This window comes from Dasypus novemcinctus, chromosome 2 (genome assembly GCF_030445035.2).
Source record: "Dasypus novemcinctus isolate mDasNov1 chromosome 2, mDasNov1.1.hap2, whole genome shotgun sequence".
Lineage (NCBI taxonomy): Eukaryota > Metazoa > Chordata > Mammalia > Cingulata > Dasypodidae > Dasypus > Dasypus novemcinctus.
The window spans coordinates 167646871-167718959 of record NC_080674.1 but is presented as its reverse complement, the minus strand read 5'-3'; the positions used below and the strand labels follow the sequence as shown (position 1 = coordinate 167718959).

Sequence of the window (72089 nt, the reverse complement as noted above, 5' to 3'; positions counted from 1 at the left end):
TGAATTCCTACTCTGTACCATAATAACAGGATGCAAACAGCAAACAAGAAAGACAAGGTGTCTGCCTAAGGGAGCTCATGAATGACGGCATTGGATGGTCCCACTTCTATGCCCCATACGGTTTCTTTACCATCTAGCCTTTTTGAAGTTTATCTATTGTAAAGTTTAATAGTAAAAATGGACCCAGTAGCCACTGCCCTGGGACAATATTGAAGGACTCACGGTTTCAGTCCTATGGAACTCCCCAGTGGAGAACGTCATACAGTTCCAGCTCTTCAAAGAGCTTGGCTTTCTTTTCAGCCCAGTTATCTCCCAGAAGTGTGACCTTTCTGGTTTGATTGCCCTAAGAACACACACTGGGTCTCGAGATGGCGAAGCCCCATCTCTGAAGGTCTGTGACGTAAGTGGCAGAGATGTTAAAGCAGCTCTCTTGATAGTGTTTCTAATTCAATTCTCCTTTATGCTATCACGCATAAACCGAGTAATGCATCCAGTGAAGGAGAGAGGAAGAGAGGGGTCAAGAGCTTTGGGTTCCAGTAAAACTTACATAGTCATCCCACTTGCAATATTAAACTGTGAGTGCCATCTACGACTGTTAGCACACAGGATGAATAAATGAGATGAACTGACTTTTCATGGTGTTGGGGATTAGAATTCGGGGATTCTAACCTATAATCAATTTATGATTGGCTTTCAGGGGAGCCAGTGAAACTTTTTTTTTTTTTTTTTTGATTTTGTAAAAATATTACATAAAAAAAAATATATGAGGTCCCATTCAACCCTACCACCCACACCCCACCGCTCCCCCCCCCAGCAACATTCACTCCCATCATTGTGACACATCCATTGCATTTGGTAAGTACATCTCTGGGCATCTCTGCACCTCATGGTCAATGGTCCACATCATAGCCCCCTATAATACATTTTAGATGTGTCATATAGATCTAGAACAATGTCAGGGAATCTGCTTGTGATTTGTCACTTAAAAAAATAAAGGAAACTGAAATTGTATATGAGTTAATTAATTTGCCCAAAGTCCCATAGCTTCTGGAACTAGGATTAGAATCCAGTCCTTTTGACTCCAAGTCTAGGGTCCTTGCCGTTCTAAATCTTGCCTCTCCCTGCTTTCAGGGAATGAAGTGGATATCTGTTGATTTTGTCTGCTCAGCATCTGTAGCAGTTTGATAATGCATATGAATTTCAAAAATAGATATTGGATTATGTTTATAAACTGGTCTTTTCTTCTGCACATATTAGAGGGTATTGGATTCAGAGGTTTCACTTTTACTTGATTAAATAATGGTTAAGGCTTTGATTGGTCCATATCAGTACAACATTGAGTCCCTGCCCCCTTGGTGGGTAGGGACTCACAGAGAAACCACACTGCAGAGAGGGAGTTTTGAGTTTTGAGCTGGAGCCTGGGAAGTGAACACAGAGGAATAGAGACAGCTCCTTAAACATGGCGGGAGCCTGGGGAGAGAGACAGAGCCAGTAGCCTGATAGTCTGCTGCTGGCCTTGTGGAGAGAGGCAAAGCCTAGAGAGCCTCATAGTCTACAGCTGACCTTGTGGAGAAAACAGAGGACTGAGCCCAGAGAGAAATGAACCCCCAGAAAGGGAGGAACCCAGGAAGCCTGAGCCCTGGCAGACATTGGCAGCCATCTTGCTCCAACACGTAGCAACAGGTTTTGGTGAGGGAAATAACTTATATTTTATGGCCTGGTAACTGTAAACATCTACCCCAAATAAATACCCTTTATAAAAACCAACCAATTTCTGGTATTTTGCATCAGCACCCCTTTGCTGACTTGCGGTCACCCCTCGGGCTGAAGTGTGGTTTGCTGACCTGGCGGGGGAGCAGCCGCGGCAGGCCAAGCCGCTGCCCCCATAATAGGGCAGCTGGTCGGACTCACCGCCACCCCTGAAGGAAGCTCGGCATGGGCGCAGAGTGCCCTCGGGTCTCCCCTTCTCAGCGGCCATGCTTCCGCGGCCGCCCCTCCTCCCTGATGGCGCCACACGATGCCTTGTGGGGCGGCACCCTTCTTCTTTCTCCCTGCGCAGGCGCAGGGCGGAAAATTCCAGTCTGCCCTTTTCCCCTCCCCCGACAGCAGCAACAGCCAGGCGTGGGCGGAGAAATCCAGTCTGCCCTTTTCCCCTCCCCCGACAGCAGCAACAGCCAGGTGTGGGCGGAAAAATCCAGCCCGCCCTTTTCCCTTCCCCCGACAGCAGCAACAGCCAGGCGTGGGCGGGAAACTCAAGTCTGCCCTCCACCCCAGCAACAGCAGCCACCAATCCCTAAACCCTGCCCCTTCCCCCAGCAACAGCGACAGCCAATCCCTAACCACCACCCCTCCCCCGTCAAGTACCGCCCACTGACCTTTCGCCGGCAACCAATCAGAACAGGGCGTGGCTTCGACCAATCAGCCTTCCCCAGCCCCTATAAAACTGTTGCCTCTCCCTCAGTAAAGTGGACTTGCGTGTTTACCTTGTCTCTGCGGTAGTTCTTCTGCCGTGCGCCCTCCAGTCCTGAGAGCCCCCGACAAGGGCCTGGCCTCCCTTGTCCCCAGTTCGTCGCCGGCTTCTCCGGGCGACCCCTTCGTCGCCTGCTTCTCCGGGCGACCCCTTCGTCGCCGGCTTCGCCGGGCGACCCCGTCAGCCGAACCACGCAACCTCTTGTGAGACCGATCCCTCGTCTGCTGCCGGACCGACCCCTCGTCCCAAGCGGGACCGACCCCTCGTCCAGAGCTGGACCGACCCCTCGTCCGCAGCCAGACCGCACCTCTACCGACCGAGCAAGCCGCCGCACTGACTAATACAGCATTCATTTTTCTATCTTTGGCAATGGCACCCAAACTGCCCTTTCCCCACTCTCAAACCCTTTGGTTCAGGTGGGAGATAACCCCATCTCACCTTTGCTCCAGGGTAGGCACATGGGTAAAACGACTATGAAGTCTTAGTGTGACTTAGACTTCACACTAAGGTGAACAACCTGCACAGGTGTTTGTGGCAACCTTCCCAATGACTGAGATGTGGCCATTCATTTTCAGAGATTTACATTTGAGCCAAGCCAGGTCAGTGAGACAGTGGGACTCTGCTAGAATGGCTGGGAAAGAGAGGCTCTCTTCCCATTGCTGCACTGGTGTCCATGTTGCCTTCAAGAGGGAAGAGCCTGCCCAAGAATTAGGCCTATGCAAAGGAAGGACAGTCTGAGAGATGGAGAAAGAATTCTGATGACATTGTTTGAGCACAATGCCTGGATTCAGCATACCGTTGGACTCTTAAAAGCTCCAAGAGGACATGGAATTTGTCTATTCTTTTTCACTGCTGATACTCATACCTAGAACAGTGCCTGGCTCAGGGAAGACAACTGAAAAATATTTGCTGGAAGATTAAGCCAATAAGTTCCATATATATGTATGTGTGTGTAACTGTTTTCTCAGGAGACTTAAACCACTGCAATGAAAAATAATTCTGTTTTTCCCAAATATTGCTTCCTAATTGTAGCAGTTTGATATAGTTATGAATTTCAAAAATAGATATTGGATTATGTTTGTAAACTGGTCTGTCCCTGGGCATGATTAAGTTATGATAAGGACTTTGATTGGGCCACATCAGTAGGGCATTGCATAAAAGGCATGGCAAAGGATAGAATTTGATGCTGGAGTCTTGAGCTGGAGCCATGGGGAGTGAGCATACAGAAGAGCTTGGTTGTGAGGAAAGAGAAGCAAGTCCCAAGAAGAGAGGAACCCTGAAACTGCAGAGAAGCAGACCCTGGAAAGAGAGAAACCCAAGAAGCCTGAACTCTTGGCAGATGTTGGCAGCCATCTTGCCCCAAGTCATGGCAATACACTTTGGTGAGGGAAGTAACTTATGCTTTATGGTCTGTTAATGGTAAGCTATAACCCCAAATAAATACCCTTTATAAAAGCCAGCAGATTTCTGGTATTTTGCATCAGCACCCCTTTGACTGACTAATGTACTCGTGTTCTCCATTTCTGCTGGTTAGCAATCCCCTTGAAGAATCTTGGCCAGATCCCATAACTTTCCACTTAGTAAAATGACCTAATGTTGGTATTCAAGACTGGTCAAGAACAATGTGTTCCCCACAACACAGGCAGCCTTCTCCCTCTCAGTACTACTGCTATAGGAACTCAGCATGTGGAAGTGGTTGATAGTAACAGCTCTGGTTCTGACTTCTTTCAGCAAGTGCTTCAGGGAGTTTGCAATTCCCAAACTGCTAGTGGCATATTAGGAGCTCTTTGAACTTAGAAGTGGGCTATTTCATATCTATGACCTCAACTTTGGGCCTTCAGTATAATTCCAAAACAATGCGAAAAATTCAACTCAGCATCCTGTTTCTCAGATTTGAATTGGCTCAAAATTGGTTGCTAAGAATCCCCAAGTACTGGGGCAGTGAAGGAGGATGGACCATTGATGGGCCCTTGATACTGATGTCTGTATATGAAGCTTTACTCTTGAAATTGAAATTTAGCCTTTGTATTATAGGGTGCCTAAGAGTTACCTCCTGAGAACCTCCTTGTTGCTCAAATGTGGCCTCTCTCTAAGCCGAACTCAGCATATAAATGCATTATCTGTACCCCAGTGTGGGACATGACTCCCAGGTATGAGCTTCCCTGGCACTGAGGGATTACTATCAAGCACCAACTAGCAATGCAACTGGGAAAAGACATTGACCAAAAGGGGGAAAGGGTAAAGACAAATGAGTTTACATGGCTAAGAGACTTCAAAGTGAGTCAGGAGGTCATTCCAGAGGTTATGCTTGTGCATATCTCAACAGGATCTCATTGACTGCCAAAGTAAATACTGCCTCAAATAGTGGAGACATCCAGACACTAGAGGCAGGGCAGACAGCTCAGGAGTTTGGTGCCCTGCCAGTGGGTCTTAGTTGGGAATTTATGCTCCCCAGTGTGACATAATTGGACTCACTTGTGGTTTCCCTACACATGGCTCTTCTGTCCTTTCTATTTGAACCTATAGGTAGTGCTAGAGTTGATAGGTATACATCCAAGAAACTTAAATTTTTGGGCTGTCCACGTACCAGCTGGATCCTGAATCTCAACAGAGTTGCAACACCTGCTTTCCAGTTCATTGGACTCACCCAGGACAACTAACAAGAAGATGGTGATGGACAACAACCATCCCAAAGAACAGAGACACTCTGCAACCACAAGCAAGATAGTCTCATCCATCTGCCCCGTGGGATCTAAGGCCCTCTCAATTAGAGGTGGAGTGGACATCACCATCCCAGAATCCGCAGGATTGGAGAATAAACAATGGGCTAGAGTAGACTTACTGGTATTCTGTTATAGACTAATTGTGATTCTAGCAATGGAAGAACTTTTATCATTGATGTGGAGCCAGTGGCCACTGGAGGTTCTAAGAGAAGGGAGAGGGAAAAATAGGTGTAATATGGGGATATTTTTGGGACATGGGAGTTGTTCTCAATGACATTACAATAACAGATATAAGCCATTATATATCTTGTCATAACTTGCAAAATTGTGCATGAGAGCATGTAAACTACAATGTAAACCATAATCCACGTTTAGTGGCAATGCTCGAAAATGTGTTCATTAATTGTAACAAATGTACCATACTAATAAAGGACGTTATTAATGTGGGTCAATGTGGAAGGGTTTGGGAGCATCGCATATGAGAATCCCCTATATTTTTTATGTAACATCTATGTAATTTAAGTATCTTTTTAAAAAAAATAAAAAAGTATATTTAAAAAAGTGATTGCTATAGATAGATATGAACTTGAAAGAGGATAGGGTATCATTTTGAATAAATTCAGGGGTGTGCGCAATATGTACATGGTGGAAAGTAGGGAGTGGGGTAAAGTCAAAAGAGATAGGATCAGACTTGAGGATATTAAACACAAACTAAAGACTTTAGCCTCGATCTTTTTTTTTTTCTCTCCCCTTCCCTTCCTCCCTCCCCTCCCCCCAGTTGTCTGCTCTCTGTGTCTATTTGCTGTGTGTTCTTCTGTGACCACTTCTATCCTTATCAGTGGCACCGGGAATCTGTTTCTTTTTTTGTTGTGTTATCATCTTGCTGTGTCAGCTCTGTGTGTGTGCAGCACCATTCTTGGGCAAGCTGCACTTTCTTTCGCGCTGGGCGGCTCTCCTTATGGGGCGCAGTCTTTGCACGTGGGGCTCCCCTATGCAGGGGACACTCCTGCGTGGCATGGCACTCCTTGTGCGCATCAGCACTGTGCTTGGGCCGGCTCCACACGGGTCAAGGAGGCCCCGGGTTTGAACCGTGGGCTTCCCATGTGGTAGGCAGACGCCGTATCCATTGGGCCAAGTCCGCTTCCCTAGTCTCAATCTATGTAATAGAGTTTTAGGAAGATAAATCTGGCTATGGTATAAAGGGTAAATGAGAGTGAAGAAAACCCAGAGGTAACTAGGCAAATTGAGAATCTATTTTAATACTTCAGATTTGCAGTGGTGATTTTTTTTTAAAAAAGGAAAATATGAATGAAGAAAATGAAAAACAAAGAATCTGGTGTCCATAAAATATTTTGCAGTCCTAAATCACAAAGAGATGTAAACTTTTAAGTCATAAAGACATTTTGAAATAATAAAATGATATTATTGACACAGAGGCAGTCATGTTCAACTAAGTATAAATTCTTTCATGTAAGTAGGAATTATTTATAGGTCTGCATACTGAGTGTCCCAAAGCAATCTGGTCTTGAATGGGACATAAATTGGTAGCAAGATTGTTGGAGGCAAATATATTCCAACTTAATTTTTTTCCAGTGACTGGGCTGGTCTGTTGAATAAAATAATTGAAATCTTTGTGCTTATCTCAAAGTAAAATCTGCGGGAAATGGGTTATACTGCTTCCCATGTACAAGGTCCCAGGTTCAATCCCCAGTACTTCCTAAAAGAAATTTTAAAAATGTGAAATCTGGAATGTGACCAATTTCTATTTCGCTTATATTGTTACACATTGCTATGCAATGGAAATTAAAGGTAGAAGAAAATCCAATAAGTAATTTGTGACTAATTTGTTTGAAAATATTATTTCCTCATCTGAGTTTAATATGATCTTCTCTTTAATTTTACAATAATAAAATGTATAATGACAAATACTATTACCATGCTTAACTTCCACTCCTCTTTTTGATTAATTGGAGAATAAAAGTTGCCTTTAAACTTCAATACAAAGAATTTTACCTCTAAATATTTCTGGTATAGTTTTCCTCTGTTGCCTAGAAGTCTGTGAAGAAATATTAAATTGGGAAGAGAATTCAAAGGAATTTGGAGACTCAGTCACAACACATCACTGACATTACAGGCATTCATACCATTTAAGGAAATCTTTTTATCCTTGATATTTTGTTTTTGAAAATCACTACTTGAGAATGCATTCCTTTTTTTAGCACATTTTTAATTTTTTATTGATGTTTATCATTCATACATGAATATCTATAAACAATAAGTGTATAGCAAAAGTTGTGAATTTACAAAACAAGCATGCATATCATCATATAGGACTCCTGTACATTACCATACCACTAACAGCTTGCATTTTTGTGAAACAAGTTTTGCAAACTAAGATAGAGCATTGTCAATACATTACTACTAACTGTAGCCAATATCTTTCATTTGGTGTATTTTACCCCCAACCCACCCAATTATTAACCCCTCTATTAGTTTTATTTTTTTGTTGTTTTTTAAAATTTTTTTAAAAAAATTTTCCTCTTCTTTATTTTCTTTTGAATGTTACATTAAAAAAAATGAGGTCCCCATATACTCCACACTCCCCCAACACCACTCCTCCCATATCAACAACTCTTCCATCATCATGGCACATTCATTGCACCTGGTGAATACATTTTGGAGCACTGCTGCATCACATGGACAGTGGCCTACATTGTAGTCTACACTCTCCCCCATTCCACCCAGTGGGCCATGGCAGGACACAAAATGTCCAGCATCTGTCCCTGCTGCACCACCCAGACAACTCCAAATTCTGAAAATGTGCCCACATCATATCTCTTCTTCCCTCTCCCTACCCTCAGCAGCCACCATGGCCACTTTCTCCACATCAATATTACAATTTCTTCCCTTACTAATCACAATACTTCTCCAGCAGAACACCAGTAAGTCCACTCTAACCCATACTATATTCCTCCATCCTGTGGACCCTGGGATGGTTAAGTCCAGTCCCCCTCTACATCATGAGGGAGCTTAGATACCACATGGATGATGGATGCAATTCTCCTGCTTGCAATTGTAGGCACTTTCAGCTCCCCAGTGTAGTGGTTGATCTTCTTCACCTCCCTGTTAGCTGGCCAGGGTAAGTCCAATAAACCAGAGGGTAGGAGTTGCAAGTCTGCTGAGGTTCAGGGTCTGGCTGGCTGTCACATGGACAGTTCAGAGATTCAAGTCTCCTGAGTATACACCAATCCAAATGCCAACCACAGGTCTGGTAAAAGTAACAGAAGAGGCATGTGTAGAAAGGTCATATCTGAATCCAACTCCATCACACTCAGGAACACAAATTCCAAAGTAGGGCCAACTGACATGGCCCTGAATTCCAGAGCTATCTGCCATGACCATAGATCCTGTGGGTCTCCGTAGCCCTCAGGAGAACCAGTACCTGAGTTTCTATCTACTTTGGCTGTTTCTGGTACTCTGCTGAGGTGTGAGTAAGCATTACCCCTCTAATGACTGCCCGACTCTTATTTGGAGACTCATAGCCATATAAACTCATTTGTCCTTTCCATTTCCCCCTTTTATCCAAAGTCAAAAAGCAGTTTTTAACACCTGATATTACATGTAGGCTGAGACATTCTGCTGGCCTGAGTTGACCCTTTTATTCAAGGTCTTTTTCTAGTTACATTGTCAGCTGATGCTTGGTAGTAATCCCTCAGCACCAGGGAGGCTTATCCGTGGGAGTCATGTCCCACACTGGGGGGAAGGTAATGCATTTACATGCTGAGTTTGGCATAGAGAGTGGCCACATTTGAGCAACATGGAGGCTCTCAGGAGGTAACTTAGGCATCCTGCTGCTCTAGGCCTAGTTCATATTTCAGGCACACAGGCGTATAATCGGAGCCATCAGTATCAAAGACTCATAGCTGGACCATCAATTTTTATTGGTCTTTGCCATTGCACTTGGGGGATTGTTGCTGTTCCATCAGGGAATGTGATAGAGCTCCCTTGGCTAGGAACTCAGCACTCTCTCAGTTGTTGTTTTTAACTGAAACACTACGAAAATATCCAAACATTTTTATGTACTCTATATACATGACCTGGAGAACTCCCTCCCAACCATGTGCCCCTATCAATAACACCCCACACCAGTGTTCCTCCCTGCCATAGTTGAACCTCTCTTGTAGTCCAAAATTTCTTTAAAAAGGAAGCCTAATATATTGCCAGGTTCCATTACTAGTAAAATAGAATATAGTGATGGGCTTAAAAGTTCGATATAGAATACATAGAAATTTAGGAAAAATAAATAAAGGAAAAATAAATTGGGATATCAAAATATGAAAAAAGCTTTGTTTTTGATATTTTGCCTTTCATCACTGCTATAGGTGTTGCCCTGTATGTACAGTGGCAAGGCAATTTCTTCCATTTCTTCCCCAGTGTCTATATCCTTTCTCTTTTTTTTCTTCTGATTATTAAATTTGTCTTCACGTAAGTTTTGATCACAGTAATTCACATATACAATATATGGTACTCCCTCAGATCCAACATCAAACCCTTTGTCCCTTCCCCAGCAATGATCTTTTTATATGTTCATATTATATTTGCTGCAGCTGATGTACAGATACTTAAACAATATCTTTCAAACATGGTTCCATTTGGGTTTACATTATGGTTTGTATTTTAGACTATACAATTTGCTAAATTTTTAGCTTATTTTTTACATATGGTTTACATTTTAGCCTATAGACTTTTATACATTATTGGTGTAAGTTAACATGTCCTATATCTATCATTGCATGATCTTGTGGAAGACTTCTATTGCCCCACAGTTACACAGATTCCATCTATTCAACACCTCTTTCCCCCTCCCCTCAGGGCCCACCATGACAATCAATCTTCATTACTCGAAGAACCATATTCAGAGATACTTGCAATGATGTTGGTATCCACCAGTTCTTTCAAGAGATACAAGTCCCTCTGTTTGAGAACATCAGTCCTCCCCAGGATATGGGTACACCTTCACTCTCATTGTATGGGTCTCCACACAATGATATAAGCCACTATGACAAAATGAGCACTCACATACTCCCTAGAAGCTTGCCCTGTGTCAGATGCCCTCCCCTTAAGCATCTTAAACAGGTAAACTTCTGTATTATATTTTCTAAAGAGTTTTCTCTACATTATAATTTCAACCATATACCTGGCAATCTCCTATGTTCAAATGTGTTCCCCACCCTCCCCCTGTTTCTTGGGCCATTTGACCCATCCTCCCATCCGTAGCCCCCCTCCAGCCCACAAAGCCACACCCAAAGGTATCCTTAAGCCCCCATTTTATCCCTTCCCTGTACAAATACTTACCTCCAGCTTATCATAGATTTCACCCATATAAGTGTCAGCTCACAAGCTTCCTCTACACCCCAACTTCCTTTAAGTTTATCATCCAGTCTCTAGCTCTCTGAGACAGCTTGGTTTACTTATTTCATATCAGAGAGGCCATGTAGTATTTGTCCTTCAATGCCTGGGTTGCTTCACTCAACATAAGGTCTCAAGATTCATCCATGTTATCACAGGTGTTTGTACTGTATTTGTTCTTATAGCTGAGTAGTATTCCATTGTATGTATGTACCACATTTCATTTACCCACTCATCTGTTGATGGGCATTTGGGTTGATTCCAACTTTTGGCAATAGTAAACAGTGCTGCTATGAACATTGGTGTGCATATATCAGTTTGTGTCCTTGTTTTCAGTTCTACTGGGTATATACCCAGCAGTGGAATTGCTGGGTCATGTGGCAAATCTATAGCTAGTTTTTGTTTTTCTTTCTCTCCCCTTCCTCCCTCCCACACACCCCAGTTGTCTTTTCTCTGTGTCTCTTTGCTGTGTCTTCTTTTTTGTCCACTTCTGTTATTGTCAGCGGCACGGGAATCTGTGTTTCATTTATTTATGTATGTATGTATGTGTGTGTGTATTTATTGGAGAAGAAAAGAATATATTCTCAATCTTGCAAGAAGGGGTGCACAACCAGAAAACGTGGCTGGCGCCTCTGTGTTTCTTTTAATTGCGTCATCTTGTTGTGTCAGCTCTCCGTGTGTGTGGCACCACTCCTGGGCAGGCGGCACCACTCCTGGGCAGGCGGCACCACTCCTAGGCAGGTGGCACCCTCCTTCGTGCTGAGTGGCTCTCCCCATGGGGCGCAGTCCTTGCGCGTGGGGCTCCCCCACGCGGGGGACACCCCCTCGTGGCACGGCACTCCCTGCGTGCATCAGCACTGTGCATGGGCCAGCTCCACATGGGTCAAGGAGGCCCGGGGTTTGCACCGCGGAACTCCCATGTGGTAGACGGATGCCCTAACCACTAGGCCAAGTCCGCCGCCTATAGCTAGTTTTTTGAGAAACCGCCAAACTGTCCTCTAGAATGGCTGGATCCTTCTGCATTCCCACCAGCAGTGGATGAGTGTTCCCATTCCTCCACATCCTCTCCAGCATTTGTAGTCTTCTGATTTTTTGATAGCTGCTAGTCTTATGGGAGTAAGATGGTATCTCATTGCTGTTTTGATTTGTACATCCCTAATAGCTAGGGATTTTGAGCATCTTTTTCATGTGCTTTTTAGCCATTTGTATATCTTCGGGGAGGTATCTGTTCAAATCTTTTTCCCATTTTTTAAATGGGCTGTTTGTCTTTTTATTTTCAAGATATAGGAGTTCTTTGTATATGCAGGGTATTAGTCTCCTATTAGATAAATGGTTACCAAATATTTTCTCCCATTGTTTAGGCTCTCTTTTCACTTTCTTGACAAACTCCTTTGAAGTGCAGAAGACTTTAATTTTGAGGAAGTTCCATTCATCTATTTGTTCTTTTGTTGCTCATGCTTTTGGTGTGAAGTTCATGAAGTCATTTCCTATTACAAGGTCCTGTAGATGCTTCCCCACACTGCTTTCCAAGGTCTTTATGGTCTTGGCTCTTATGTTTAGGTCTTTGATCCATCTTGAGTTGATTTTTGTATAAGGTGTGAGTTGGTAATCCTTTTGCAATCTTTTACATATGGATATCCAGTTCTCCAGGCACCATTTGTTGAAGAGGTCATTCTCTTCCAGTTGAGAGTGTTTAGTGGCCTTGTCAAATACCATATGGCTGTATATATGAGGATCTATATCTGAACTCTCAGTTCAGTTCCATGGGTCAGTGTGTCTATTCTTGTGCCAATACCATGCCGTTTTCACTACTGTAGCATTGTAGTATGTTTTTTAAGCAATTTATATTTTCTTTTTTTAAAAGATTTATTTATTTCTCTTTCCTCCCCCCCCAGTTGTCTGCTCTCTGTGTCCATTTGCTATGTTCTTCTGTGACCACTTCTATCCTTATCAGCGGCACCAGGAATCTGTTTCTTTTTGTTGCGTTATCTTGTTGTGTCAGCTCTCCGCGTGTGCGGTGCCATTCTTGGGCAGCTCTCCTTATGGGGCGCACTCCTTGCGTGTGGGGCTCCCCTATGTGGGGGACACCCCTGCATGGCATGGCACTCCTTGAGCGCATCAGCACTGTGCTTGGGCCAGCTCCACATGGGTCAAGGAGGCCCGGGATTTGAACCGCGGACCTCCCACATGGTAGGTGGATGCCCTATCCATTGGGCCAAGTCTGCTTCCCCGTAGTATGTTTTGAAGTCAGGTAGTGTGATCCCTCCAATTTCATTTTTCTTCTTCAATATGTCTTTGGCTATTCGGGGCCTCTTTCCTTTCCAAATAAATTTCATAGTTAGTTTCTCTAGTTCATTAAAGAATGCTGTGTTGATTTTTTTTTGGGATTGTTTTGAATCTGTAGATCAGTTTTGGTAGGATAGACATCTTAATAATATTTAGTCTTCCTATCCATGAACAGGGAATATTCTTCCATTTATTTAGGTCTTCTTTGATTTCCTTGAAAAGTGTTGTGTAGTTTTCTGTGTATAAGTCATTTACATCTTTAGTTAAATTTATTCCTAGGTATTTGATTTTTTAAATTTACTATTGTAAATGGTATTTGATTCCTGATTTCCTCCTCAGATTGTTCATTATTGGTGTACAGAAATGTTACTGATTTTTGTGCATTGATCTTGTAATCTGCAAGTTTAATGAACTCATTTAGAAGTTCTGGAAGATTTGTTGTAGACTTCTCAGGGTATTCTATGTATAGGATCATATCATCTGCAAATAGTGAAATTTCAACTTCTTCCTTTCAATTTAAATACCTTTTATGTCTGGTTCTTGCCTCAGTGTTTAATCAAGTACTTCTAAGACTATGTTAAATAGAAGGGGTGATAATGGGCCTCCTTGTCTTGTTCCTGATCTTAAAGGGAAAGATTATAGGATTTCACCATTGTAAATGATATTAGCTGTGGGTTTTTCATATATACTCTTTATCATGTCCAGAATATTTCTTTCTATTCTGATCTTTTGCAGTGTTTTTATCAAGAAAGCCGCTGTATTTTGTCAAATGCTTTTTCTGCATCTATAGATATGATTTTTTTCCTTCAATCTGTTTATATGGTGCATTACATTAATTGATTTTTTTATTTGAACTATCCTTTCATACCAGGAATGAATTCCACTTGGTCATGGTGTATAATTTGTTTAATGTGTTGTTGAATATGATTAGCAAGTATTTTGTTGAGGATTTTCACGTCTAAGTTCATTAGAGAAATTGGTCTGTAATTTTCCTTTCTTGTGGTGTCTTTGTTAGGCTTTGGTACTAGAGTAATGTCAGCATCATACAATGAGTTAGGCAATGTTCCTTCTGTTTCAATTTTTTGGAAGAGTTTAAGCAAGATTGTTGTTCTTTCCAGAATGTTTGGTAGAATTCACCTGTGAAGCTGTCTGGCCCAGGGCTCTTCTTAGGTGGGAGGTTTTTAATGACTGATTCTATCTCTTTACTTGTGATTGCTTTGTTGAGATCATCAGTTTCTTCTTTTGTCTATGTAGGCTGCTTATGTGTTTCTAGGAATTTGTCCATTTCCTCTAAATTGTCCTTCTTGTTGGAATATAGTTTTTCAAAGTGTCCTCTTATGATAGTCTTTATTTCTGTGGGGTCAGTGTTGATATTTCCTTTCTCATTTCTTTTCTTTTTTTTAGATTCATTTATTTATTTTATTTCTCTCCCCTTCCTCCCTGACCCCAGTTGTCTGTTCTCTGTGTCCATTTGTTGTGTGTTCTTCTTTGTCCACTTCTGTTGTTGTCAGTGGCACGGGAATCTGTGTTTCTTTTTGTTGCGTCCTCTTGTTTTGTCAGCTCTCCATGTGTGTGGTGCCATTCCTGGGCAGACCGCACTTTCTTTTGCGCTGGGCGGCTCTCCTTACGGGGTGCACTCCTTGCGCGTGGGGCTCCCCTATGCGGGGGACACCCCTGCATGGCATGGCACTCCTTGTGCGCATCAGCACTGCACATGGGTCAGCTCCACACGGGTCAAGGAGGCCAGGGGTTTGAACCACGGACCTCCCATATGGTAGATGGATGCCTTAACCACTGGGCCAACTCCACTTCCCTCATTTCTTATTTTGTGTATTTGCATCTTTTCTCTTTTTTTCCTTGTTAGTCTAGCTAAGGATTTGTCAATTTTTTAAAAAGATTTATTTATTTATTTCTCTCCCCTTCCCCCTCCACCCTCGTTGTCTGTTCTCTGTGTCTATTTGCTGTGTCTTCTTTGTCTGTTTCTGTTGTTGTCAGCGGCACGGGAATCTGTGTTTCTTTTCGTCGTGTCATCTTGTTGTGTCAGCTCTCCATGTATGAAGCACCATTCCTGGGCTGGTTGCACTTTCTTTCCCGCTGGGCAGTTCTCCTTATGGGGTGCACTCCTTGCGTGTGGGGCTCCCCTACATGGGGGACACCCCTGTGTGGCATGGCACTCCTTGCACGCATCAGCACTGCACATGGGCTAGCTGCACATGGGTCAAGGAGGCCTGGGGTTTGAACCGTGGACCTCTCATGTGGTAGACGGATGCCCTAACCACTGGGCCAAGTCTGATACCAGATTTGTCAATTTTATTGATATTCTCAAAGAACCAGCTCTTGGTTTTGTTTATTTTTTCAAGTGCTTTCTTGTTTTCTATTTCACTTATTTCTGCTCTTATCTTTGTTATTTCATTTCTTCTTCTTCCTTCAGGATTACTTTGTTGTTTTATTACTAATTCCTCCAAGTGTGCAGTTAGTTCTTCAATTTTACCTCTTTCTTATTTTTTGATGTGTGAATTTATGACTATAAATTTCCCTCTCAGTACTGCTTTTGCTGTATCCCATAAGTTTGGATATGTTGTGTTATCATTTTCATTAGTTTCAAAGTAGTTATTAATTTCTTTTGAGATTTCCTCCTTGACCCACTGTTTTTCTAAGAGTGTGTTGTTTAACTTCCAAATCTTGGTGCCAAATCTGGGTCTCTGGCCCTTGCAGATTTCCAGCTTCAATCCACTGTGGTCAGAGAAATTATTTTGTATGATTTCAATCTTTCTAAATTCATTGAGAATTTTTCTGTGGCCTAGGACGTCGTCTATCTTGGAGAATGAGCTGTGTGCACTTGAGAAGAATGTATATCCGGCTGTATTTGGGTGTAATGTTCTGTATATGTCTATTAGGTCCAGCTCCTCTAATATATTGTTAAAAGTCTTTGTTTCTTTATTGATTCTCTTTTGAGATGTTCTGCCCAAAGTTGATAGTGGTGTATTAAAGTCCCCCACTATAATTGTAGAGGCATTTATTCCTTAACTTAGTTTTTCCAGTGTTTGCCTCATGTATTTGGAAGCACCCTTGTTAGGAGCATAAATGGTTATGATTTTTCTTTCTTCTGAAAGATTATCCTTTTCACTAATATGTAGTATCCATCTTTGTCTCTCACAATTGTTTTGCATTTAAAGTCTATTTTGTCTGATATTAATATAGCTACCCCTGCCCTTTTTTGATTATTATTTGCCTGTAAGATTGTTTTCCAGCCATTCACTTTCAACCTCCTTGAACCCCTGGGTCTAAGATGTGTTTGTTACAGACAGCATATAGATGGGTCATATTTCCTTATCCAATCTTCCACTCTGAGTCTCTTGACAGGTGAGTTTAATCCATTGATATTCGGTGTTATTACTTTCAAGGAATTACTTATATTAGCCATATTTTCTTTGGATTTGTGTTTGTTATATTCTGTTTGATTTTCTTTTTCTGTTTTTGTCTTTTTAGTTGCTCTTACAGTCTCCTCCAACTCTGTCTCTCTTGTTTTTTTCTTTCTTCCTGCAGAACTCCCTTTAGTATTTCTTGAAGGGCAAAATTCTCATTGGCATACTCTCTTAGTTTCTGTTTATTTGTGAATATTTTGAACTTTCCATCATTTTTGAATGCTAACTTTGCTGGATAGAGTATTCTTGGTTGGAAATGTTTTTCTTTTAGCACCTTGACTATGTCATACCATTGCCTTATTGCCTTCTTGCCTTCATGGTTTCAGATGAGAAATCAGCACTTAATTTTATGGAGCCTCCTTTGTATTTGACGGTTCTCTTTTCTCTTGCTGCTTTTAGTATTTTCTCTTTGTCTTGAGCATTGGACAATTTGACAAATATATGTCTTGGGGTAGGTCTGTTGGGATTTATGCTGTTTGGGGTGCATTTTGCTTCCTGGACATGTACATCCATCTCCCTCAATAGGTTTGGGAAGTTTTAGCCATTATTTCCTTCTATACCCTTTCTGTCCCCTTTCCCTTCTCTTTCCCTCTGGGATGCCTATAATGCATATGTTTGTGCATTTTGCATTGTCATTCAGGTCCCTAAATCCTTGCTGGATTTTTTCTCTTTTTATTGATCAGTTCTACTATCTGTTTTGATTTCAGATGTACTGTCTTCCACATCACTAATTCTTTCCTCTGCCTCTTCAAGTCTGCTGTTATTTCCTGAGAGTGTATTTTTTATTTCTTGAATTGTGCTTTTCATCACCATCATATCCGTTATCTTTTGGCATATGATTGCAATTTCTTCTGTATTCTCTCTAAGTGTTTTCTTCATATTCTTAATCTCTTCCTTCACTTCATCAAATTGGTCCCTAATATATGTTTTGAGAGCTTTAATTACTTGTTTGATGTTCTTCTCCTCTTCCTGGTTTTTAGTTTGTTCATTGGATTGGGGCATGTTTTCGAGAATGCATTCTTAAGCAAAATTTCAGCCATTCCTACCCTTTGGATGTGACTCATCATGGATACAATCTGAAAATTTAACCCCTTCTCCTTAGTATTACATTTGCAAAATACATTTCTGTTTTATAGAATTTCAGGATGAATAACTGCAATATAAATCAGAACCTATGAAGAGTAATTTTATACAAATATAACCAAATATATTCACACAAACTTTATTTAGGCTTTGTTTCATACGTCTGAAGAGAAACTTTGCCTTTTCCATTTACACATTGACATTTGCTCAGATTCACTTTTGTTTTCCTAGTCATTCACAGGTTCAAAATTTTGGAATCATGTTAACTCTTCCCTATCCTTTTTGACTAATAATGGCTAATGTACTTAGTGATTATTAGGTTTCAAATTCTGTGTTGAACCCTTCCTGTAGATTATTTAATATCCTCACAATGGTTCTTTAAGGCATATACTGTTATTATCCCATTTTATAGCTGAGGAAAACAACTTTATAGAGATTAAGTGACTTGTCCAAGATCACGTAGCTAATAAGTGGTAAAGCCTGGATAGGAAACCAGGAATCTAATGCCAGAGCTTATGCTCTTGACTATTTCATCTATACTGCCTCCCAATAAAATTGTCATATTGATCTTTTGGATTCATTCATTCATTTATTATTTCATTTATTCATTCCACAAACACTAAATCAGGCATTGTAGAAGGCACAAGAAATTGATTAAGAAAAGCTTCCTCCCCTAACAATTTACTCAAGGAGACAAAAGTATTAATAAGTGTTTAAAAATATTACTTTCATCCCCCTTTCTATCAATTTGGTTGCTTTCAGCTATAAATAATTAGGAACCTGACTAATAGAGAAAATGGACATTTACTTAATCACATAAAGAAACCTAGAGGTTGGCAGTTCCAATGCTCAGTGGCTCAATGCCATCAGGAATTCTGCTTCACTATTTACATCATATCAGAGTGTACTCTCTAATCACAAGATAGCTGCCACGGTACCAGGCATCATATCCTCACACAGTAGCATTTCAAGCAGAAAGGAAGGAGATGAACAGAAAAGAGCTTTCTCTTTACAACCACTCTCTTTTATTGGAAAAAAAACTTCCAGAAGTCTCTAGCAGACTGCTTCCTATGTCTCAATGGGCAGACCTTGGATTTCACTTCCACCTCTATACCAATGTTTGACAAAGTGAACAATACTTTCACAGTGCTATCAAACACAACATCAGGGTTCTGTTAGCAAGGAAGAGGGTAGAATGGCTAAAGGATATGCAACTGATAGTGTTTGCCATTCCCCTCTTCCAATATGAGTGCCAAAATTGAGATATATAGAAAGTGTTTTGAAAGCACGGTGATGACATATTTTACTCTGCTTAGGAGACTTAAAAATGGCTTTTTAGAAAATAGGACACTTGATTGGGGTCTAGAAGGATAGACAGGAGTTAACTAGGCAAAGGCAAAACATCTCAGAACATCAGGGGTGAGAGGACCTGTTGGGGATTGAATCATGTCCCCCACAAAAGGCATATTCAGGTCCCAATCTCTGGTTCCGTGCATGTAAACTCACTTGTAACTAGGACCTTTGAAGATGTTATTATTTAAGATGTGCCCAAACTAAATGAGGTGGACCTTAATCCAACATGGACGAAGTCCTTATAAGCAGAGGAATTTGGATACAGGGGGGAGGTCACAGGGAGCAGCCAAAAGCTGGACATCAATGGAACCTGGAAGGGAAAGAGAAGACACTGCAATGTGTATTGCAATATAATGGAAAAATCAAGGAACCCCAAAGATTGCTGGCCAGCCAGAAGACACCAACCTGGGAGGAAGCAAGCCTTCAAGTCTGTGAAACCATGAATCAATACATTTATGTTGGTGTCAGTCAATCCACTGTGTGGTATTTGTTTTAGCAGCTAGGAAACTAAGATAGGACCTTACAAAATATTTGGAACAAATTCCATTCAACTTTGCAATCTCCTTCATAGTATTTTTAATTTTTCTCTTCCCCTCCCTCACCCTGTTGTTTGTGCTGTCTGTGTCATTCACTGCGTGATCGTCTATATCTATTTCTCTTTTTGTCTTCTCTTCTGCCTTCTCTTCTCATCCTCTAGGAGGATTCGATCCTGTGGAGAGAGGTTCTCTGTCAATTGCACCACCTCAGTTTCTGGTCTCTGCTGCACTTCACCTTGACTCTTCCCTTCATCTCTCCTTTGTTGTGTCATCATCTTGCTGCATGTCTCACTTGCGCGGGCACTGGCTCACTACACAGGCACTTGGCTTGCTGTGCAGTCACTTGGCTCACCATGTGGACACTGGCTCAACATGCAGGCACTGGCTTACCACGTGGGCACTCATGTGGGCACTCAGCTCACCATGCGGGCACCCACACGGGCACTTGGCTTACCATGTGGGCACTTAGCTCACTGCACAGGCACTCAGCTCACTACACAGGTACTGGCTTACCATGCAGGCATGTTTTCTCTTCTTCTTTTTCACTAGGATTCCCCAGGGATTGAACCCAGGTCCTCCCATATGGTAGGCAGAGGCCTTATCACTTGAGCCACATCTGCTTCCCCATAATGTTTTCTGTAACTGCCTCATTCCTTTCTATGACGCATGCCTCTAGCCAAGTCAAACCATTTCATGACTAGCCTCCTTATTTTGGCTAACAATCATTGTATGGGAGGGCCAAGATAATGTAAATGCAACAACCACAAGTTTGCCAGCTGATCAAATGCTCTTTTGCTAGAAATAAGATAACAAAGGAAATAGTAGACACACAGATATTTTTTCCTTTCCTATCTCTCTTCTCTCTCTTCCCTCTTTCTTATCTCTTACACGCATTTAAAGAATGCTAAAATTGAAGAGGTAGGGCTTACTTTTATTCTTATGATAGCAAAATAGAAATTAGAGGATCACACGTGATAGAGATTTTTTAAAATTCCACTTTCTCTTTATTTTGAGTTAAAGCTGTATTCGTTTTCTTTTCTGTTTAACAAATTTAAAGGGAAGTTTTGCGAAGGAAGAGCCCTCTTTGGCTTATCTTCTGTTTTATTACATGTGACACATTCTAGGGATTCAATGTATGTTTGTTAAATGAATAAAAGAATCAGTTAATAGAGACTCTCCTTTATCAATGAGGCTGTAACAGTCATAAAAAGAACCAATCCCAGAACTCCCTGCTGCACATTCTCTGTTCTTTCTATACCTACATATATTATCAAGGAACCAAAAATTAAAATTGATATGTCATTTAGCAATTATTATTGATACATTCCATGAGAGATGAGAGAATAGTACAAAAGTCTATCAGACCTGTTAAGAAATCAAAAGACAGCATTCTGTAAATAGAAAGCTACTCTGAGTAGAGTCCAGATGTTGAATTTAGGAGACAAAATCATCAAGGAAGTTATTATAAATCTGTTCAAAGAATTAAAGAAAAATATGATAATGAGTAAGTAAATAAGAAATCTTCATAGAGAAATTAAAATTAATAAAGTTGAAAAGTACAGGAACTTTAACAAAAATTTTCCTGGATAAGCTCAACAGTAGCTTTGGGATAGCAGAAGAAAAAACCAGCAAACTCACAGGTGGATCAATAGACACTATCAAATCCAGAGAAGTGAGATTAAAAGGGTTTGAAGAAAAATGATCAGAGCATCAGAGACCCAAGGGACAATGGCAAGGATTTTAACATGTTAATAGAAGTCTCAGAAGGAGAAGAGAAAGAAAACAGGTGGGAAACATTTGAAGAAATAATGTCTGAAAACATTCCAAATTTGACTAAACCACAAACAACTGTTAACTTACAGATCCAAGAATCTCAAAACAACACCAAATAGGATTAAAATAAAGAGAACCATATCTACAGGCATGATGGTCAAACTATTGACAGCCAAAAACAAAGAGAAAAATTTGAAAGCTGAAAGAGAAAAATGACTCATCATATATGGGGGAGACAAGAGTACAATAACTGGATGACTTTTCATCAGAAGTCAAAGAGGGTAATAGAATGATATATTCAAGGTGCTGAAAGGAAAAAATGAAAACAAACTAGCTCAACAAGAATTCTAATCTGGCAAAACTAGTTTTCAAAAATTAAGATGAAATAAAGACATTTACAAATAAACAAAAACTGAGGGAATTTGTTGCTATCAGATATACCTTCCAAGAAACAATAAAGTAGGTCCTTCAGGAAATGATGCAAAACAATATCATAGATATGCAGGAAGGAAAAAGTAAATATTCGGGTAAAAGACAATACATATATTTCTCCCTTCTCTTTCTTTCTTTTTTTTTTTTTTTAAAGATTTATTTATTTATTTAATTCCCCCCCCTCTCCTGGTTGTCTGTTCTTGGTGTCTACTTGCTGCGTCTTGTTTCTTTGTCCGCTTCTGTTGTCATCAGCGGCACGGGAAGTGTGGGCGGCGCCATTCCTGGGCAGGCTGCTCCCTCTTTTCACGCTGGGCGGCTTTCCTCACGGGTGCACTCCTTGCGCGTGGGGCTCCCCCACGCGGGGGACACCCTTGCGTGGCACGGCACTCCTTGCGCGCATCAGCACTGCACGTGGGCCAGCTCCACAAGGGTCAAGGAGGCCCGGGGTTTGAACCGCGGACCTCCCATATGGTAGACGGACGCCCTAACCACTGGGCCAAAGTCCGTTTCCCCTCTTTCTTAATTTCATTAAACATCATAAGATTGCTTAAAGTAATAAATATATTCCTGTATTATTTGGTTTATAACTTAAGTAAGTATAATATATATGATGATAACTGCATAAAAGAAAGAGAGGAAATGGAATTCTGCTGGTGAAATGCTGCTATAATTTACCAGAATTAAATCAGTATTAATTTGAAGAAGACATTGATAGTTTAAAGATGCATAATGTAACACATAAAGCAGACACACACATGTAAAGTCAAATTCTAAAAAAATCAACAGAAGAATTAAAATGGAACACTATAAAATATTTGTATAACACAAAGGAGGCAGTACAGGAGGCACAGAGGGGGAAAAAGCATATAGAAAACAAATTCCAAAATGGTAGGCTTAAATCTAAGCATATCAATAATTACATAAAATTTTACTGGACTATATTAGGCAGCCTAAGGGCTGCTGATATAAAATACCAGAAATATGTTGGCTTTTATAAAGGGTGTTTATTTGGGGTAAAAGTTTACAGTTACCAGGCCATAAAGTGTAAGTTACTTCCCTCACCAAAGTCTGTTGCCATGTGTTGGATCAAGATGGCTGCTGATGTCTGCAAGGGTTCAGGCTTCCTGGGTTCCTTTCTTCCCAGGGCTTATTTCTTTCTGGGCTCAGCTGCTCTGCTCTCTCCACAAGGCCAGCTATAGACTATCAGGCAAACAGTCTCTCTTCCTGGGGCTTTTGCTACGTCTATGGAGCCATCTCTATTCCCCTGTGTTCTCCTCCTGCATTTTTACTTCCCAGGGCTCCAGCTCAAAACAACAACCTCACTTCTCTACAGTGTGTCCTACTGATGTGGCCCAATCAAAGCCTTAATCATTATTTAATCAAGTAAAAGTGAAATCTCTGAATCCAATATAGTTTAATATCCCCAGAAGGACAGATCAGTTTACAAACATAATCCAGTATCTATTTTTGGAATTCATAAGCACTATCAAACTGCTACATAGGCTAAAAATTCCAAGCAAAATCAGAAATAGGCTAAAAAGCAGGATCCAAAATATATTCTGTCCACAGGAGAAACACTTTATATTTGAAGACACAAATAGATTGAAAGCAATTGGATGGGAAAAGATATGCCGTATAAACAGTAACCATAAGATAGTTGGAACAGTTACATATTTTTTCATTTTTTATTATTATCTTTTTTAAAAGAGACATAGATCACACAAAATGCTACATTAAAAGATGTAAGAGAAAGAAATAGTAAGAGGTTCCCATATATCCCACTCCCCACACCCCACGCTCCTCCCACATTAACGTCTTTCATTAGTGTGGTACATTCATTGCATTTTAAAAAAAGATTTATTTATTTCTCTCCTCTTAGCCCCCATTATCTGCTCTCTGTGTCCATTCGCTGTGTGTTCTTCTGTGTCTGCTTGCATTATCATGCGGCACTGGGAATCTGCATCTCTTTTTTTGTTGTGTCATCTTGCTGCATCAGTTCTCTGTATGTGCGGCACCACTCCTGGGTGGACTGCACTTTTTTCACGTAGGGCAGCTCACCTTCCATGTGGGGCACCCCTGTGTGGGGGCACCCTTGCGTGGTAGCACTGTGTGAGGGCCAGCTTACCACACAAGTCAGGAGGCCTGGGGATTGAACCTGGACCCTCCATATGGTAGATGGATGCTCTATCAGTTGAGCCACATCCGCTTCCCCATTCATTGCATTTGATGAGTACATTTTAGAGCATTGCTGCACAGCATAGATTATAGTTTATGTCTTAGTTTATACTCTCTCCTAGTCCATTCAGAGGGTTATGGCAGGATATATAATGTCCTGCATCTGTTCTGCAATATCAGGAGGACAACTCCAAGTCCTGAAAATGCCCCCATATCACACATCTTTTCCCCTCTTCCTGCCTTCAGCAAATCCTGTGGCCACTCTCTGCACACCAATGATATCGTTTCTTCCATTGCTAGAGTCACAATAATTCTATAGTAGAGTACCAATAAGTCCACTCTTGCAGTTGTAGACTCTCAGTTCCCTGGTGTGGTGGTTGACCATCCTCACCTCCTTATTGGCAAACCTAGGTAAGTCCAATGAAGTGGAGAGTAGGTGTTGCAACTCTGCTGAGGCTCAGGACCCAAGTGGCACATGGACTGTTCAGAGATTCTAGTCTCCTGAGCATACACCAACCCCAGACCCAACCATAGGTTCGGTAAAAGTGACAGAAGAGGCATGTGTAGAGAAGTACATCTGAGTCCAACTCCATCACACTTAGGAGCACCAATTCACTGGCAAGGCACTGAACTCTAGAGCTATTTGCCATGGCCATAGGACCTGGGTGTCTCTGTAGCCCTAGGTGCACCAGTACCTGGGGTTGTATCTACTTTGGCTGTCTCTGAGATCCTTCTGAGACATGTGTAAGTGTGACTACTCTGCTGACCTCCTGACTCATTTTGAAGTCTCTTAGCCATATAAACTAATTTCCCTTTATCATTTCCCCCTTTTATTCAAGGTCTTTTTCCAGTTGCATCACCAGCTGGTGCTTGGTAGTAACCCCTTGGTGCCAGGGAGGTTCATCCCTGGGAGTCATGTTCCACACTGGGGAGAAAATAATGCATTATATGCTGAGTGTGGCTTAGAGAGTGGCCACATTTGAATAAGATGGAGGCTCTCAGGAGGTAATTCTTAGGCACTCTGCAGGTCTAGGCCTAGTTGAAATTTCAAGCATGTAGGCTCATAAGCATAGTCATCAGTATCAAGGGCCCATTGTTAAACCATCCTTCTTCACTGGTCTTCACCTTTGCACTTGGGGGATTGTTGCTGTTCCATTGGGGAATGCAACAGAGCTCCCCAGGATGGGAATTCAGCACTCCCTCAGTTGTTGTGTGAAACTCTACCCACTATGTCAATACCCAATGAACATCTGAACATAAATATATACCATATATGCAAACCCGGGCAAACTCCCTCCCATGCATCCCCCATCAGTGACACTCCACACCAGTGCTCCTCCTCTGCCATAGTTCAACCTCTCTGTGATCCAAAATTTCTTCAAAAATTAAACCTACTATATTGCCATATTCAATTAATAGGAAAATGAAATAGTAATGATAGGTTTACATTTTAGAAATAAAATACATAATTTGGAAAAACTAAAATAAAGTAAAAAATAATTTGGGGTATTAAAAAATGAAAAATATCATAAAGTTTTTTTTGATGTTTTGCCTTTCATCACTGTAATAGGTGTTACCCTGTATGTACAGTGGCAAGGCAATCTCTCCCATTTCTTCCTCAGTGTCTACATCCTTTTTAAAAATTTTATTATGTCTTTAAAAAAAGGTTTTAAGTCACAGTAAAGTCACATATAGACAATAGGGAACTCCCACATACCCAACATCAAACCCTTTTCCCCTTTCCCCAGCAGTGACGTTTTTACATGTGGATGTTACATTTGCTACAATTGATGTACAGATATTGAAACATAGCTACTAACCATGGTTTCATTATGGTTTACATTATGGTTTAAATTTTAGACTATACACTTTTATAAATTTTGGGGGAAATTTAACATGGCCAGTATCCATCATTGCATGATCATACAGAACTCTGGAGCAGCTATATTAAAATAGAAATTGTGGCAGTTTGATATTGTTTATGAATTTCAAAAATAGATATTGGATTATGTTTGTAAACTGGTTTGTTCCATGGGGTATGTTACATAATATTGGATTCAGAGGTTTCACTTTTACTTGATTAAATAATGATTAAGGCTTTGATTGGGCCGTGTCAGTAGGACCTTGCATCCCTGCTCCCTTAGTGGGCAGGGACTCACAAAGGAAAGACATGGCAGAAAACAGAGTTTAGAATTTTGAGCTGGAGCCCAGGAAGGGAACACATGAGAGAGAGAGCCCCAGGGAGAGAGACAAAGGCTAGAGTTTGATAGTCTACAACTGACCTTGTGAAGAGAAAAGAGCCCCAGGAAAGACATAACACTTATCCCAACCTACAGCAGATATTGGAAGAAGCTGGGACCACAGAGCCTTAAGAGGAAAAGGAAGGCTGAATGTCGGCAGCCATCTTGCTCCAATACATGGCAACTGGCTTTGGTGAGGGAAATAACTTATGCTTTATGGCCTGCTAACTGTAACCTTCTACCCCAAATAAATATCTCTTATAAAAGCCAACACATTTCTGGGATTTTGCAACACCACCCCTTTGGCTGACTAATGCAGATATTAAGACCAAAAAACCACTTGATACAGTAAGGAATTTTTCATCATGAGAAAAGGGTTATCAGGAAGCTATAACAGTTATGTACATTATTTACACTTAATGTCAGAGCCCCACAATAAATTAAGTAAAACTTGACAGAATTGAAAGGAGAAATTCAATAATTTTAGTGTCCTATTTCAATATTTCTCTATCTTAATTGATAACATGCTAGACAGAAAAACAATAAGTATATATAATATTTGAACAACCACTATCAAACAACTATAAGACTTTTAATCTAACAACAGTAGAATATGCATTCTCCAGAAGAGAACACATACAAGGTCATAAAACATGTCACAATAAATTTATAAGGATTGAAATCATACAAAGTTTGTCCTCTGACCACAATAGAATTAATTTAGATATCAATAACAGAATAAATCTTGGAATTTCTCATATATTTGGAAATTAAACAATATGCTTCTGAATAACTTATGGGTCAAAGAAGAAATCACTAGGGGAATATTAAAATATCTTGAATGAATAAGCCTAAAACCACAATATCTCAAAATTAATGGAATGCAGGTGAAGCAGTAATAGAGGGAAATTTATAGCTTTAAATTCTTATTTTAGAAAGGAAGAAAGATTTAAAATAAATTGCATAATAATTAATAAATTTGGCATCCACTCTAGGAAATTAGATAAAGAGAAATCCAACCCAATGTAAGCATAGGGAGTAAATGATAAAGAGCAGAACAGAAATAAAATAAAAAAAGAAAACAGTCATACAGTAGAGAAAATCAATGAAACTGATAGTTGGCTCTTTGGATAGATCTATGAAATTTATAAAATTTTAGCAAAATGATCAAGAAAAAAGATAAAAATTACCAAAATTAGGAATCAGAGAAGGAACATAATTATGAACCCTACAGAAATTAAAAGATTCTAAAGAATATTGTGAATGACTTCATAACAATTTGACAACTTAAATGAAATGGAAAAATTCTTAAAACATCAGAATTTACCAAAATTGATGCAAGAAGAAATTGAAAACCTAAATAGTCCTATGCCAAGGAAATAAATTAAACTATTAAATTGAGTTATCAATAATCTTACCACAAAGTTAAATCCAGGCCCAGATGGCTATACTAATGAATTCTGTCAACACATAAAGAATGAATAATATCAATCCTATACAAATGCTTTTAGAAAATAAAAGAATAAAAACACTTTTCAGCTTATTTTACCCTGATAATAAAGTCACAAAGATATCACAAGAAAACTACCCATCAATACACCCAATGTATATAGCTGTAAAAATTCTTAACAAAATAATAGCAAATTGGTCTAGAATATAAAAAGGATTGTTCACTATGACCAAGTGCAGTTCATTCCAGGAATGCAGGTTGGATTAACATCTGAAAATCAATTAATATAGTATACTCTATTAATAGAATAAAGTAGGGATTAGCAAACTATGGCCTACGGGTCAAATCTGGAATGCCTTTTGTTTCGTGAAAAAAGTTGTTGAATAACTACCAAATGCACAACAGTTAGCAGTGGGGATCCACCTGAAGAAAACACAAATACTTCTGTCCTCATGGTGTTTATAGTCAAGTGGAGGAGGTGGTAGAATAATCATATAAAAAAATGTATAATTACAATTTTTAAAAAGGTTTAAAAAATTTCTCTCCCCTTCCCCAACCCCAGTTCTCTGTTCTCTGTGTCCATTCCCTGTATGTTCTTCTGTGTCCGCTTGTATTCTTGTCAGTGGCACCAGGAAAGTGTGTCTCTTTTTGTTGCATCATTTTGCTGCATCAGCTTTCTGTGTGTGTGGTACCACTCCTGGGCAGGCTGCACTGTTTTTGTGCAGGGCGGCTCTCCTTACAGAGCGCATTCCTTGTGCATGTGGCTCCCCTACACAGGGGACACCCCTGCATGGCACAGCATTCCTTGCGCACACCAGCACTGCATGTGGGCCAGCTCACCACGGGAGGGGGGGTGGTGGTGTTGGAGGCCCTGCGTTTGAACCCTGGACCTCCCATGTGGCAGGCAGACACACTATCAGTGGAGCCAAATCTGCTTCCCAAATTATAGATTTTGATAAGCACTTTAAAAGAAGTGCAGGAGGTATGAGGACATGAAGAAGATTTGATCTGATTTCAGGGCCAAAGAAGACTTTTCTCAGTAAATGCCTGAGAAAATGCAAGTTGGGCAGCATTTCGAAAAATTAGCAATAGCATTCTGAGCAAGTTCAATAGCCCAGTGTAGGAGACAATGATGAGAAGTCAGTGTGGCTGAAGTCCACAAATCCAGGGATGGAACAATGAGTAGTAGCAGTCGTGGTAGTAGTCTGGGCCCAGGCCACCTGGGGTTTTATAGGATTTGCTAAGGATTTTAGATATTTATGTGGTCAGTGGGGAGACACGGTAGGAAGATTTAGGAAAGGAAGTGTGACAAAATCAGATTTGTATTTTTGAAAGGTCTCTGGGGCTGGAGTGTAGCAGAACAAGGGTGAGAAGCAGGGAGACTATTTAAAAGGCTATGGCAGTATCCAGATGAAAGACGAGGCTTGGAACAGGATTATCATGGTGTATACCCAAAGAAGTGGATGAATTCGGGAAGTACTTTGGCCTGTAAGGCTCACAGGCCCTGAGGATTAATTGAAAAATTGACCAGCTCAGTAATCACACAAAGCCAACCACTCTTTCCATAAAGATCAGCTGATGACTTTATTTAAAAATTGCAAAATTTCGCCTTTGGCAAAGACCCAAAAGCCCTTATAGTGCACCCAGCCGTCCCCGCATAATTACTGCCGAAAGCCCATGCACAAAACCCAGTTCCCTAGCATAAGAGGCTCGCAGGACTTTATCCCCCTGGAGGGCAGAGGCGTGGAACTGCACTGTTTCCTAGGCAACGCCATTGTCAGCAGCTCTGCGCGGGGGAGGGGTAACTAAGGACAACGGCCGGAAGAGAATTCCGGAAGAGAGGGAGAGTCAGAGGGGGAAAATGGGCGGCACGTGCCGGGACCTCGGTCGTCGCGGGTGATTCGAGGGCTGGCACGAGGCGAGAGTCGAGGGCGGGAGGGGCTGGAGCGAGCGCCTATGATTGGCGGGCCAGAGGTGCCGGAGCGCTTGTGATTGGGCGAGGCCAGGACGAAGGCTGCATTTTTGAACCGCGTAGGGTTCTGGGTAGCACAGGTCTTGGAAGGGTCTTAACCGAAAGGGGGAGGGGGAAGGCCGCTAACAAACGGCTGAGCTCACAATCCCGGCTGGGGCCAGGTCGGGGCGTCCCCCTCCCCCATGGAGAGAGCCAGGCCGCAGGCGCCGCCTCAGCCGCGTCAACTGCCGCGGTCCACGCCGCCGCGTCCGTTGCGCCCCGCTCCGCCCTCGCTGCCAGTCGAGGGCACCTCCTTTCGGGCAGCGGCCGCCGAGCCTCCTACGTCGCCGCCCGCCCCGGGTGCGGCCTCCATCGCCGCCATGGCCTCGCCGTGCGGGGACTCCCAGGCGTCGGGCATACAGCCGGCGGTTCGGCGGCTGCTGCAGGTGAAGCCCGAGCAGGTGGTGCTGCTGCCGCCAGGACCAATACCTTCTCAGGCCCGCGACGACGGCGCCGCTTCGTCTGCGCAAGCGCGGCTGCTGCAGCTGCGGCCGGAGCTGCTACTGCTGCCGCCACCGCCCGTGTCCGAGGGCGTCCCCTGCAGGCCCGAGGTGCACCCGGTGCAAGCCCGGGCGCTGCACGTCAAGGCGGAGAAGCAGGATACCGGCCCGGGCTTGGATCCGTCGGTGGGACCTCGGAGAGCCGTCGAGACGGGCCCCAGGGCCTCGAGGGCGACCAAGGGTGAAGGTCCCTGGCCGGCCCTCGACAGCCACCGAGGGGAAGAGAAGAAGGGCAAGTTGGAGACGGAGGAAGTTATGAGGGACTTAAGGAAAGGCGGCGAGGGTAAAAGCTTGACGGCCATCAGAGAAGGAGTCATCAAAACGGAGGAGCCCGAGAGACTCCGTGAGGACTGCAGGCTCAGTTCGGAGCCGGCGTCCAATGGTCTGGTCCATGGCACCAAGGAGGTCATCTTGGCCCAGCCGTCCACCGCCTTTGGGTCTCACCAACAAGACCTCAGGATCCCTTTGACTCTCCACACCGTCCCCCCTGGGGCGCGGATCCAATTTCAGGGACCTCCACCTTCAGAGCTGATACGATTGACCAAGGTTCCCCTGGCACCAGTGCCTATTAAAATGCAATCCTTACTGGAGCCTTCTGTAAAAATTGAGACCAAAGATGTCCCGCTCACCGTACTTCCCTCAGATGCAGGTATTAGACGGCAGGGGAATCTGGTTTTCAAAACTTCGTCTATGTTGCCCCATAGATGACATGTCAGCAGTTCAGAAGCCTATACTAGGAAAATAAAATCATGGAACTGATGGTTGTCAGGGCAAAGTCTTCACAGGTATCACTTCTGATTGACTTGTACATATAACAGTAAAATACACTAACAAATTCAAGATACCAAAATCTTTTTAAATATCTGCTTTAAGTCCCAGTAAATAATGAAATTTAGATAAGGTTAATGTTTATACACAAAATATAAATATTCTCGTTAAATAACACAAAACTCAGTTTATATCCTACAAACATTTAAAACATTGTACTAGAGGAGCGGTATACTTTTACCATTCCTTTATCAAGAAATGGAAGAAAAAGTGGAGCTTAATGAAGAAAAATGGTTAAAATTAAAGTTTATACCCATTATAGAAGTTATATTTTTAAAAATGGTCATAGGGCAAACTGCCACCTGATCGCATTTGTGTATTCAGGACGGGGACAGTTACGCTTGTAAATCCCATTCTGTTTTGCTACCTGAATAGAAATACATACTTTTGCTAACAGATAATTGCTCTTTTATTCCGAGGTAATCTCTACCTATAGAAATGTATTTTGAAAACACTTATTTTACACAGTAATTTTGTATCCATTAAAGCTAACCTTTTATCAATAAAGCACACTTGTTTAGGTATTTTTTTAAAAGATCAGTAAACATTTTTCTAGGAGAAAACACTTTCTGATTAATGATTAAATTTAACCCTTTAGTATTTATTCTTTTAAAAATTAAGGGCTTATAGAAATATTTTAAATGAAAATACTATGGAATAAGTTAGAAAAAATTCTTTTTAAAGAAATGACTATAGCTATAGCAGGGTCTGCTACAAGTAAATAATTATTTCTATCTGTATTTCCAAATAAGTAGTTAGCAAATTCTTAGTTTAAATTTCCAGTTCAGACAGAACACTATATCTCTAAATATCTTGGAAAATCATATTAATCTTCACCTCATATTTTCATTACCTTCTGTATTGTTGTATTATTTTCTTTTCTGATCCTCCCCTTCCCTCATCTTTTGCTTTTATCTTTGGTTTTTTAAACTTTGTTCACATTTTCTAAAACAAAGAAAGGGAAAGCTTTCTTTAAACCACTTATTTAATCTGTTGCAGTTTTTAAATTTTATCCACCAGGTAGCCTTAAAAAAAAAGAGAAACAATACAGAAGGTTTATAGACATAACTTTTTAAATTAATTAATTTATTTATTTAGGATGTACCGGAGATTGAACCCTGGACCTCATACATGGGAAGCAGACACACAATCACTTGAGCTACATCTGCTTTACCTAGATATTTTTTTTAAAGATTTATTTTCTTTAATCCCCCCGCCTCCTTTTTTGCACTTGCTGTCTGCTCTCTGTGCCTAGACATTTTTGATGAATACATAAGAGATGTGAATTTAGCCAACTCCCTTATTGTAATTTGAACTGGTACTGTGACTCTCAACAAGTCACTTTTACTATTTTTCTCTTACTTTTTGCCCAGGATATTGGACTAGTTTTAACCTCCTTTGCAGGAGCTTCACCCTCAAAGTGAAATACAACCAATATAGTATTATAATATTTAGAAGTATTTTTGCTTGAATAGACATTACTCATGTACAGGAGTTCCTTTAAACGATTAGGGAGCATCTACCTAGTGGTCTTAAATAATTTATATCTTGATCAAGTCATCATTCCTGCCCTCTAGTGATAGACTATTTTTAATAAGAAAAAAATGTTAATTTTTTTGAGGTATTAAAAGAGTTCAAAGAAATACTATGTCAACAGTTCATTGTGTCTTCAACTAGCTTATTATTTTCTTTAAAGAAAAAGAGTCATTCTAAGCTACAGTTTAGAATGCTGAGTTCAGGAGTTATGAGGAATTCTGGAATACCAGTAGTTCTTTAGCTATATTGAAGTGTGTGTTTTCTCCAGATACTTAAAAAATATAGATGGAAATGCACTTCACTTTAAAATTGTGTGTGGTTGTGACATTAATTTAGTCTCTTAATTTTTGTCATGTAGGAATTCCAGATACTCCCTTCAGTAAGGACAGAAATGGTCATGTAAAGCGACCCATGAATGCATTTATGGTTTGGGCAAGGATCCACCGGCCAGCACTAGCCAAAGCTAACCCAGCAGCCAACAATGCAGAAATCAGTGTCCAGCTCGGGTTAGAGTGGAACAAACTTAGTGAAGAACAAAAGAAACCCTATTATGATGAAGCACAAAAGATTAAAGAAAAGCACAGAGAGGAATTTCCTGGTAATCAAATGAAATTAAATAAAGCCTTTTTCTAATTTCTTGTAAATTAATATATTTAGGTAAAGATTAGGTTATGTTGAAATTAAAAGGCAAAATGTGTGATTTTTTCTAAACTGGTATGTGCTGTAAAGAGAATAGTGGCTAATACTACAGAAATAGTTGAACTGATAGTGGGCATAAGTTTCCTTAAGTAGCACCAAGCAGGGGGATAGCTGGTCTCATATTTATCAACTAATGTAAGCCAGGGGATACACAGTTTTACTGTGGTTTTGATTAAATATATACCTAATGAAACTCCAGGGTTTTTGCTTAACTCTCTGAGCTGTTTTTATTTTCAGACACATGGGAACATATAATAAAGTTCTCTTAAATTTTCATTTGGATGCCTGGGAAAAGCTGAGATTTATTTCTAGACTATAATTTTGCAATTGTACTGGAGAATGAGGTATTAAATCATAGCAACAGAAAAAACTATGCAGTTTTAAAAACAGTGAGAATGCAGAGATTAGCAGTGTGCTCCATTTTAATACTATATGGCCATCAGGACATAGTCCTGCCTTCCAATTGCTATATTTATCCCAATCATGATACAGTTTGGAATGAGTCTGACTCCTCTCCAGCAGTGAGGATATTAAGCTTAAGTGTGGGTAACCTGGCCAACAGGACTGCACGGTGGGAAAAGAATAATTTTTTTCCTGAAATATGAGCAGAGAGGTTCTAGGGGGAAGATCAAAGGCAGTAAATACAGGGACGAGTGATTCTTTTACAGTGGCACAACTGCCATAATCTCACCCTTCTGACTGTGGAAGAAAATAGAGTTGCTTGTGGACTTGGAGTTTGCTGAGTCTAGGAGAGTGACTCGTACTGAATCAGGCATAAAAACAGTAACTGGTCATTAGTGACAATTGCACTGTAAGTTTCAGACAATGATAGTTTAGAGAAAGTGAGAAGACAGGAGTTGATGAGTAATATCTTACCAGGGCTTTGTTTTATTGGTGAGGAAAGGCCTTGGGATTCAAGTTCAATGGCTTTGATGTTGATTCTACTGCATATTCAATGTGTCTTTGGATATAAAACATTTGACCTTGCTCTTCAAATTATGGATTACAACATTGGTCACTAGGAGACAGAGGGATATGTATATTAAAATGTACAATAGAAGAATCTTTCACAGAAATAGTGTCATAGAGCTGGAAAAGATACCTTAGACAAAAACTATTTAAAGGCTATTTAAAGAACTATTTAAAGGCTAAAGGCTAAATAGTGTCCATACATTTAAATTTTAAAATTGTCTGTCTTCTTCTATAGGTTGGGTTTATCAGCCTCGTCCAGGGAAGCGAAAACGCTTCCCTCTAAGTGTTTCCAATGTATTTTCTGGAACCACACAGAATATCATCTCTACAAATCCTACAACAATTTATCCTTATCGCTCACCTACCTACTCTGTGGTTATTCCCGGCTTACAGAACACCATCACTCATCCAGTTGGTGAGTTAATTTTATAGTAGATTATTATTTTTAAAATAGTTGCATGGAAAATTTACCTCTTAAGTAGAAATTTCATTTCTGTTAGACTTAAGAATTTTAAACAACAAAATTAGGAAAATCAAGAGAGAGAAAATTAAATTGGAGAAGGAAAGGTTTCTGTAGATATCAAAGCACTTGGTTTGCAAGAGTAGCAAATATTCCATGGATAAGACCTCAGACCTTTTAAGTAAATCAGTTTGAGAACATAGATTAGGCAGATACTGCAGGAAATGTTGGAAGTAATTCAATAGGAAATAGAAGTCTTTTACTCTCAATATGAAAGAATGCCTTGTTAATGGGTCATGAGGCATTGTGTCCTGGAATTTAGTTATGATTGAGCTGCTAAGATCACTGTCTCCCAGCTCTAGAAAAGCAATGGAAATAATCTAATTTCTATCAGATATTTTTGAGGGGTTCATTATATTGTCTTTCCCTAAATCTCTCCTCTGTTACCAATTTTTGTCTTTTGCTTTTAAGAACCCAAAATTGAGAACCTTGATAATTTGTTATTTATAGTGCTATCCATCATTGGTTTGTTTTTTCAGAACCAATATCTGGCAGCTGACAATTTTATATAATAATATTAATTTTAGAAAATTTGAACGAAGATACTGGGTGGGTAGAAACTGGAGATTTGTTTTCTAATGTTGGTGGGGCAGGCAGAATTATAGTAAGCGTTTCAGAGCCATACGCAACAGGAAGCAAATCTAAGGCAAGATAATGATTTTTTGTTTGCTTTATTTATAGTATCCCTTGTATCTGGTAATAGTGTAGTATTAGAAAAAATTCCTTTCTTGAATCTCAAATGATGAACAGAGCTCATTATCTAATTTGGGAATTATTTTTCCAGATATGTATTTTAATAATTAATGATGAGATTTATCTGCTACTGTGCTCCCTAAGTAGTTAGGTATGTTTTTCTCTTACAAAAAATCACCAGCTTTTCAGGTATAGAAAATAGGCTCATCAGGTCATAGTGGCCAACATCACTACTTCCAATAGTTGGGGATTGTATTGATCTCCAAAAATGCTCTGGTAGAGATGCCATTTGTTCCTAATTGATCTAATACTTTCTCAATTCTATTTTGAGTTTCTCTACAATTCTTAGGTGAATGCCACCCAGTCCTAGTGATTTATTTATATTCATTTGTTCAATTTGGATCAGAACATTTTATGAACTTGCCATTACTATTGTTGATCCAGTATTCTTAACTTATCTGCTTTGAAAATTAATTAGGGTTCAGAAATCTTCTAAAGTTCTTAATTAGTAGGAAGGGGTTTATTTGATCTGTTTAACTTTCACTTACCTTTTGCACTGTAATGACTTTAAATAATTCCACTGATTATTCTCTTGCTTTAAAAGTTTTTAAAGAGTCAAGTAGTATTGACTCTGGGTTCTCTCAGATATGGTTCCTTCAATTTACCTTTCGAAAATTTCCTGGGTCTTATTTGCATCTGACTTACCACCTTTGGTGGGTGTCTCTGTTTTGCACATTTGGACAAGTTTATTTCATTTTTAAGAGACACCTTTCCCTTTTGATGGGCTTTCTTTGATTTGGCCATGTAGCCATAGCAACTTTCTGATTTTGAGGCACATTTTTTTCTTCTGCACTTTTAGTATTATAAATTTCATTTTTCTAGGAACTTTTTATTTTAGCTATCCCTGTTAACCTTTTTTTTTTCTTAGCCAGTGTCTATACTTTGAAACATCTAATAACTCCATGGTGGATTTCTTTTGCCTTTTATCTATCGTTAGAATCTTAAATTAAAATATGTTGTGATCACTACTGCATAAAATTTCATACATAGAATTTATAAATTTTCTGGTAGTCTTTCTCGATCAAGCTTATTTCATTTTACTGTTTTTTCTACTAGACTTTAATGTTCTAATAAGCGATCATTTGTCCTAAATCAGAATCTTCCCATCAAAGTTTTATCCTGTTACGTTATTCAGTTTGAAATCTGCCAGTGTAATTTGGTAGTCTTCCTCTTTATGGTGAACATTTCCATTTAAGATATCTTCTTAGTCTAGAGTAAATTCTAGTGCTACCTGCCCCCCCCAGACACACACATCTAATATTTATTAAGTACCTAATATGGGTCAAACTGTGCTACGGATAGAAAAAAGAAGTTTTCATTGTCCCTGCTGTCAAAGAGTTCAGGAGGTAGTTGTAGAAGGAATAGATAGAAATAAAACCAATTTTACTATTTCTTTGATAAAATATGTAATGGCTTTCTTGTCTGATATTATTTTTAGGTCCAGTGCATTATGCTTACTCTGTCTCTCATATTTAATGCCACAACCTCAGCTCTTTTCCTGTTTCTAATTTCTGAAAGAACTTTTAGCATGGTAGTCCAGAGTTCTCTTTAGATGCCTTACATTTATCAAATACCTTTGGTGCCAGTTATGCCAGGATCCTCATTTTATGTTAAGCATTCAGAATTGTTTATTCTATTTTAAAAGACTTCTAGACATTTTTTGGTAAAAGTTATATTTGTTTTAGGCTGGCTTTTAAATGTCACTTTGTATGTTTGCTAATTTTCTGGTTTGATTATTTTATCTATATTTTATTTCTCAGGGCTGAATTTGGTTTTCTTTAGCAGATATGGAATTAGTTGACATTGTTTACTCTTCTGAATTCATAAAATGTCTCTAAATTTGTAGGTATAAATGATAATCACTATGTTAATTTTTTGGAAATAGATAAATGGTGCCATTATAGTTTGTACACCTCTTCTTGCTTAAACAAAATAAAACAAGGCAAAAACCTCCATGGTTCTGAATCTGTTAAAATTTAAAAATGAAAGTGTCTTTTTTGTCCCTGCTTTAGGTCCATTGCAACACAATGTTATGTCCATAAGCTCAAAAATTCCTTTAAAAGTGATATAGTTCTTTATTTTAGGTGTTCTTGAGGTGGCAGGAAAGGAAGAATCACATGGTTCAACATACAGTAAGTCTTCTGGGAGCTCCTTTACCTCTCTTTTCTCATTATCTTCCTCTCTCCCCAAGGTCCCACTTTTCTTAGCAATTGCCTCACTATTTTTCTCAATTTTCCATTCCCTACATCTCTGTCTCTGTCTCTCTCTGGCTATATTATTTCTCTCTCTTCTTCTTCCTCTCTCTGCCCATTTCTCTCACCCCAGCCACATGTTGGTCCTTTCCTTCTTACTACCTTCCCACGATTTATTCTTATAGAGAAATTTGGTCTAGTCTCAATTTCTTTTCATCTTTGCTCCTACACTTTTCAAACCAGTCACACAATCAAAGTCTGGTTGCACCTTTTGTCCATTCAGTATGTACACTGGATTTTTCCTCTTTGGGAGTGGGTGGTGGAGATTTGCAGGAATTGCTTAAAAGTATAATTTTAAATTTTTTTCTCATGTTCCTGTCATACTACACTAAAGATCTAAAATTATTCTCTTTATATCATGTAATGATTAGATAATGCTAGCTGCTTTAACAAGTACCAAACACAATGGTTTAAAAACAAAGTTTATTTTTTATCCCTGTTAAGTTAAAAAAAAAATAGGGTGTATCTGGTCAGTAGATGTCTTTCTTCCAAGAGGTGATTCATGGACCCAGGCTTCTTCTCCCTTGTGGCTCTGCTATCTTCAAATATGTACATCCAAGGCCACTGTATTAGTGTGACTGAAGAATAGGAAAGGGTATGGAAAATCATGTGTGAGAGTTTTTTATGGATCAGTCCCAGAAAGGTATACATCACTTCTACTTAAAATTTCATTTAAGCCTTTAGCCACTCCTAACTGCAAGGGAGGTTGGGAAATGTAATCCAGCTGTATGCTAAAAGTAGAGGAAATAGGTAATTGGCTAGTCTCTACCATATTTTATTTGCAGTTTGATATATTAGAGTTCTGCCTTTTCCATAAATCTTCTCTGTCACTGACAGTTTATCAGAGGTAACTGGATATTGCAGGCTTTAATCTCTTGTTTAGCCATCTAGATTTTTGACAATTAGGATATCGTCAATATACTTCCATATAACTCTCTAAGTATCCCATGTTTAACTTCAGACCAAAACAGTACCTGGCACATGTTAGTTGCTTAATGAATATTGTTGAATTAAATGAATGCATGATTATCACCCCATGCCTTATTGCCTCCCTCCTTTTATAGGATTATCTTTGGTATAAAAGAGCATTTGTTATCAGCTAAAAGATGAGCCCCTTCCTTCTTCAAAAACAACTGAAACTTCTTCAACCATTCTGTATGGATTCCTGTAATTTATGTTTCCTTTGCCTGGAAGGAACCATACTTGCTATTTGAGTACTGAGTTTTTTTTTTTTACTAGGTATAGGAAAAAGAAATCTGTGTCAAAAGTAGATTGTAGGTATAGGTATCTGATATCTCAAGTACAGTGATGATTCAGTTAATAAAACAGAATTTTTACAAGTCAGCTTGGCTTCATAATTATTTAGAGGAGGTTGAAATCTCCTTATACAAAATTAGAAGTATCTTAGCTATAGGCTCATTCTCTCTCTTACTTTTATCCAGTCATACCTTTCTTAACTATTATTAACCAAGTACCATGCAAAATACTGGGAATATAAACAAATTCCTGCTCGCAAACCCTCAGATTGGTTATAGTGGTGTGTAGACATGCAAATAATTATATGAAGATTTACACTATTTCATGATAAGTGATAGACAAAGTTCTGAGAGATCATGGAGGAGGGAAATTAAATTGTGCTTGATAAACCAGGAATGGCTTGACTGGGGTCTGCTCCTCACAGGTGGGAAAGCTAGCCCAGGTAACTCCATCAACTAAAAGACAAGACAGCTTCATTTAGAACCTGCTCCTTTGTTGCCTCTGCTCTATGAATTTAGAGGCCATCTCGAAACATGATATGTCCTTTAAATCCCTACTTCCAAGTTTAAGAGGGGCATTATCTGATATATCTGCAGGGAAGGAAGGAAGGGAAGGTGGGCAAGGTCTTACGAGGGTATGGGTGAGAGAAGATCTGCACTCATCTCAGCCGCTAACAAACTTTTCTAACCATGGAGTCTGTTCTTGGACCACATCTTTATTAACAGAGACCTAACTACACAGGATTAAACTGGATTATAACTCCGTTGCTAAGTCTTCTATATGTATTTCTTCAGAAAAGTTTAGTTAAATTTAGGCTAGGTGTGTCATTTGGATAACTCATCACCTCAGTCAGCAGTCCTTCTGCAGGAAAAGAAAGCTCAAACATGTTTTTATTTTACTTACCTTTAAAAATTCTGTCTTATCCATCATGCCCTGCTGCAGTATTAATCCTTTCATATCTGTTGCAACCTTGATTCTGTGTTCACAATGAATGCAATAGATTGCAATAATTTTGTGGATTGTTTTCGTTTTTATCAATTAAAAAATTAAATACCACTTATAATTTAGTTGAATAATATTATAAATTTATTTTAATTCCATTTAATATAGAGAAGTATACAAAATAGAATGGCCCATATCTCTACCCAGAAACCCATTAATATTAAAAATAAGATAAATATATTTAGATAATAGAAAACTCAAACAGTACTGTTAAATATAAAATGAAAGTCTGCCTTTTTCTACTTTTCACGCTGCTCTGTCCCCACTCCCAGATAACTGCTCCTTAAAAGTAACCACTGTCAGTAGTTTCATATTATTTCTTTTAGAAACATTTATATATGCATGCCACCATTTGTGTATTCATTCTTTCAGTTAAGCAATCAAATTTTTTTCCATTCATTTACTCATCCAAAAAAATATTTGAGGGCTATTTTGAGCCAGGTAGAATTTTGTGCCCTGAGGATACAGCAGTGAACAAAACAGAGAAAGGTCTCTCATCTCCTGACACTTAGAGTCTAGGTGGGAAAGTAAGACAGAAAAAGTAACCAAGCAAGATAGCTTCAGTTTGTGGAAAATGCCACTAACAAAATAGAGTAATAGATGTAGTCAAGATGGTTAGTGAAGGCCTCTGTTACTAAATTCTGCTGAAAAAAGGAAAACATGGGGTGACTCAATTAATGCCTGACCTGTGCTATTTTTATTTCTAAAGGTGAAGCTGCATCTGCTATCCAGCTGCCCACACCTGCAGTCCAGCGCCCAAGCCCCATCACACTTTTCCAGCCCAGTGTCTCAAGTACTGCCCAGGTGGCTGTTCAGGCTCCAAGCCTGCCCCTTCGACCAGCACTCCCATCACAGCGCTTTGCTGGGCCCTCCCAAACGGACACTCATCGGCTGCATTCTGGAGCCAGTTGCTCTGTGAAGAGACCCACCCCTGTCTCTTTGGAGAGCACCAGCAGGATTCCAACTAGTGCAAGTACTGCTTATGCCAGATTTGCAACCTCAACTATCCAGCCTCCCAAGGAGTATCCCAGCGTTTCCACTTGTCCCAGAAGTGCTCCAATCCCCCAGGCTCCTCCCATTCCACACTCACATGTCTACCAGCCCCCTCCTCTTGGCCATCCAACTACACTGTTTGGGACACCTCCGCGATTCTCTTTTCATCATCCCTACTTCCTACCCGGACCTCACTACTTCCCATCAAGGTAAATGAACAATTTTTTTCCCTTTCACCTAAAAATACAGTTAGGATTTTTTTCTTCTGAAGACATCTCTTTTTTACTGAAAAAGGGACTTTCTCAATTCTATAATTTTGTGAATTGTTTTAGTTTTTATCTTCTTTAATTTAGATTAGAAGCTAAGTAGGAGCTATGCAGTTAACATAAATGAAGTGGACCAGATGAGGATTCTCAGGCACTAGAGCAGGGGTTTTTAACCATTTTTGTTTCACGGACCCCTTAGTCAGTCAGGTGAAAACCATGGACCCCTTACTAAGTTCATACTATACTGTGTATTATTTAATGTCTGTCACACCCGCACCAACACATCCCCACAAGAATAATGTTGTTTTTTTAAATTTCAGTGCAAGCTCACAGACCCCTTGTTAGGAACCCCTGCACTAGAGAGCGTGCAGAACCCCATTTAATTGGGGACAGCTGCTGCTCAGCTCCAGCCAACTGTTGCCATATGAGAAGATAGGCTGTGATGTTGTCAGAGCTGATTTTTCATGAGTAACAGCTGTAAGGGAAATCCCCTTATTGTATAGTGCTGCGCTTCTCAAACTTTCATGTGTCTATGAATCACCTGGGATCTTGATAAAATGCAGATTCTGATTCATTTGGTCTGGGGAATTAGTAATATACTATACTGGGGTAGAGAAGGCCTGATATTCTGCACCTCTGACAAGCTCCCAGTCATGCCAGTTCTGCTGATTTGTGGACCACACTTTGAATAGCAAGGGTATAGAGGTGGACAAGGGTATAACTTGTCCAAAATTACATTCCTTCTTAGTCTCCTTTTTACCAAACTAGAAAATTTCCAAAATTGTCAATAAAGAAATTTAGTTTCGTAAGGAAGATCTAGGAAAATCAAATCAACATTGTAACTTTTCATTTTAAAACAGGTTCTTAACAAGGAGTCCTTGAGCTTGAATTGAAATTAAAAAAAAACCATTCTTGTGGGGACATGTTGGTACAAGTGGGATATATTTATTAAGTAATACACAGTATAGTGTGGACTTAGTAAGGGGTCCATGGTTTTTACCTGACTGGCAAAGGTGTCTGTTTTTGTTTGTTTCCCTTTATCGGTAAGACTTCTCAATATAATGGCTTCTCTTGTTAGTTGCTAGCAGAGAATCATGTTGAAAATATTTACTTCTGAATGGAAAATTCATGTAGTCAAGTGGGCTTTTGGGCACATAGTGTTTCCTTAAGTATTAAATAGATTTAATCATAGGAAATCAATCTGTGCTCAGGACAGGCTCAGAACTTCGTTGTTAATGTATAAATCATCTTACTCTTTAAATAACATTTTAAAAGAAAGCAAGAAACTACCTTTTCCTTTAAAACCTTTATTGCAAATTAATAATAATAGTATTAGAAGAACCAAATGAACAGCTTACTGAAAAAATAGTTTTATGTTGAATTATTTCTTAATAATCGCAAAGCAGTATGTCAGCTATAAATATTGATACTTGTAATTTTCCAAAACAGAAAACCAGTCTTATAAATTGTCCCATTGCTTTTCTGACATCTATCTATATGTGTCTGATATTAATTTCCCAAGGAAATGGATTATCTAATTATTTATGATTATTGAGATAGGATATCTATGTAAAATGCAGCATGGATATTTACACTTTATATAAATGGAATCATACAATATATTATACAATATGTTTAGGTAATAGTACCATAATCACACAGTATTTGTCCTTTTGTGTCTGGCTTTCTTCACTCAATATAATGTCCTCCAGGTTTACCCATGTTGTCATATGTTTTACGACTTCATTTCTTCTTGCAGCTGTATAATATTCCATTGAGTGAATACACCAGGTTGTTTATCCATTCATCAGTTGATGGACACCTAGGTTGTTTCCAACTTTTGGCAATCATGAATAATGTCACTGTGAACACGGAGTGCAGGTGTCTGTTCATGTCACTGTTCTCAGTTCTGGGTATATACCCAGTAGTGGTATTGCAGGGTCATGTGGCAAATCTATATTCAACTTCTTTAGGTACTGCCAAACAGTCTTCCACAGTGGCTGTACCATTCTACATTCCTAACAACAGTGAATAAGTGTTCCTATCTCTCCACATCCTCTCCAACATTTGTAGTTCTCTGCCTTTTTAATAGTCACCATTCTGATAGGTATGAAATGATATCTCTTTGTAGTTTTGATTTGTATTTCTCTAATCATTAGTGGTGTTGAACATTTTTTTCTGTGTTCTTTATTTTGCCTTTTTTTTTTTTACCATTTATATTTCTTCTTTAGACACATGTCTGTTCAAGTCTTTTCCCCATTTTTTAATTGGGTTGTTTGTCTTTTTATTGTTGAGTTGTAACATTTCTTTATGTATCATGGATATTAAACCCTTATTGGACATGTGGTTTTCAGATATTTTCTCCCATTGAGTCAGTTACCTTTTCACCCTTTTGGCAAAGTTCTGTGAGGTGCAAAAGTATTTAATTTTGAGGAGTTCCCATTTATCTACTTTTTCTTTTGTTGCATGTGCTTTAGGTGTTAAGATCTAAGAAACCACCACTTAACACAGTGTCTTTAAGATGTTTTCCTACATTTTCTTCTAGTAATTTTATGGTCCCGGCTTTTATGTTTAGGTCATAGATCCCTTTTTAGTTAATTCTTGTAGAGGGAATGAGATACATGTCCTCTTTCATTCTTTCGGTTATGGATACCCAGTTCTCCCAGCACCGTTTGTTGAAAAGACTTTTTTCCCGTCACCAAGGACTTGGTAGGTTTGTCAAAAATCACTTGACTGTAGATGTGAAGGTTTACTTCTGGAATCTCCCAATTCTGTTCCACTGATCGATGTGTCTATCTTTATGCTGTTTTGACTGCTGTTATGCTTAACCTGTAGTTGGGCACAGAACTATTTGAGAATCTGATTAAAGTTATGGACCTTTTCCCCATAATAATGTACATCTACATACATAATGAACTTTGCCTAATGCTTTAGCAGAGAATTTATAGTTCCAAAACATGGTAGACTTAGCTAACATGGAATACCTTCTGCTACAAGTATCTAGAAATGTTGAATTTAAAATCAAGCAATTTAATACCTAGCTGAACTCACTGCAGAGGGAAAAAGTTTCCGTGTATCAAAATGACCAACAGCTGAAAACTAGTTACAATGGCACGTAGGTGGTTTTCCGATTCAAAAATAGACTCAGTGGTTATAAACTTGGGGTTTAAATGCCTACATAAAGAGATGAGATGAGGTTTTGACCCTGATCAAGATGGGGAGCTGAAACTAAAACCACTCCATAAAGCCAGGACCATAGAAGGCTTTTCAAATTTGATTAAAAGAATAGAAATTTTTATTACTGACCCAGGGAATGATCAAAGAGAAGCTTGTTTTAACCAGGGCTCTATAAAGAAATAAAAAAATCTCCCATTAGAAATCAAAACCCCAACGTGGTACTACACACTGGTTCAGAATAGAAAATTACCCCTTCCACATTATGCAGAAATTTCTAAGTTGAAAAATTAACACACAGATTGGTCCTGGGCTGATGATTATTTTGGGCATCTGTTCTAGAGGAATACTTCCCCCATTGAGGCCACTTAGGATTTAGGGTTTCCAAAGGGGGAAAATTGCCATGAAAGAGGAGCTTTAAAAAAATTACAGCAAATTACAGGAAATAACTTACTAAGAACAAGAGTTAGCAGGTACTTCAAACAGGGGAATTAACATCCCAAGAATTTGAAAGAATTAAAAATCAGAAAGACTAAAAATCAATATTTAAAATGGTTAACGATGACATTTGTTCTAGCCAATATGCAACAATAAGGACTGCATTTACCCTCCCATCTAAAATGATTTTTTAAAAAAAGACAAAAAATTTGAAACAGTGCTTTTCAAGATACTAGACATCAGGCAATTAAGGACAGTTGTCCCTGAAATATAGGAAACAAAGTGAGCCTTAAAATTTACCCACATACCACCTTGAGAGAGTTTCCAGCCCATATTGTGAGGAGAAACTAAGGCATAACCTGACAGACCTCTGAGTTGAAGAGATGGAGTTAAGAATCCTATGGGGGGATGCAGATCTGGCTCTACTGATAGAGCATCCGCCTACCACATGGGAGGCCCACGGTTCAAACCCAGGGCCTCCTGACCTGTATGGTGAGCTGGCCCATGGTTCAAACCCAGGGCCTCCTGACCTGTGTGATGAGCTGGCCCACACACCGTGCTGATGTGCACAAGGAGTGCCATGCTACGCAGGGGTGTCCCCCGCATAGGGGAACCCCACGTGCAAGGAGTGCACCCCCACAAGGAGAGCTGCCCCACACGAAAAAAGTGCAGCCCGCCCAGAAGTGGTCCTGCACACCGGAGAGCTGACGTAGCAAGATGCCACAACAAAAAGAGACACAGATTCCCAGTGCTGCTGACAAGAATGCAAGCAGACACAGAAGAACACACAGTGAATGGACACAGAGTGCAGAGAACCAGGGGGAGGGGGAGAAGGGGGGGGCTAGGGAGAAAGGGGAGAGAAATAAATAAAAAATTTAAAAAATTAAAAAGTAGGAAAAAAAAAGAATCCAGTGGGGAGAGCAGATATGACTCAAGCAGTTGAGCTCCTGCCCCCCACATGAGAGGTCCTGGGTTCAGTTCCTGGTACCACTTAAAAAAAAAAAAAAGGGAAGCAGATTTGGCCCAATGGATAGGGCATCTGCCTACCATATGGGAGGTCCAAGGTTCAAACCCAGGGCCTCCTGACCTGTGTGATGAGCTGGCCCACGCACAGTGCCGATGCATGCAAGGAGTGCCATGCCACACAGGGGTGTCTCCTGCATAGGGGAGCCCCACGCACAAGGAGCATACCCCATAAGGAGAGCCACCCAGTGCGAAAAAAAGTGCAGCCTGCCCAGGAATGGCGCTGCACACATGGAGAGCTGATGCAGCAAGATGACACAGCAAAATGAGACACAGATTCTGGGTGCTGCTGACAAGAATACAAGCGGACACAGAAAACACACAGCGAATGGACACAGAGAGCAGACAACTGGGGGGGGGGAGGGGAAAGGGAGAGAAATAAATAAAAAATAAATCTTAAAAAAAAGAAAACTACAAGCAAAACAAACAAAAAACCAACTCATGGAAGCTGATGTGGCTCAGTGGTCGAGCATTGGTTTCCCACACAAGGTCCCAGGTTCAATCCCTGGCCCTGATACCTCAAAAGGAAAAAAAAAGAGAATCCAGTGGAACCTGGGAGCAGATGTGGTTGAGTGCCTGCTTCTCATATACAAGGTCCTGGGTTTGATCCCCGTTACCTCCTAAAAATAAAACAAACAAATGAAAATAAAAGAATCCAGTGGAACCAAGGCAGCTAGAGTTTGCAAGCCAAGTACCAGAGAAAGAAGAGCTGCACATAGGGTCCCCCTGGAGTATTCAACAGAGTAATGATTAGTGAACGCTGGTAAGGAAACTATCGAAGACTGAAAAAACACCTGAAAGGTTTAGAGGTAACAGTGTTCAGTGCTCACACAAGGCCAGGAATAGTGCCTGTTCCCATCAACCAGATTGCAAAACCTACATGGGGTATTGAGTAGAGTTCTCAGAAGGATCTGGCCTCAAATTGTCTTAGACTAAATGCTGCTATGGTTCCATCTAAAAAAATCTTAAAAGCAAGACCTGAAAAGATGTGTTTCTCAGTAATTTAACTGCCCCCCAGAACAGAGGTAAAAATATATATATATATAAATAGGAATAAGATGATAAAAAGATAAATGACAGGAAGTTCTATTTCCAGGATGGTGGTGTGAACCACTCCCCAGCAAACAAGCATAACTGAGGAAAACTGTTTTTTTAAAAAACCAACGATTTAAAGTCTCTGGAAATTGTCCTAAGTGCATATAGCAAATTAAAGAACATTTATTCAAGGAAATGTACTAAAACTTGGTAACAGTGAGAGTTTGTGCCACTTAAGCCTTGACCTACTCTCCCACTCCCCCAGCTCAGTTGATGAAGGATCCACTCTGGGTGGGTGTGGCAAAGAAAAAAGGGTTCCTCTTAGCTTTTGATTAAAGGATATGGTATCTTACGGGGAACAGCAGCATTATCTGTGCCAAGGGGTTGGAGGACAAATGACACCAAAGGGTAAATAAAATCCATAGGAACAAATGAAAAGATTCAGAAATGATAAATAAGGTTAACATTACAAGCTCTCTCTATAAAATATTTACTCTGCTTCCTCTTCTTATTTAATAGACATAAATTTATATAAAGTAATTTTAATATGTTGGCTTTGTAACAACAATAGCTCTGATTTGTATAAGAATAATAGCACAAAAAAGGAAAAGAGGAAATAGAACCAGGTAGAAAAACATTTCTATTTATTATTAGAATTAACATCGTATAAATCTGATGTTGATTCTGATAAGATCTATGTGGTAAGCACTGGAACAACCACTATGAAAATAACTCAAAATATTACAGTCATTAAAGGAACTAAAATGTACAATAGAATATACATTTTATTAGAAAGTAGTCATTGAACTAAAACATACACTGAAATAAACATTTTATTAGAATGTAGTCATTAAAGGAACTAAAATGTACAATAGAAACAATTCACTTAAGGTAAAAGAAAACAGTAAAAGAGAAATAGAGGAACAAATAGAAAACTTGAAAAAGAAAACAAAAAACAAAGTGGAGGCCATAAATTCAACTATATCAATAGTGCTATGTCAATAAGAGCATTAATAGATTAAATAATTCAATCATAAGGCAGATATTTTCAGGTTGGATTTTAAAAAGGTCCAACTATATGCTGTCTATGGAAGACATATTTTATTTTATTTTATTTTTGTTTATTTCTCTCCCCTTTCCCTTCCCTACTACAAATAGGATTGTTTTCTTAATTTCATTTTCAGCTTGTTAATTGTTACTATACAAAAAATTTTTTAATTTAGTCTTGTATCCTGCAAACTTGCTGAACTGATTAGTTCTAATATTTTTTTCGTGTATTCCTTAGGATTTTCCACATATGGGATGTCTTCTGTGAATAGTTTCGTTTCTTACTTTTTAATATGGATAACTTTTATTTCTTTTTCTTGTATAATTGCCCTGGATAGAATCTAGAACCTCTAATATGATGTCGAATAGAAGTGATAGAACAGACATCCTTGTCTTGTTTTTTTTTAAGATTTTATTTTTTATTTCTCTCCCCTTCCCTGCCTCCCCCACCCCCCAGATGTCTGCTCTCTGTGTCCATTTGCTATGTGTTCTTCTGTGACCACTTCTATCATTATCAGCAGCACCGGGAATCTGTGTCTCGTTTTGTTGTGTCATCTTGCTGTGTCAGCTCTCCATATGTGCAGCGCCACTCCTAGGCAGGCTGCACTTTTTTTGCACTGGACGGCTCTCCTTACAGGGCGACACCCTGCATGGTATGGCACTCCTTGCATGCATCAGCACTGTGCATGGGCCAGCTCATCACATGGGTCAGGAGGCCCTGGGTTTGAACCTTGGACCTCCCATGTGGTAGGCGGTCACCCTATCTGTTGGGTCAAATCCCCTTCCCCTTGTCTTGTTCTTGATCTTAACTGGAAAGCCTTCAGGCTTTCACCATTAAGTATGATGACAGTTGTGGGGGTTTTTGTAGATGCCCTTTATCAGTTTGAAGAAGTTTTCTTCTATTCCTAATTTGTTGGACTTCACTTAGTGTTCCATATGAAAGGGTGTGAATTTTGTCAAACATTTTTTTCTGTGTTTATTGAGATGATCATGTGGTTTTGTCCTTTTTATATAGCTGTTTTATATAGAATAGTATTCCGTTGATACTGTATTTTCCATTAATTTATTTTCATATGGATTCAATTTGAGAGGATTTTGTTGAGGATTTTAATATACAAATTCATAAGAGATATTGGCCTGTAGTTTGCATTTCTTGTACTGACTTTGTTCTTGTTTTGGTATCAGGGTAATAATGATGGCCTCATTGAATGAGTGGGAAGTGTTTCTTCCTTTTGTTTTAAGTTTGAATCTAAAATATGTCTCCTAGGGAAGCGGACTTGGCCCAGTGAATAGGGGTTCCATCTACCACATGGGAAGTCCACGGTTCAAACCCCGGGCCTCCTTGACCCGTGTGGAGCTGGCCCGTGCACAGTGCTGATATGCGCAACGAGTGTCCTGCCATGAAAGGGTGTCCCCCACGTAGGGGAGCCCCACGCACGCCCCATAAGAAGAGCTGCCCAGCACGAAAGAAAGTGCAGCTTGCCCAAGAATGGTGCCACACACACGGAGACCTGACACAGCAAGATGATGCAACAAAAAGAAACACAGATTCCCGGTGCTGCTGATAATGATAGAAGTGGTCACAGAAGAACACATAGCAAATGGACACAGAGAGCAGACATCTGGGGGGTGGGGGAGGCAGGGAAGGGGAGAGAAATAAAAAATAAAATCTTAAAAAAAAACAAGACAAGGATGTCTGTTCTATCACTTCTATTCGACATCATATTAGAGGTTCTAGATTATATCCAGGGCAATTATACAAGAAAAAGAAATAAAAGTTATCCATATTAAAAAGTAAGAAACGAAACTATTCACAGAAGACATCCCATATGTGGAAAATCCTAAGGAATACACGAAAAAAATATTAGAACTAATCAGTTCAGCAAGTTTGCAGGATACAAGACTAAATTAAAAATTTTTTTTGTATATTAACAATTAACAAGCTGAAAATGAAATTAAGAAAACAATTCTATTTGTAATACCATCAAAAATTTAAAAACCAAACCTTTGGGAATTAGAAAGAAATGCAAAACGTATATTCTGAAAACTACAAAACACTGTTGAGGTAAGAGATCACCAAGAATGGCAGAATAGAGAGCTCAGAGGATCTTCTTCACTGAAACAATAATTAAACTGGTAAAAACTGTCAGAATCAACTTTTGTGGAACTCCAGAATTTAATAAAAACTTACAGCAATCTGGGGAGTACTTAATGAAGAAGTTGCTAACTTTTGGTGAGAAGGTCTTGTGGCGTTTTTGCTTACTAACCTACCATCCCTCGTTCTTGCTGCTGCCAGAGGGGATAATACAGATCTTATTCTCAAACAATTATAATTGTGCATTCTGACTGTCTGGCAGTTCCCCCAAGGGATCAGCTCAGGGGAGTGCCTTGGTTTAGCCCCTTTGAAACTTTGTTGGGGCTGGAGAAGCCTCCTGGGTGCAACCCATGCCAGAAATGTGGGCTGCTGTGCCCATGGCTGCCACTGAGCTGGATAATGGGGGATGCTCTGTTTTGTTTTTCTTTGCTTTTTAGCTCCAAGTGTTTAAGGAGGTCTCCATCAAATCACTAGCTGACAACTAAGCTAAAGGAATGGAGACTTCAGTGACCACATATGGTAAAGTATGCTATCTTTAAAAAATAGTTTAGAAAAGTCACCAAACATCCAAATAACTATAAGCCACAACAAGGAGCCATAACAAACTGAGGTAAGAGGGAGAGTCTGATTTCCAGAGGTACAACATATATTCAAAATATCCAGCTTTCAACAAAATATTATGAGTCAGACAGAGAAAGTATGGCTCATTCACAGGGAAAAAATGAAGACATTCCCAGATAAACAAAAGCTGAAGAAGTTTGTCAGCAGTAGACCTGCATTATAAGAAATGCTAAATGGAGTCCTTCAGGCTGAAATGAAAAGATATTAATAGTTTGAAGTCATATGAAGATATAAAGAACACTGGTAAAGGTACCTTCATAGGTAAATACAAAAGCCAGTGTTATTGTACTTTTGGATTTTAACTCTTATTTTCTATATGATTTAAAAGACAAATGAGTAAAACAGTAATTATAATCTATGTTACTGGACACAAAATATATAAAGATGTAATCTGTGAGAATACAACAGTGTGGGTCCCAGCAGCTTGGCTGGTGGGAGGAGCTGCAGCAGCCAGCAGCCCAGTTTCGCCAAGGCTTTCAGCATGCTGTGGCCCACAGCACTGCCAAGATGCCCAAGAGGAAGGTCACCTTGGCTGAAGTAGTGAGAAATAGCCGAGAGGAGATTGTCAAGGCTGTCTGCTAAACCTGTTTCTGCAAAAGTGGAAATAAAGCCAAAAAAGGCAGCAGGAAAGGATAGCTCTTTATACCAAAAAAAAAAAAGTGCAACCAAAAGGAAAAAGGGGAGCAAGCTGAAATAGCCAACCAAGAAACTAAAGATTTACCTATGTAAAAAGGAGAAACCAAAAATGGGGAGAGTCCAGCCTCTGATGAAGCAGGAGAGAAAGAAGCCAAGTCTGATTAATATAGTATACCATATCTTATCATGGTCCCTGTTTCTCCCTTCCTGTATAATCCAGAGGGATATTTTTATTAGCTATTTTGTAAATACAAGTTTTTTAGTAGCTCTAGAAAAAACTTTTTTTTTCCTACGGGAATAAGGTTTTCTTTTATTGTCTTTTTTTTTTAAGATAAAAAGATCACACAAAATGTTACATTAAAAAACATAAGAGGTTCCCATATACTCCACTCCCCACCCCACCCCCACTCCTCCCACATCAACAACCTCTTTCATCAGTGTGGCACATTCATTGCATTTGGTGAATATATTTTGGAGTACTGCTACATTGCATGGATTACAGTTTACATTGTAGATTACATTCTCCCTCAGTTCATTCAGTGGGTTAGAGAAGATTGGATTCCTACCTCATCCCATTTCTTTTTTTTTTTTAATCCCCACCCTCTGCTGCAGCTTTTTGAGTGCTGTCTGCTCTCTGTGATCGTTTGCTGTACCTTCTTCTGTGTCTGTATTTATTTTACTTCCCCTCGCCCCTTGTGGCCATTTGCTGTGGACTTTTCTGTGTTCTCACTTGTCTCCCTTTTATTTATTTTTTTAATTGCATCACCTTGCTGAGTTGGCTCTCCACAGTGTCTGCAGGCTGGGCGGTGCTCCATAGCATGAGGGTGAGTCTGCCTGCACAAGGAGGCCCCAGGACACCAACCCAGGGCTTCCCATATGGTAGAGCTCATCTGATTGAGCCTCAGCCACTTTCCCTCGTCCCATCTCTTAAATGTAAATTTTATTTTTAAGACTTATTTTTTATTTATTTCTCTCCCTTTTCCCACCCCCCAGTTGTCTGCTTTCTGTGTCCATTCGCTGTGTGTTCTTCTGTGACTGCTTCCATCCTTATCAGTGGCACTGGGAATCTGTTTCTCTTTTTAAATTTTTAAAATTTCTCTCCCCTTCCCCCCACCCTGCCCCAGTTGTCTGTTCTCTGTGTCCATTTGCTGCATGTTCTTCTTTTGTCCATTTCTGTTGTTGCCAGCAGCATGGGAATCTGTGTTTCTTTTTGTTGCATCATCTTGCTGCGTCAGCTCTCCGTGTGTGCAGTACCATTCCTGGGCAGCTCTCCTTATGGGGTGCACTCCTTGCGCATGGGGCTCCCCTACGCAGGGGCACCCCTGCGTGGCATGGCACTCCTTGTGCGCATCAGCACTGCACGTGGGCCAGCTCCACACAGGTCAGGGAGGCCCGGAGTTTAAACCGGAGACCTCCCATGTGGTAGATGGACACCCTATCCATTGGGCCAAGTCTGCTTCCCTGTGTTTCTTTTTGTTGCATCATCTTGTTGTGACAGCTCTCCGTGTGTGTGGCGCCATTCTTAGGCAGGCTGCACTTTCTTTCATGATGGGCAGCTTTCCCTACAGGGTGCACTTGCGGGTGGGACTTGCCTACACGGGGAACACCCCTGAGTGGCAGGGCACTCCTTGCGCGCATCAGCACTGCACATGGGCCAGCTCTACATGGGTCAGGGAGGCCCGGGGTTTGAACCGCAGACCTCCCATGTGGTAGCGGACGCCCTATCCATTAGACCAAGTCCGCTTCCCAAATGTAAATATTTTTGTTTTCTTTTTAAGAGGGGAAGTCATTTGCTGATTGTTATTTTTTGGTACAACAAGAAAATGGAATTGGATTATGGGAGGCTTTGACTGTCTTGGATGTCACCTTAACATCCCATGGGATGGAGGGTGGCAGTTTTAATACTCTATAATACAGTGTATACTAAATGGTGATTTGGAGTCACAGTCATGCATTTAATATTAAACATTTTAATTCACTTCCATTCCCATGTTTTTTTCATAGAATTATTTCTTAAAACCATTTGTAGATCTTGGCTTTCCTGTTACATCCTTGGTCAACTGTGCAGTTTTTCTAATAACTCTGTTATATGCTGTGAAAGATTGGAAATGTGAGCATGTAAGGTGTATGTATTAAACTGTGAATTAGTGGGACTTAAAATGTAACAGCTTATCAACATTTGAAGATATTGGTACTTGATATTCTCTTAAAGAAAACTTGCCTCTAAATTTTAAGGTGGAAAGTCACTGAAATAACTTCAGAAAAACAACTACATGGCTTTTTAGGTTTTCGATATGTACATTAAGTATTCAAATTGTTCATAATATCTGTGGGCTGATCTTCAAAACAACCAATAAAATCTCAATTGTAGGAGCAGAATTTTTGCATGTTATTGAACCTAAGTTGGTACCAATTCAAGCTATGTTGTTATGCATTTAGGTGTTAATTATAATCCCATGATAACCACTAAGAAAATTATTAAAATGAAACAAAGTAAATGAGGGAATCTAATGTTACACCAGAAAAAAATCACTTAAACACAAAAGAAGGCAGTAGTGGAGGAATTGAACAACAAAAAAGATATATGACATACAAAAAACAAACAGCAAAATGCCAGAAATTAGTCCTGTCTTATCAGCATTTACTTTAAATGTAAATGGATTACTCTTCAATCAAAAGATATAGATTGGCAAGATGGACTAAAAATGATCTATCTATATATTAACTACAAAAAATTCATTTTAGATCCAAAGATACAAATTGGTTGAAAGTGAAAAGGTGGTAAAAGATATTCCATGCAAATAGAAACCGAAGGAGAGTTGGAATGGCTATGTTAATAGACTCTATGTAAAAAGTTGTTACAAGATACAAGGGTATTACACATAGATAAAAGGGTCAATCCATCAAGAAGCTATAAAAATTATAAACATAGGGAGCTGGTGTGGCTCAGTGGTTAAGTGCCAGCTTCCCACATACAAGGTCCCAGGTTCAATCCCTGGACCTGGTACCTAAAAAAAAATATATATATATATATATATTTATATATATATATAAACATATATGCACCCCAAAACAGAACCTCAAATACATGAAGCAAAAATTGACAATTGATGGGAGAAATCGAACATTTTATAATAATAGTTGGACATCTCAATACCCCCCTTTAAATAATGGACAGAACATCATGCAATAATCCATCCAATAATGGGTGAAGATTAATAAGGAAAAAAAGAACTTCAACAACAGTATAAACCAACTAAACCTTACAGGCATTTATAGAACACTACACCCAACAACAGTTGAATACACATTTTTCTCAAGGGTACATGGAACTTTCTTCAGGAAAGACTATATGTTAAGTCTTAATATATCTTTTTTTTCTCACATTTTTTATTTTTTAAAAGATACTTTGATTACATGCTACAGAGAATATATAGGGGATTCCCATATGCCTGCATTTTCCCACATTAGCAACATCTTTCATCAGTGTGGTACATTTACTGCAATTAATAAACCCATTTTGGAGCTGAAGCATGGGTTATAGTTTATATTATAGTTTACACTCTCTCCCATTCGACTCTATAGGTTATGGCCGGATATATGATGGCCTTTATCTGTTGTAATGCCATTCAGGATGACTTCCAAGTTTCCAAAATACCCATTATACCTATTTTTCCCTCTCCCTAACCCCAGAACATCCATGAGTCCCTGCCTCCACAAAAAGTGGTATTTCTTCCATTGTTAGAATCACAATAAGTCCATAGTAGAATCCTAGTAAGTTTATTTTATTAATATATCTTAAAAGATTGAAATAATCAAAATGTGTTATCCAGCTACAATGGAATGAAACTAAGAATCAAAAACAGAAGTAAAACTGGAAAACTTATAACTAAGTGGAAATAAAACAACACCTTCTTGAACAACCAATGGGTCAAAGAATTAAAGGGGGCGGATGTAGATTAAGTGGTTTGAATGCCTGTTTCCCATGTATGTTTCCCCCGGTACCTTCTAAAAACAAACAAAAACCTACCTCTCATTGGGGAGCAGATGTAGCGTAGTGGTTTGAGTGCCTGCTTCCCATGTATGAGGTACTGGGTTCAATTCCTGGTACCTCCTTAAAAAAAAAAAGCAATTATGAGTGAAATTAGAAAATACTTAAAGACAAAAGAAAATGAAAAAGAAAAAGAAATGAAAACATATAAAAATTTATGGGATGTAGCAAAAGCAATATTCAAAGAGAAATTTATAGCTATACTTGCCTATATTAAAAAGAAGGATCACAAATGAACAACCTAACTTTATACCTTACAGAACTGGAAAAAAAAAAAAAAAGACTAAAACCAAAGTAGTTCAGGGGGAATTTAGTTTGGGACACATATTAATTTAGTCTATTAAATATGACTAAATAAACAAGGCTACATGGAGGTGGAAAAGTATGTTAACATTAAAATGGAAATGAGGTATTTTGCAAATATGCCTCCTTCATTCAGTTTTAGGACCTTTCACTTTAATCAGTAAATAACTAGCAGTTAACTCTTGAATTCCTACCTTGTTAATCCAAGTAACTGTGAATATTGTTAATTAAATCTAAAGTTGGACTAAAAAATACTAAACCAAAGCTTGCAGAAAGAAATAATAAATCAGAACAGAGATAAGTGAACCAGAGAATAGAAAACAATAGAGAAAATTAATGACAAAAAAAGTTGGTTCTTGGAAAAGATTAACAAAATTCAATAGGCCTTCAGCTAGACTAAGATTAAAAATGGAGAAGATACAAATTACTAAAATCAGAAATGAAAGTGGTGATATTACTACCAACCTTACGGAAATAAAAATGATTCTAAAAGAATATTATGAACAATTATATGCCAACATGTTAGATAATGTAGATGAAATGAACAAACAACTAGAAACATACAATTTATCAAAAATGACTCAAGAAGAAACAAAATTGGAACCAATCTATAAAAAGAGATTGAATTAGTAATCCAAAACCTCCTGACAACTATAAGAACAACAAAAAGCCCAAGACCAGATGACTTTATTGGCGAGTTCTATGAAACATTTAAAGAAGAGTTTATACCAGTCCTATTCAAACTCTTCCAAAAAACAGAGGAGGAGGGAATACTTCCTAATTCATTCTATGCAGACAGAATTAACCTGATCACAAAGCCAGACAAAGACACCACAAGAAAAAAAGCTACAGATCAATATCCTCTGTGTATGTAGATGCAAATATCCTCAACAAAATTGCAGCAGGCAAGCCAAATCTAACAGAATTTTAATAGGATTGTACACGAAGACCAAGAAGGATTTATCTCAGGAATGCAAGGGTGGTTCAATATCTAAATCAATTAATGTAATATACCACATTGAAAGAATGAAGGAAATAGACTCAGATGATCATCTTAATTGATGCAGCAGAAGCATTTCATAAAATTTTATACCCTTTCATGATAAAAGCATTCAGAAAATTCAGAATAGAAGGAAACCTCCTCAACCTGATAAAAGGCATTTACAAAAAACCCAGAGCTAACGTCATACCCAATGGTCAAAGACTGAATGCTTTCCTAGTAAGATGAAGACTAAAACAAGGATAACCACTTTCACAACTCTCATTTAACATTGTACTGGAAGTTCTAACCAGAGCAATTAGTCAAGGAAAAGGAATAAAAGACATCCAAATTGGGAAGGAAGAAGTAAAACTCTTATTTGCAATGGCATGATCCTATATATAGAAAATCCTAACTAATCCACAAAAAAGCTATTGTAGCTAAATTAGTTCATCAAAGCTGTAGTATATAAGATCAATACATAATAATCAGTTGTATTTCTATACACTAGAGATGAATGATCTGAAAAGGAAATTTAAAAAGCAGTTACATTTAAATACATTTAAATAGCTGCAAAAAGAATAAAATATTTAAGAATAAACTCCATCAAGAAAATGTAATACTTTTACATTGAAAACTATAAAACACTGCCTAAAGAAATTAAAGAAGACCTACATAAATGTAAGGACATCTATATATATATGGATTTGAAGACCTAATATAATAATAGAATGCTCTCCTAAGCATTCTAAAGATTCAGTACAATCCCTTTCAAAATCCTAATGGCCGTTTTTTATAGAAGTAGAAAAGCTGATCCTAAAATTCATATTGAAATGCTAGGGACTCCAAATAGCCAAAACAATCTTGAAAAAAGAAGGATGAAGTTGGAGAACTCACGCTTCCTGATTTCAAAACTTAAAAAACTAAAGCTACAGTAACCAAGACCGTGTGGTACTGGCATAAGGATAGACATAAGGATTAGTGGAATAGAATTGAAAACCGAGAAATAAACATGTACATCTATGGTCAACTGATTTTTTTAAAAAACATTTATTTTTTACTCTCTGCTCATTTCTTCTTTAGGAGGCACTGGGAACTAAGCCCAGGACCTCCCATGTTGGAGATGGTCACCAACTGCTTGAACAACATCCACTTCCTGCACTTTCTGTTTTTTTTTTCTCTCCCCACCCCGCCACCCCCCGTCTGCTCTCTATGTGCATTCGCTGTGTGTTCTTCTGCATCCTGTTGCAATGTCAGGCTGCACCAGGAAACTGCATCTCTTTTTTGTTGCATCATCTTGCTGTGTCAGTTCTCAGTGTGTGCAGCTCCACTCTTGGGTGGGCTGCACTTTTTTCATGTGGGGCAGCTCTCCTTGCGGGATGCACTCCTTGTGCTTGGGGCTCCTCTACATGGGGGCGCCCCTGCATGGAATGACTCCTTGCACACGGCAGCACTGTGCATGGGCCATCTTACCACATGGTCAGGAGGCCCTGGGTATTGAACCCTGGACTCTCCATATGGTATGCAGATGCCCATCAGTTGAGCCATGTCTGATTCCCTCATTTGGTTTTTGATCACTGTCTGCTCATTGTTTGCTTGTTGTCTTGCTCATAGTCTGCTCCTTGGTTTTTTCTAATTGTCTGCTCATTGTTTTTGCTCATTGTCTCCTCGTTGTTTTTGCTCAATATCTGCTCGTTGTTTGTTTGTTGTCTTTGGGAGGCACAGGGAATTGAACCCAGGACCTCCATGTGGGAGGCGGGCGCCCAACTGCCTGAGCCACATCTACTCCTCTCAAATGATTTTTTAAAACAATCCCCCCCCCTTGAGTCTTGCTTGCTGTCTGCTCTCTGTGTCCATTCACTGTGCATTCTGTGTGTCTGTATTTTATATTTATCACACCCCCTTGTGGCTAGCTTGTTGTCTGCTCTCTGTGTACATTCATTGTGCCCTCTTCTGTGTTTTTACTTGTCTCCCTTTTTGTTGTGTCACCTTGCTGAGTCAGCTCTCTGAGGCACTTGCAGGCCGGTCAGCTCTCCGCAGTACTTGTGGGCTGGGTGGTTCTCCACAGCGTACGGGCAAGCCTGCCCTCACAAGGAGGCCCCAGACACTAATCCAGGGCCTCCCATATGGTAGATGGGAGCCCAACTGACTGAGCCACAGTCGCTTCCCCTCAACTGATTTTTGACAAGGGTTCCAAGACCATTCAATGGGGAAAGAATAGTCTCAAAATAAATTTTAAAAAAAGTTTGGTACAAGTGGATATCTGCATGCAAAAGAATAAAGTTGGACCCTTACTTCATGCCATATAAAAAAAAATGAATTCAAAATCAATTAAAGACCTAAATATAAAAGGTAAAACCATAAAAATCTTAGAAGTTAGCATAGGGGTAAATCTTCACGACCTTGGATTTGGCAGTAGTTTCTTAGATAAGACTAAGGAACAAAATCAAAAAGCAATGAAAACAAATTTGTAAATGAATTGGACTTCATCAAAATTTAAAACTTCTGCGCATCAAAGGACACTATCAAAAAGTGAAAAGAGGACCCACAGAATGGAAAAAAATATTTTCAAATCATGAATATAATAAGAGACTTGTTTCCAGAATGTATAAAGAACTCTCACATTTCAACAATAGAAGACAACACCATTACAAATGGTCAGAGACTCTGAATAGACATTTCTCCAGAGAAGTATCCATATGGCCAATAAAACATATGGAAAGATGCTCAAGATCATTATTTATTATGGAAATTCAAACAAAAGCCACAATAAGATACCACTTCATGTTAACTAGTGTATTTATAATGAAAGACAGATAATAACATGTTGGTGAGGAGGTAGAGAAATTGGATCCTTCATATATTGCTGGTGGGAATGAAAAATGTTGCAGCTACTTTGGAAAACAATTTGACAGTTCCTCAAAATATTAAACATAGAGTTACCGTATGACCCAGTTATTTCATTTCTAGGTATATACTGAAGGGAATTGAAAACATTTGTCCACACAAAAAGTTTACATGAATGTTCATATCAACATTGTTCATAATAACCAAAAAGTGAAAACAACGCGAATGTCCATTAACTGATGAATAGGTAAATAATAAGTGGTATATCCATACTATGGATATTATTCAGCCATACAAAGGAATGAATTACCCGTACATGTTATAACATGGATGAACCTTGAAAGCAGTATGCTAAGTGAAAGAAACCAGTCACTAAATACCACATACTGTATGATTCTTCTTATAGAAAATGTTCAGAATAGGCCAATATATAGAGACATAAGGTAGATTAGTGCTTGCCTAAGACTAGGGAGGGGAAGGAGGGATGACTGTTAATGAGTAGAGCTTTCTTTTAGAGGTGATAAAGTGTTCTAAAATTAGATTTGGTGATGGCTGCACAATTCTGTGAATATGCTAAATAAACACTTGAATTGTATACTGTAAAAGGGTGAATTTTATGGTATATGAATTATATCTCAATTAAATCTCCTTTAAAAATTCAATAAACGAATTAAACAGCATGTTAAACATACCTAAAAAGAAAACTAATCAATTAGAAGATAGTTTGAGGAAATTACCCAGATTGTATTACAAAGAAGAAAGGAAATAGAAAATATGAAAGAGCTGTTAAGAGTCATGGAAAATAGAGTGAGAAGGTAAATATAGTGTATGATAGAAATTCCAGAAGGAGGAATACTGAGAATGAGGGAGAGGCAATATTTAAAGAGATAATTGCTAAGAATTTTCCAGGATTGATGAAATTTAGAATCCTACTATTAAGTAAATACAGCGATACCTGTGCCAGGTGTATAAACTTGAATCTACATCCTGACACGCTACTGTGAAATTCATTGGTATTTGGGGGGATTTATGGATCCATTTGAAGCTTTTCCAAGAAGGCCATGGCCCTAGATCAAGACTCTTTGGTCTAAATTACAGTAAGAATAACCTAGGTCTCTAATTTAAAATGAATGGAATTCAAAGGAAGGAACTAGAGGGGTAGGAATCTGAATTTGGTTTAGCTCCTGACAAATGTTAACCTAGAACAATTGGTTTGTGTGAACCATGTGTTATTTTTTCTTGTGAGTAGAGCAAATCCTTGCTGATGATCTGTCAGATGACAATCTAGAACACAGTGAAGATTTGAGCTGTCTATCTTCCACATCTCTAATCTTGCCCACTCTGGCATCCTTCTAACCTTGGTTTGTAGGCTGCAGATAAAGGCAAGAATATTTGCCTCAAGTTCTTCAGGAGCAGGCTCAGGCTTCTGGGGATGAAATAGCTGCTTCTGATCCTAAGTGTAGAAAATAAGAAGTTAACGCCATTAGGTAGATGAGGAAGTGGGCATGGTCCTGTTTGGGATTCTGTAGGACAGAAGTGTCATTTTAAGTAATTCAGAGTATAAATTATGTATGGTTACTTTTAGGATTGGTATAAAACTAAAATCTGAATAAAATCTGAGTTAGTTTCCTATTGCTGCTAACAAATTACCACAACTTCCGGGCTTAAGCAATATAAATGTATTATCTTACACTTCTTCTGGACTAAAATTAAGGTGTAGACAGGGCTGTGTTTCTTCTGGAGGCTCTAGGGGAGAATCCATTTCCTTGCCTATTTCAGCTTCTAGAGACTCCCAGTATTCCTTGTCTCATAGGCCCTTCCCCAAATTACTCTGACCTCTGCTTCTATTGGTATATCTTCTCTGACACTCCCACCTCCCACTTCTCAGGATCCTTATGATTACATTGAGCCCACCACTGTAATCCAGGAAATCTTTCCATATTTATCAAGACCCTTAATTTATTCACATCTGCAAAGTCCACTTTGCCATGTAAAGTAACATATTCACAGGTTCCAAGAATCAGGATGTGGATATCTTTGGGGGCCATTATACTGCCTACCACACAACTCTTGTTTCAGTTAAGTTCTTTGAAATAGGCATCCTTAGTTTTGTGCATTTCCACCTATAGGCATGTTTAAAGAACGCATTAAAAACACAGATCCTTAACAAAATTGTAATGCTGCACTTTGTGATTTCCACATTCTGAGATACATAGCGCTTTCCATGGTACATATTCACTGTGCTTTGCACCACAACTCACTAACTTTCAAAATTTGTCTACTCCGTTCCCTATATTATACCAACCAAACTATATTTCAGGATGCATTTTACTTTGGAACAAAAAGAGACAACAGAAATAAACTCTCACCTCCTTAGGCAGGGCGCTTCAGGTTAATGCACAGGGAAGAAGGAAACCCCAAATCCATGCGTGGTCATTTGCACTTACATTTCCCCCAACTGCTGGGCATTCTCGGAGGACAAGCACAGAGTCCTTGACACACTCAGTGCAGCCCCTATTGCTAAAAACTACCCATGCTGCCAGCCACAAGAGAGCTGTTAACTCCAGGGCAGTGAGCAAAGGCTGAGTCCTGGAGAGAATGTGGGGAAACAGTAGAAGAAACCCTATCTCCTTCACCATAGAGAGGAAATTTGCTTTTTATCTTTCATGAATACTATTTTATTTTCATTTTAATTACTGTTTCATTATAGACAATTTTATGTGCTAAAACAGAGGGAACAGGTTGAATGAATCCCCATGTACCCATCACCTAGCTTCAATAATTACCAGTAAAAATTATTTTTTGCTATCTTTTGCTCATCTATTTCCTTACTTTTGGTGGGAAGGGTATCAAGTATTTTAAAGCAAATCACAGACATCATATAATTTCACCTTAAATACAGCGATATGTATATTTACTAATTATAAAGACTTGAAAAAAATGACCACCTACCATTTTCACACCTAATAAATTAAACTTTCATTATTATTAGTCAGTAACCAGCTTGTGTTTCATTTTTTCAGTTGTTTTGTATGAATCAGGATCCAAGCAAGGTATTCACATTGGATTTGATTATGTCTCTTAAGTCTCTTTTATTCTACAATAGTTCCCTAATCTCTTTTTGTTTGCTTGTTATGTATTTATTGAAGAAATGAATTATCCACATTCTGGATTTGGCTTATTACATCCTTGTGATATTGTTTAACAAGTTTCCCTATCACCCATTTTTCTGTAAAATGGTGGTTAGATGTGGAGCCGGTGTAGCTCAGTCTATGAGTGTGTGCTTCACATGTACAAGGTCCCGGGTTCAATTCCTAATACCTCCTTTTAAAAAGTGGTGATTAGATCTTGAAGCATGATTAGATTCAGGTTCAACTTTTTTTTCTTCTTGGCAAGGATACTGCACAGGTAGTGCTGTGTACTTTGTATCGTATCCACATCAGGAGGTACACATATTTGTTTCTTCTCATTTGGTGATCTTAAGAATAACTTTGTGGGTTCAGATATTATCAGTCTGATAAATTTATCCACTAAAACAGGGCTTCTCATTTCCTGGCTACACATTAGCATTACTTGAAGAGCCTTAAAAAATACAGATACACAGGCCCTACCCCAGACCAAGTGAAGAAAAACTTTGTGGTAGAGTCTGGCAGCAATGTTCTTTAAAAGTTTGCCCAGGTGATTCTAATAGGCAGCTAAGGTTGAGAAATGTGTTTAGTAGCTTTGGTGATTGTTGACTAGATCCATGGGATTGCAAACCGTTCCACTTTATCAAAGAGTTGAGATGACTGGATAGTATAGGGATCATACTCGTGTTTTTAAAGATAAGAGAAAATTGACTTTTTAAAATGTGGGAGCTTGAAATGAAACCCCTGACAGGTCATCGTTTTGCTAATGAACGTAGCATGGTGTTTATGGTATCTGTCACTAGGTGGAGTCCATGAGCCCAGGGAACGCTGACTTGAAGGCGTCCATCCTTCTTCCTGGGGTTTCTGTTCTGTATCTTTGAAAGGGAGAATACTTTTTTTTTTCAATTACAAATGGGTTTGAATGGCAGAAATTTTGTATACTTTTTAAAAAATCATCAATTTGTAAAACTGCAAAATAATCTTTTCAAATTTTCAAATTCCTGCCTTCAAAACTTTTTTTGAGAAAGACTTTTAAATCTGCAGTTTAATATCAACCCATTTTAAATCTTCCTGGCAATAAAAGTGTTTTAATTTTGTGTGATCTATGTATCTTTAAAAAAATAAAAGATAATAAAAAAAGGGGGGACAAAAAAAGCATATTCAGGTGGAGAAAGTGGAAGTTAAACCAGTAGGTCTAGTTAATAAAAGAGAGCAATCTAGATTTAAAGTTTTTTAAAAAAGTGTTTTAAATTTACTTTATTATTGAATGTCAATTAAAAATTAGTTTTTCATCCTCTATTGTAGCCTTCTCTTGAGGAGCTCTTTATTTCAACCCAATTCTGTGTTTTCCTCTGTGAACTTCATTTCAAATAGGAGCAAGAACAATTGTTGCATTACCCACTAAGTGTCAGTTCTTAGCATGGTACAACACATTCCAGCATTTCCATAACCTTACATGGTATGGGGCATCATCAGAGCAAGGCCCAGATAAGCATTTTTCTTTATTAAGGATGTCAAAAGGTAAGAAGCCTGAGGTTGATGATAGATCATAGTGCTGGCAAATATTTCAGTCACAAGCTTATTTGCCACTTTAGTTTGGGTGAGCACTGCGCACTGGGAAAAAGAGCAGACAATACATGTGGTTGCAGAAAGGATCTTGGAAACTTTCCAGGTCCTAAAGAGGATACAGTTAACTTTCTCAGTCTGTATGCAAGGCAACATTTGGGCAAGGTATGATCTAATTCCTTTTTTGTGTCTTTCTGCTGCAGCACGTGCCCTTACAGCCGGCCTCCCTTTGGCTATGGAAATTTTCCAAGTTCAATGCCAGAATGCCTTGGTTATTATGAAGACAGGTACCAAAAACATGAGGCTATGTTTTCAGCTTTAAATAGAGACTATTCTTTCAGAGACTACCCAGATGAACGCACACACAGTGAAGATTCTCGGAGTTGTGAGAGCATGGATGGGACTTCTTACTATAACAGTCATGGCCACAGTGGGGAGGAATACTTAAATCCTATGCCTCAGCTAGATATTGGAGCCTTGGAGAATGTCTTCACAGCCCCAACGTCAACTCCCTCTAGCATCCAGCAAGTCAATGTCATTGACAGTGATGAGGAGGAAGAAGAAAAAGTGCTAAGGAATTTATAATTTTAAAACAAATATGCAAAGAAAATAAACATTTCTTAAAATATATTTTGGGTCAGTTGGTGTGAGCGAAAAAGCCTAGAATGCTTTGCTGAAAATTTTTAGCCATGATTTGAGGAGTCAAACCACATGCAATTTGTCTTCATAACGTTTTAATTAATGAAACTGGAGTCGTTTCATCGTAGGAATGTTTCATCGTAGGAATTTTTAAGATATGGATAGTTTTTTTAATGGCTGAACTTTACATCAACATGAATTATCATTATTTTATTTTGAAATGTGCAAAATACTGAACCCTCACAATTGTGTGTAAGAGGAAAGGGAGTACATATCTGGCATGATAAGTGTGATTTGTATTTTATCTCAGGATGCATTTATTTTTCTTATATAATTTTTGTTTGGTGTTTATGTAATATTTATGGATGTTGTCAGTTTTTATGTAACATTTTGAAAATATTTTGATAACTTTTAATAGTGAACTGGGATGCAGTTACTAAATTTAATTTACACTAATAACTAATTATAAGTTGCAAATGTGTTTTAATGGCACCTGGGTAATTCTGTCAGCTAAATTTAGTCATTTCTGTTTCTCAATAAACATTTTCATCATCTTTTTTTTGGATATCTTAATCCATTTGGTATGCATTGCTCTACTTTTGTTACAATTAAATAAACATAGATAAAATTGTTCTTGTTGGATGTTTTCTGTTTGGGGGATAGAAATAAACAAAATGAGAATTGTTCAACTGAAGATGGTTTCCTTACCACATGCAGATATTAATTTTTACCTAATAGCCTCCAGAATTTGCACAGGTCCTATTAGCTTGCAACAGTGATGCTGTGCATGCATTCTAATGCCATTTCCAAACACTTAACACATGTGTACATGTAACAAACACTCCCCCAAATAGAAGAGTTCTTCCACATTTGGTTCAGTTGTCTTTAAAACCATGCAGTTGATTTAAGATCACGTGCAACTTAATTTGCAATGAGAAAACAACAACAACAACAAACCTACTTTTGACATAACCTTTTAGTAAGTGCCCCACTTAATGGATGGAAAGGAGGACCTTTTAGGACAGGATCAGGGTAATAAGAATTGAGACCATGGTAAAAGACAGACCTAGAAGGCACAAAGGGAACTGATGGGAAATAATCACAAACCAAAACACTTTTCCCTCAATCACCTGTACAGTTTGTGCAAATTGAGATCTTATTTTTTAAACCTTCCTTGAAAACTATATAGAAACCTCTTTCAAGCTTCCAACTTAATCCTTTGCTAAACCTGCATTTGTTACTTAAAGATTATTAATGTAATAAATTTCATCAAGCCTACACTTACATATAACATTTCTACTTCCCAATACAAATTTATTTACATATTTTATATTCTTTATTATGCTGTTCAATGTCATTTCAATGTGCTTAAGGAGGAAAATTTGAACTTCTTGGTTGAGAGTAAACATCATGTTAACTTCACATCTGAACTAAAGCAACAGTTGATGTCTACACCATGAAGGAGAAATGTATAGAATAATTTGACCCATTTTACACCATCTCATTTCAATACCTTAATGACTAAACTGTGTTTTGATCACAGACCTAATTCTTACAGACAAACTGGTTGGGGGAATCCCTGTGTAAAGTAGTGGAATGATATGTAGCATAGTTCAGTGTTTCCTAACTACCTCTCTTTCCATTAGTCCTATATCTCAATTCCTTCCCCAGTTCTTTTTTGATGGCTATTAAAGCTGGGCAACTCTTCTAAACTTCTTGATCCTTTTTCTCATTGCTGGAATCAGAAGCCAGGAGTTTAGTTTACAGATTCACAGGAAATTTAGGTTAGGAAACATGGGTAGCTCTTATTTAGAAAAGTACCCAATTGCAGATAAGCATGCCTAGCTACAAATGCCAATGTCTGCTCATTTATAGCTCTTCAAACCACTGTTGGCTCTGACTAGAGATCTACAGACTAAACAAAACCCTGCCCCTTTGGCACTAGTTCATCTGCCTTTCCAGGTCATCAAAGCCTGAAGTCACAAACACTTTCTAATAAGACTCCTTGCCTTGTTTATTCTTATTAAATTGGAGGTATGTCATTTGTCATAAGAATAGCCCCTTTTCAATGTGTGTTGAAATGTCAATATATTTAGAATGTCATTCAAGCTGTTTTATGATTTGAACAAAACTGCTCTGGTTATTTGCAGAAGTGATTTTCACTACAGACAGAATAGATTTAATTCCAACTTTCAAGTAGCTACGTTTTCAAATTTAGAAAGGCAAGAGAAATGCTTTTCCAAGTGTATTAGTTGGAGCCCAAGCCTTTGACGAAAGAGATATTCTAACAAAAAGAGCTGTTCTTCGGTCAAAGAAGTTTGGGAAACACATGCTATCCCTTCACTGAGAAGAGTGCCAGTGTCCATTATCAGTATAAAGATTCTCAAAAGTCTTGCAGTCAAGAAACATTTTGAACTCAGTTTATCCCAATATTCCCTAAACATCTGACTTGAGACTATTTTGTTTTAACAAAATGGCTATTAACACCCTAGAGAACACATTTTAGAAAATGCTAATATAGTTATAGCTAGTGGCTTAGATTTTAAAATTGTTGACTTCATATACGGTTTTCTGCATTGGTCATCTTAAATCCTTTGCTGAATGATGGTAGTGACTAAACTTTTCTGCATTAAGTATCTGATGTAAATTGCCATTGGCCACCTAACTGGCTTTTTAATGAAAGTTGATATTGTACCTCAGAATTCAAGTGGGCAAATGTGCTAAATACCCAGACTGGGAAAGTGTATTTTTCCCAGTGTAAACCAGCTGTTAGTAGGATTATTCCTGAGCCAAAATTACTAGATGCTTTTGAAAGTTGTATTTGGCACTGATTTTGAAATGAAATGCTGGGGATTTTATGACCTAGTTACAATATTTTCATTTTAAAGTAGTATAATTTTTATATGGACAGGGTAATTCTGAAAAAAAATTGTCCTACATATTGGAATAGACTTTGCTGAGGCACATCCTTTTTTAGCTTTCTGAATCATCTTAATGCCACTTTATGATTTAAGAGAAATTCCAAAGTCATGACAATGAAACTACTCTTCTGAAAAGTGGGTTAGTGCAAAAGGAATTGTGGATTCGGACAGTGAATTTTAAATCATTATAACTAGGCTCAAACACATCTTTATTTATCAAGATCAGAACCATTACAATCAACACATTTTTACCAATGAGAAATAATTTTTTTTATTCTTATAATCTAAAAATCCGTGCTTTGGGATTTGACGAACTCTTGGAAAGCATTTTCTACATCCTGGTGGTTGTGGGAGTGTTTTCCCTTCCAGAAAGTTATTGAGATGCATGAAGAAGTGGTAGTCGGTTGGTGAGAGGTCTGGTGAATGTGGTAGATAAGGCAAACTTTATAGCTCAATTCGTTCAACTTTTGAAATGATGATTGTGTGATATGCAGTCAGCTGTGTCATGGAGAATTGGGCCCTTTCTGTTGACCAGTGCTGGCTGTAGGCCTTGCAGTTTTCCGTGTATCTCATCGATTTGCTGAGCATAGTTCTCAGATGTAATGGTTTCACTGGGATTCAGGAAGTTACGGTGGCAGCAGACCACCAAACAGTGACCATGACCTTTTTTTGGTGCAAGTTTGGCTTTGGGAAGTGCTTTGGAGCTTCTTGGTCCAGTCACTGAGCGGGTCTATTCCGGTTGTCATATAAAATCCACTTTTCATCACATGTCACAATCTGATCAAGAAATGGTTCATTGTTCTTGCGTGGAATAAGAGATGATGACACTTCAAAACAACAATTTTTTTGATTTTCAGTCAGCTCATGAGGCACCCATTTATCGAGCTTTTTCACCTTTCCAATTTGCTTCAAATGCTGAAGACCCTAGAATGGTCAACAATGAATTCTTGGGCAACTTCTCGTGTAGTTTTAAGAGGATCAAATTCTGTGATTGCTCTCAGTTGGCTGTTGTCAACTTCCGATGGCTGGCCAATATGTTCCTCATTTTCAAGGCTCTCATCTCCTTTGCAAAACGTCTTGAACCACCACTGCACTGTACATTTGTTAGCAATTCCTGGGGCAAAGGCGTTGTTGATGGTGTGAGTTGTCTTTGCTGCTTTACAATCAAACCATTTTGAACTCAAGAAAACCACTCGAATTTGTTTTTTGTCTAACATTTCCATAGTCTAAAATAAATATAAAATAAACAGCAAGTAATAAGTCATTAGCAAAAAAATCTAAAGGGAAAATGCACACTAAAATAATGTAGAACATAACCACATTTATTTAAGAATGTATGCCAATTATCAAACAGCAAATTTCAACAGTGTAAAACTGCAATTACTTTTGCACCAACCTTAGTATAAAAGAAGTTACCTTCTGTGTAATTCTACTTGGTGAAAAATTCTACATCCTTTTGTCAGTGTTATCCTTTATCTCTACATTCTGTACCCTGACTGCTTGACTTAACCTTACATCTCTTCCATCTGATAAATTCAACACACACAAATATTAGTACAATTTTCACTACATAATGGATGCTTATAGGAATAGGGAGACATGGGGAAGGGCTGACTGCTACACATTTAAATCTCCGGCTCTTTCTCATAAACCATTTCAGTTCAGGGAAATTTTCGCCACACAGCACTCTTCTTTCCACATGCTGTGTTCATTATCCTTCAAATTGTGACCCAGTGCCCACCTGAAATTAACCTGTCTGCCCTAGCCATTCAGTGCTCAGCTCTATTAATAAAATGACTTCAGCCCAATTGATATAAAAAAAACATGAAAGTCTTTCTCTCCTATAGAGATGAAGTGACTTATCCAAGGCCACCTAGCAAGTGAGTAGAAGAATTAAATACTTGAGCTCAAGTTCTTCTTCCTCCAAATCCAGCAGTGTTTCTCCTCCACCACACTGCTTTTGGTAAGATACATCAAGTTCTCTTAGATTAGGTCCTTTCTTCCATAGGAAACCTAACTGGAGCCTGAGCTAGTTTAGGACAGAAGGAAGTGTGAAAGAAAACTTCAAGGTTAAAGGGCCATCAATACATCCCTCAACTTGTCTGCTACCTGCCAGAGCACCATGGAGGGCTCCCCTACATTTTCTTCTTCTCGAGACAACCATTTCTCACCCGTACCTGGGTCTTTGGGGGCATCTTGTTCTCCTCCATTGCAGCCATGGGCTTCTTGTGTGGCCAATTATGGTGTTGACCGTGGCGCCAGTGACTGGCCGAGGACTGGACGTGCTATCCCAGCAGGCCTGTCAAAGCCTTTTACAAGGATTTTTCTATGTGGACGTGGTGGGGTAATTTTGCATTCATCAAAACAAATGATTCTCCAAGCATGCATATCCAGAGCTGCCTGTGGCCATGTGTTTCTGGTAAAGCCCGTGTTTGATAGAACAAATGATGCCAACACAGAGAATGAAGCAGAGACAGAATAGAGATGGGAAGACAGGGAGAGAATCCCAGCATTGTTTCAGTCTTTGAATCAATTCACCACAAGGCTCATTTTCACACCTACACTGGTCCTTGAGCCAGTTAGCTAGTTAAAGGGTTTTTGTGGTGGTGCTGAGTATTTATTTCATGCAAATTAGAACTGAACAAACACAGAGATATATGAAAAGGCCCCTTCACAGGGTGCAAGGAGTCAGCCGACATCTTGAGAGTCCAGTGAATGCTCTTTCCATAGCATACATTTTACCTCTAGGGAAGCTATATAGCAGTTTTTTGTTTTTTTAAGAATATTTGTTTTGGTATCAGGCCTATCTCAGAAAGAATCCTGCCTCTACTACTTTAGAGCTGTGTGATTTTGGTTCTCCAAACCCATTTTCTTTTCTTTACAATAAAAATAATTGTACATATCATAAGATTGTTATGGAGGATTAATGACCAGACACAGTGTTGGGCACATAATGAATTCAAACGTATTTGTAATTATTAAAAGTAGCTGTGCTGGTGTTTTCCTCTTGTTTTTAGAAACAGCATGCAGCATTCCCTCTCCATTCTATTTTATATCTCTCTGGGACACCCATTTAAATGGAATCCTCCATGTTGGTAGGACAAGGCCAACCTTGGATCTTACTTTTGTGTCCACCTGCCACAGGGTATGACTTCTCCCTCTCTCGTGCTATAATGTGATGGTACAATTGCTAGGAAACTACTAAGCATACCATCTCCTCACATTTGTATAAGCCCTTCAGAACACTTTGTTTTCCCTTTGAGCTTCATGACCACCAAAAGTGTATGGTGAAGAAATTGTGGCCCAGTGAGGAGAAACTGACCTGTCCAAGATCAAACAGCTTTTCAATGGAGAAAATAATCTTGGTCTACTAGGGAAGAGTTCAACTCTGTACAGAGATAAAATGCATACATTTGTAGCTATTGAAGTATTTGAACATTTTCTTAAAATGTCTTAAAATAAGGTCAAGTTTTCCTTGTTCTAAATTTCTTTTTTTAAAAAATAGATTATATGTGTTGCAATAAATTAGGAAAAACACAGAAAAGTTCTAAATTCTATCACTCAAAGATATACTATCTGTCCATAACTTGTATGTGCAAACAGTTATATACATATTTTCTCCATTGTGGATAGATTTATTGTTGATCGATGTTTGAAAATAATAACTATTTTTTAAAAAACATAGTAGTGAATACCATTATAAAGGTATAAGTCTCTGTAATTCAGTCATTTGGAATTCATCATAGTTAACATTTTGGCTCACATTTTTTTTTCAAGCTTTTCACACACATACACACACAGTTACAAAAATGGGATCATAATGGTATTTAAGACAACACACTGCTATGTAGTATGTCAAAAAACTCCCTATCATTTCCCCGTGATATTAGCTTGTCCTTTACATATGATTTTTGAAAACTTTATTATGAAAAATTTCAAACTATATAGGATGGCAAGGAAACTATAATCAACCTCCTTTACCTATCACCCATATTCAACAATGACCAACTCTATACTCCCTACTCCCCCTAATCTGGTGGATTTTTTAAAAAGCAATTTGCACAAATTTTATCTGTAAACATTTCAGTATATATGTCTAAAAGATTAGGGTCCTTCTAAAAAAAATAACCACAGTACCATTATCATGACTAAAAAAAATGTACAAACATTTGTTAATATCCTCAAATATCCAGTGTTCAATTTTCTTTTTTGGGGGGGGAGGGGTAGGCAATTTTATTTATTTATTTTTATTCATTTATTTCTCTCCCCTTCCCCCCCCAGTTTGTCTCTTCTCTGTGTCTATTTGCCACATGTTGTTCTTTGTCCGCCTCTGTTGTTGTCAGTGGCACAGGAATCTGTGTTTCTTTTGGTTGCATCATCTTGTTGTATCAGCTCTCTGTGTGTGCGGTGCCATTCCTGGGCAGGCTGCACTTTCTTTCGCGCTGGGCAGCTCTCCTTAAGGGGCACACTCCTTGCGCATGGGGTTCGCCTACACAGGAGACACCCCTGTGTGGCAGGGCACTCCTTGTGCGCATCAGCACTGCACATGGGCCAGCTCCACACGGGTCAAGGAGGCCCAGGGTTTGAACCTCAGACCTCCCATGTGGTAGGCGGACGCCCTAACCCCTGGGCCAAGACCACT

At 39.0% G+C, this 72089-nt stretch overlaps 1 protein-coding gene across 1 annotated transcript; it reads left to right on the top strand.

Moving 5' to 3' along the window:
* Positions 1–29494: 29494 nt before the first annotated feature.
* Positions 29495–64515, top strand: SOX30 (SRY-box transcription factor 30). Its single transcript, XM_058306332.1, has 6 exons — positions 29495–30515; positions 32589–32828; positions 34137–34316; positions 37259–37306; positions 40395–40887; positions 64091–64515. Exons 1-6 carry the CDS (start codon positions 29510–29512, stop codon positions 64470–64472), a joined length of 2349 nt encoding a protein of 782 aa, XP_058162315.1. The 5' UTR covers positions 29495–29509; the 3' UTR covers positions 64473–64515.
* Positions 64516–72089: the final 7574 nt, after the last annotated feature.

Excerpts from the sequence above, each read along its gene's own strand:
- SOX30 (XM_058306332.1), top strand. The coding sequence starts at position 29,510 with ATGGAGAGAGCCAGGCCGCAGGCGCCGCCTCAGCCGCGTCAACTGCCG. Across the intron at positions 37,307-40,394 it reads ATCACATGGTTCAACATACA|GTGAAGCTGCATCTGCTATC; the intron begins GTAAGTCTTCTG and ends TTATTTCTAAAG. Across the intron at positions 40,888-64,090 it reads CCTCACTACTTCCCATCAAG|CACGTGCCCTTACAGCCGGC; the intron begins GTAAATGAACAA and ends TTTCTGCTGCAG.